General features: G+C 38.4%; 2 protein-coding genes across 4 annotated transcripts; one reads left to right on the top strand and one right to left on the bottom strand.

The window, feature by feature from the left end:
- The first annotated feature begins 14,624 nt into the window (after positions 1-14,624).
- On the top strand, positions 14,625-20,157 carry LOC115689879 (BEL1-like homeodomain protein 6). Of its 2 annotated transcripts, XM_030616066.2 has the most exons (5): positions 14,625-15,428; positions 16,337-17,247; positions 18,156-18,526; positions 18,642-18,702; positions 19,136-20,157. In XM_030616066.2, the coding sequence occupies exons 2-5, from the start codon at positions 16,399-16,401 to the stop codon at positions 19,823-19,825; spliced, it is 1,971 nt and encodes a 656-aa protein (XP_030471926.1). In that variant the 5' UTR covers positions 14,625-15,428; positions 16,337-16,398; the 3' UTR covers positions 19,826-20,157. The 2 variants fall into 2 exon arrangements, with proteins under 2 accessions (XP_030471926.1, XP_030471941.1); XM_030616081.1 differs by lacking the exon at positions 14,625-15,428 and having other exon boundaries at positions 16,318-17,247.
- A 2,200-nt stretch (positions 20,158-22,357) lies between these two features.
- LOC115689872 (protein CHROMATIN REMODELING 35) lies at positions 22,358-31,960 on the bottom strand. Of its 2 annotated transcripts, XM_030616057.2 has the most exons (7): positions 31,805-31,960; positions 31,595-31,655; positions 29,330-29,880; positions 27,228-27,407; positions 26,263-26,439; positions 22,653-24,421; positions 22,358-22,571 (listed from the first exon to the last, which is right to left on the bottom strand). In XM_030616057.2, the coding sequence occupies exons 1-7, from the start codon at positions 31,808-31,810 to the stop codon at positions 22,568-22,570; spliced, it is 2,748 nt and encodes a 915-aa protein (XP_030471917.1). In that variant the 5' UTR covers positions 31,811-31,960; the 3' UTR covers positions 22,358-22,567. The 2 variants fall into 2 exon arrangements, with proteins under 2 accessions (XP_030471917.1, XP_056164159.1); XM_056308184.1 differs by lacking the exons at positions 31,595-31,655; positions 31,805-31,960 and adding an exon at positions 30,809-30,901.
- Positions 31,961-60,948: the final 28,988 nt, after the last annotated feature.

Genomic DNA, 60,948 nt, shown 5'->3' with positions numbered 1-60,948 from the left:
ATTCTTGCATAGAAAGAGAGAGTTCCATGCCACTTTCCTTTCTCTTATATTTCCCACTCTTTTGAAGCAAAGGCAAAGGTCCCACGCTTGTATTTCTAAAGCTTCTGGTTTGATATTTCAAATATTTACAAAGTGAATCTTTGGGCTTCCACTTCATCTTATCAAATTAATTTTATTACTTAAAAAGTTTGGAGGTTGTTAATGTTTGTTTTTGTTCATTTTGCTTTGAAGGTGATTATGGTTTTGAGTTGTCCGAGTCTTTGTTCAAGATAAGTGAAAACTCTAGGGACTAAGTTAGATTGATCTACTTAGTACTTTTGACTTGGTTGCTTGATGTTTGTTAGTTTAGATTTGATCTTAAGTACAAGTAGGTCCCAAGATTGACAAGCAGAGTTATGATGATTTCTTGCCTATATTGAAATCTTTAAGACATGCCTAGAAGGTGTTTGAAAGAACACCCAAATGTTTTGTTGCACCTTTGATGGGAAAGAAGGAGAAAACGGTAAAACAAAACCAAATAGAGACTTTTTAGTAGATTTTGACATGTCTTTGGGCTATTATGTAACTTTGGAGAATAATAGCATGTCTCAATCGAGAAGTTTATTCTTCTCATGCTTAGTATGTGATTGATTATGATTTGGTGGTAATTTAGGTGTGAAAATGTGAAATGGCGAAACCAGAATTGATAATAATATTTTTGTAATTTGACTAAGTTATCAAAATACTAGTTAAGTGTTGTCGATTAATCACGTGATTGACTCTTTGAGTTGTCGATGTTCATACTGTCGATTCTTTGAGTTGTTGATGTTTAAGTGATCAATTTATGAGCATCCGTTCATTAGTTACCGATTACCTATCTATGGCTTCTGATTAAATGATGATGGCTTGGCATGGAAAGATGTGCATGTAATTAATTGTTTATCATTAATTGCATGAGAAATGACAAATTATTGATATGTACGTGGCGTTTATTATGTTGTTATAAAATGTATGTGAATGATGCCACGTGATTAAAACCTTTGCCATGGCTTGTTCGTTACTGAGCAAATTCCCTTGTATGAATATGTGGATGAGACTTTGGAGTTAGCCAGATGTTCTACCGTATAAGACAGTTCTCTCCAAGGTTGAGATGACATGAAATCCTATGATGACATGACTTATGTAGTCATGGTATGACATAGCTTGTATAGCCATAATATGATGTTAAGAAATGACCATCATCATGCAGATGTATAGTAGTGTATTTATCCTCGCTAATGTAGGGACACCTGTGATGAATGGGTTGAGGCGTGGCAAATGGTATAATTGATTCTGTCCCCCATGAGTTGGTAGTAACGATGTCTCGTGAATCGAGATGGTCTTGGCTAGTAATGAATATAAAATCACATGTGTATATCGGTGAGCTACAATGTGGTATATACACATCACAAAATAATATGCCATCTGCTTGCATTTGAATGACTAATCTTATGTAGTGTTATTAATGGTTTCCATCGGAATACATGATAGAAAAGGCAGTGGGTTTACTCCGTCACTGGTCGAACATAAATATCTTGTACTTATCTTGAACTCATGTTATTTTATTGATGTCCTTGCTACTACCAAAGTGGGAAAGTGATGAGAGATTGGAATACGTGGTTGAAGATGTAGATTTTGATGTATATTATGATGCATGCTTATTGAAGATGAAATGTTTGACATGTCGTACTTGGATTAAACGACAAGTGCTTGAATCATATATGATGCGTCTAGTCTTTCTCGAGTGTTTGAATTATTCCGTTACGAATACAAGATTAATTAAGAAATTAGTTGTATTTATATAAACAATGAAATGCATTTCTTGAATTACAGTGATTTATATGAGTTTTTCGTGAAGAAATATTGGTTATTATTATGTTGTGGTGCTCCCAAGTCGAGTGGTAGGATGATATCCTATCTTAGACCTAGGGAGTTCATTTACTGAGCTTAGGCTCACCCCAATATATTTTACAGATTTGTCAGGTTAGGAGTTCAGGGACATTAGATTAGCGCTTCCAAAGATCACTAGTAAGGATCAGATCAGAGTGCTCCGTGAAAGTGGAGATGGGTTTCTGTATATAAGGTTTTGATGTATATTAGCTAAGGTTAAATTATTTGTACAATTGGGGATAAGTTAGTTATTTATCGAAGAATTGAAGTGAAGTTAATTTATATACTCATTCAAGGTTCAAATTTTATCGAAATTCTAGTCGATGATCATCAATTCGAGGCTGACCTCGCAGTCTCTACTAATAGTTGCCAAGGATTGGGCGAGGCTTGACCCTCACCAGATTTGGTGAGGGTGAGCCTCGCCAGCCCAAACGCTGGCAAGGTCGACCTTGCCTAGTGATTGTGAGGCCAGCCAAGCCTTGGGGAGGCCGACCTTGCTGGCCATAATTAAAAATCAGAAAAAAAAAAGGGAAAAAAAGGGACAAATATAAAATAATAATAAATTCATAACATTTTTAAAAAATTAAAAAAATTGTCCACTTCAGCGTCAGCATCATCACGTTAACGATTTTAGGCCAAAATTGGCTGGATTGAATGAATTAACAAATTGTCAATTTAGCACTAAATTGGTCAATTTAAAAGGTTTATGACTGAATTGGTACAATCGTTATAAGTTTAGAACTTTTCTGGTAATTTTTTCCCTTTTATCTGACACCTAAATAAGATGTCCAATGTTTGAATCTCTTAATATACCTTCTTTACATCTCTATCTAATTGATTTAAACATTTTTGTCGCACGCTAAATATCGAATTCTGTATGTAAGAGCTAGTATTACAACATTCATATAAATATTATAAACTTTTAAATAGTCGCCAGTGATTTTTCAATAGGTATCCCACAAATGGACAAAAACCAAAAAGGTAACGGTGTGATGGTAACTCAAGAGAGGGTTTGGGATTCATCTTCACTTATCAAATTCGAATTATATATACATGTCAACTTATATCATTGAAATATTAATATTTTTGTTAGACATACTAAAAAATTGTATTCTAAAAGTGTACCATTTCCATGTCACTTTCCAATTTGTGAATATTCATTTTCATAAAGATGTGCAATCGAATAATCATTTTAATATCTATTAACAATTATACAAACTCGCATTCATTTTCAGGGTACGCCACGTTTGATTTTTCACATTTGTATATTTTTTCTGTTTTAACTTAAATTGATAAAGATCACGTGATAATTATTGATTCAAAAGTGCCTCTTACATGTAAAATCTCAAAACTTACTATGTTCTAAAATTTTCCTTCAGTGAATCCCCTCAACTTGCTAAATGTGGGTCAATCATCTTAGAGCCAATCTATCATGAGTATATTTGAACTTTGGACCGTTGTCATCGCTTGTGTCCTTTCATGTAGTTCTTTGACGCCAACAAGGATGAAACTTGTGGGGATTAAAAAAAAAACGTAACTTGATCCTTAATAATCATGTGAGAGTTTGGTGAATTGAGAGTTTGGAACATAAATGTCCTCCTTGGCATAGAAGGATCACATGAGACATAGAGGTGGTCATGGCTAGCGGTTCGGCCGCCAGGGGCCTACTGACACGAAAGTAAAATGGGAGGATCTGGGCAAATGATTCTCTTCTTGATCTTGGCCTGCCTAGGCCTAATCAATTTAATGCATAAAATGTGATAATTTTTTAATCATGGGTGGCTTGAGAAAGGATTTTGGATCCGGTATTAGGTCTAGCCTGCCCGTTGATCAGGTATTGATCTAGGACGGAAGTTACTCGACCATCTTACTCGTTAAGTTTCCTAGTTTATATCGCCTATTAGAAATTATCTATGATTTATGATATATATATATTTATCTTATTTATATTTACTTTGTTACTAGAAATCTATTTAGGTTGTCTGTAAGCATAGGCCTAAACAATTGCCTTCTAAGTTTTAATGATTTGATTATTGGATATTTACCTATCTGGCGTTTCTCTGTTATCTTCCTTTGACTTTTCTCTATTTTCTTCCCCATCTTTTGCTACCTTATTGTCTTTCTCCTGCTGTTCTCAACCTATCTTTGCTACCGCTTTCGTTTTCCAACATGGATGATCTGATGCATGTTAATGCATGGCGGCTGAAGCTTAGTCACAAATATTGGTTGTGAACCAAATTGACATGTCCTAAGCAAATTTACGGAAGTACTTAGACCATTCAGGGCTTGTTGGGTTACTTGGAAGAAGGTTTTGCTTACTTTCCTTCTCTTTGTTTTCATTAATGTTGTAATGTTTGCATGTTTGTAGTTTGTGGTTGTTATTCATTTGAGCCTAAAACATATAACAAAAATTAGAAGAGAAGGATTTAAATACTATTACTTTCTTCACAAAATACATTTCTACTTTAAGTATGCGGATTTTCTTATTTAGTGTCCTCTAAGTTAAAAGTCGAGACAATCTCTCCATATCTATTGAACAAATCTTATTGTCGTGTGATAATAGATATAACATTTGTCGAACAATAAACTAATACATTAGAGCTTAGCATCTCTCTTATCTAATTTTTGTAATCGATTTCAAATTAAGTGGACTTCAAATAAAATTACAGTTAGTTTTGATTTATGCTAAAAGGATTTGCTTTAAATAATATAAACTATCTTCAGACAAAGTGGACATCAAAGGAAGAAAATAGAATTAAACGAAAAGTAAATATGCATGTTTCGAATAAGTAAAAGTTTTCATTTTTATGATTTTTAATAGTACTGTCGTGATATTTGAATTTAGTGAATATTATTTACATTCAGTAACAAAATAAGATATAGTCATTGTTAGTATTAATTTTGATTATGGACAGATTATGCATTTATTCACGTATTGAAATGAATTATAATTTCATATATGAATATCATTCATGTAATTCGATGTATTTTTCGTTTCATTTAAATGAATAATTTAGGTACCTCAAGATATATAATATCTGTTCACTTTTTTCAATTTCAAAATCATTGAGAGATAGACGTCGAAAGTAATATTTCAAAATTGTAGTAATACTTTATTTCAACGTGTTTTTATCTTTATTGTTTACAAATTTAACTAGAAGAGATAAAGTCTCGGAAATAACAAATCAACAATGGTAAATTTATTGGCGGGATACATGCTTAAAATTCATTTTTCTTGCATGTATGCCATGGGGAAATCACATATGCGAAGTGAAGTGCCCCATGTGGAGTTAGGGATGGCGCGGAGTTTCCCGCCCTGCCTCGCACCACTTACTCCTAACTTCATGGCTCATATGGGGCAAATTTTCCCTTCCGTACCTACCCCGACATAACTATGCGAGTTACCGCCCCAACCCCACACCACTCACCCCTTAACCCCACACCTTGCACTATCCAGATTTTCCCTTCCCATATCCTGTCGACATAACTTGTTTAATGCAATTAATACTATAGTTGACGATTCAGGTCGCGGGTCGTGTTCATGTTGAGTCGACATAATAATATATGATAAATTAGGTCTACCTGAACACACATGATAAGTTAATCGCGTCAACCTACATGACATGAACCGTACCCGAAAATTGATATGATGACACGACATGATCCTTGTAAAAATCAATTGAATAACAGGTTTACGGGTCTAAACACTTGCTTGATCCGCCATGATACAGAATGAAGCCGCAAACACAAACATAACTCGAAATATCCTCAATCTTACATAAACTTTACTTATAGGTTGCAATAATTTGTTAACAAATTATCATTGAATCAAATAAACAACTTGTCCACAGTTGATAAAATGTCATCAATTTAAAATATTAACAGTGAATAACAATGAAATAGTAGTCTTTTAGCTAATTATGTCTAAATGGGTCACATATAGGTTGCATCGGCACTAACCTGTTATATTTAAGTTAAATGGGTCAATTTCATGAGTTGGACATGAAAACAACATAATTATTAATTGTGTCATGCTGCGGGTTGACACGAAATCTGACCCAAACAAGAATAGCTTCAACCCAAAATTGTTAATTTGTGTTGCGTTATTATGTCGTGTCATAAATTGCCATCCTTAATTATCACCCGTTTAATGCAATTTCACATTAATCTAATTAAGCATTTCATGCAATCCAACATAATAATTGCACGGTGCCTATGTGACAGCCTTTTCTATGGAGAACGCAGCAAAACAATATCTTGCAAGAGGAGAAGACATTTCTATCAATCAAGAGTCCTAATTGTCAAGTTTAGACTCAACTTTTAGGGAATAGCTTGTAATTCTATATATTATAGAATGAATGGGGTAGATATAGTGAAGGGTGACGTGGCCTCTTGGATGATCTTTCCATGATTCTTAACTTTTTTTTTTTTATTCATACTCCATACTTCATTCTATTGCTATTCATACTTTTTAACCTGATCGAATACCACTATTTTGAGAAAAAAAAATTTACCATAAAAAGAATGTGTGATATAAAATAAATTTTAATAACAAAGAGGTTCTATGTTTTCTTGAATATTTTGTAATGCTTATGTTCTAAGTTTCACTCTGCTTAATTTATTTTATTGTTACATTTTATCAGAATAAAATTCTTATTTGAAGATATATTGTAAAACACACACACACACACATATTATGCGGTCTTCTTAGTTTGTGGATTGTTTTTCCCCTGTTTTCTATTTGAAGCCTAGATAATATTATCATTTAGTTGATTGCGTTTAAGTGAGGAAGGAACTAGTTATGGTACGAAAGAAATATATGTTTTTTTGTTATGGGTACTTTAGCAATTTAAATAACGAACTTCCAAAAAAAAATTTCTCAACACATAATAGACACCTAATTAATTTTTTTTTTTTTTTGGTAAGGAATAGACACCTAATTAAAAGTTTGTGATAGTAATAACAATAGTAATAGATAAATGGACGGATGATGATCAACCAGGATAAATTTAAATAAAAAATTGAAAGTCATAATAGATTTTACTGATTTGTCATCTTTCTTTTTAACTTTTAAGATAATTTTACAATTTTTGTTTTATGTGTTCATATGACAATAAGATTGTTATGCTATTTTTATGTGCTTATTTTGGTTAAATATATATAAATTTGGACTGGAAAATTATCTAATCAGTTATAAGCTTATTGTATATACGGCAATTCAGTTCTAAATTTTTTAATTTTATTAATTTAGTTCTAAATCTTTGCTCAAAATACCAGTGCGGTCTCTTCGATTAATTTTCACCTTGAAATCGTTAACGTGGCAATCCAATCATCGCCGACTGTTTTACGTGGCACACTGTCAGGTCATCGATTTCCAGCGAAACAAAAGGACTGAATTGGAATTTCTTGCAAAGGTTTAGGATTGAATTGGCAAAATTGAAAAGTTTAGGACTAAATTGGCATCCATGCAATAGGTTTAGGAATGATTGGGTAATATTCCCAAATTTGGATGGCATTGGCAAGCAAAGAAATATGAACCAATTTTATCTCACAATAAACTCCATTGATTGCTTAGCTATAGCTAATAGCTATATATCCTATTTAATGAGAAATGTAAAATCGACATGAGTATATGAATTTTCTTCGGAAGTTGTTATTAAACTGACTTGAAACTCGTTAAATTCAATCGTGCTAAAAGCATGAATTAGTAAGAATTCAATGACCAGGAACTTGGTGTCTAGGGGGCGGCTACATTGTAGAGAAAATACAAAACATTTTCTTGTAATGAGGAAGAGATCATTCTAACAATTTACAATCTTGGGTTTTGAGCCTAAATGTAATACTCAGAGAAAACTATGTGACAATATATTTATTTGAGTAATGATATTTCCATAACTAATATATCATCTTCGACTACTTTTCCAAACTGTATAGTTTAGTTAGACTCATTTGCCTTTAAAGCTCATCCACAATCTCCATAAAGATTCTTGAAAAGTATAGCAAAACTAACATTTACGAAATTAGGCAATAATAAAAAAAGCCCAACTTTTTTTTTTCTTTTGTTTCTACTATTTCCTATTTGTCATGTTTTGATAATTAATTTTATTATGGTCTTCAAGGAAGATAATCTATAATGTCCTAGGTAATATCTTGTTTTTCAAAGGGAAAGCTGTATTTTATTAGTTAATAAATTATTCAATATAAAATATAAACTACCAACTAATATATACATCATAAATTTTATTACTAAATCTATTTTTTATTAAGATTAATCGGATGTATTTATATGTTGCAATTTGGTCCATTAACTATGCATGATTTTTCTGTAAGATATATAGTTTTGGTTATTTTTCATTTTTCATTGTCATTTGATAAGATATGTCATGTTGATAGTTTTAGTTCTTATCTTTACATAATTTTTCCATTAAGAGGTAATTATTTAGTTAAAATTATTCACTTAATCAAGTAAGTTATACTTCAAATTACAAATATTCTTTAATATGATATGCTTTTAAGTTGTCTGATTTTCCATTTTAATTTACTAAAGTACACATTCTGTATTTGTTCAATAATTAAGTTTACCATACTCTTGAAATGCAAGTGCAATTTATTTATATAAAGTGACCTTGTTCATGTTGTGATTCAAGGTATGCCTCTACGGCTAAAAGAAAAGAAGGAAGCTATAATTCAAAATACAAATAATATAACCTACTTGTAAATTAGATCTCTTTTTATATATCACTTTACATTTTAATTTAATAATGAATTAAATGGAATTCCTCAATTGTTCTATTTCAAACTAATTTCAAAGTAAGCAATATTGTCATTCTTTTCAAGATATTTTCATTTTATATGCTTTTTAAATTGTAGACTTAATAACAGGTAAATGACCGGAGATGCCAAATGAGGTAAGGGTTATCGTTTGAATGAGTGCCAAGTACCACAAAAACAAAGCGAAAGAAGATAAGACTCTATTAAGAAAACAAACACTAAGTATGAAAATGAAAGTAGAGCTAGGCTTTTTGCTATGGAAGAAAGAAAACAGCAAGTTTAGACTTATTTGATTATTTTCTAAATTTGTTAGAGGGTACCTTCTGTTTTTATAATTTTTTTTTAAAAAAAGCCACTTTAATTTTTGTTTTTATAAAAACCCCCCACTTTGATTGTGGATGATTTGTTAAGGCCAAATTAGTCCAATCAAAATGAAAAATATGAATAATTTGTGGAAGAAGAGTTTTTAGTTGTGTAGCTCCGTTTGTTTCGTGGAAAATGACCGATTTAAAGAATATTTTCCTAGAAATAATTAATTAATGAACAATGTTATCATTATCGACAATAAGTTATGTCTAAATACTTTCTGGATGATTTAAAAAGAAAATCCGTTCGTTCAATTACACAAGCGACACAAACGATTATTTTCAGGAAAATGCTTTTCAAATCAGTCATTTTTAGCGAAATAAACGGAACTGAAATACCATTTTTCCTTGTGTATATAGATCGAGAGATCCCAAAAAATCACAAGAAATGGATGGAAATAGGAATATTATTATAATTTCCTCTCTCTCTCTCTCTCTCCGTTTTGCCAGTAAGAAAAAGACGAGAAAAATGAAAAGTCGCCGCACGTGCGGAGAAAGAGCCCGATCTTTTTCTACCGGCTCGTGTGAGAAACGTAGGATCCTCCTCGGGGTCACGCCACTTCCGGGCCCCGCCAATCGCACGACGCCGTCTGCTTTAACGTCGGGTTTTGTCCTCTCTTGACGGCGAATCCCGTACGCCGCCGTCTATCCATCTTTAATTTAAATTTTAATTAAATTATATTTTTTTATTATTATCTGTCGTCCTCCTTCTGACGCGGTTCTTTAATTACCACGCCACGTCAAGTGCTCTCGCCGCCTCCCCCCCGCGCACTCCGACTTTTTTTTTCTCATCGACCCCCCCTCTTTTTCCTCTTTTCTTGCATTTTGGTCCTCGAGTTCGACGGTTTTTATCGATTCGCCCCCTCCTCCTCGATTTTGCAGGAAGTACTCGAGCGAAAGTTGACATTTAAAAGATTTAGTAAAATCGATTTATTACGAGATATTTACATTATCAATCCGATAAAGAGACATTATTGGCACAGTGTGAAGAAACGTGCACGTGCATGTGAAAGAAAAAAGATATTACAAAATTCAAAATTTTTATGAAGTTATTTATAAAATAAAAAGATTCAGATTTTAGGCTCCATTTGGTTTGCAAAAAAATGAATGATTTTAAAAATATTTTTAAAAAAAATGATCGCTTGTATTGCTAGCAATAATTAGTCAGTATAAAATATTTTTATTGCTGACAACAATTTATATCTAAACATTTTCGAGGACGATAAAAATACTTTTCGTCAATTCATTTGTGTAAGCAATACAAACAATCAAATTTAAGAAAATTTTTACAAAATCATTCATTTTTCACGAAATTAATGGAGTCCCGACGTAAAAAGTACAAATAATGTAGGAATAATTATTTAATACATTCCAAAAGAATATAACCAGTTTATTAGGATTTCTTGAAATAAAGGGATAATGATACGAATGTCAATGAATTTTGACGCAATGTGTAATATGGTCCATGAATTTTAAATTTGTTCAATGTAATCTCTAAAATTTTGGTACATGTTCAATTTAATTCCTAAACTATATGAAAATGTTGGATGATGTACTTCCATTAATAATAGATCATGGACTAAATTGAATACGTACCAAAAGTCTAAGAACCATATTGAACAATTTCAAAGTTCAGGGACCACATTGCACATTAGGCTATAATTTATGCACTATAAAATCCGCAGACCATATTATATATTACATCAAAATTTAAAAATTATTTGTGTCATTTTTGTCGAAATAAGCTGGATCTTATCTTACCCTTTGCGCTCCATATTTTCTCAACCTGCGAAATCGATGACGTTGTGTAAAGATATGTTTGGCTTCCCTCATTGTCTTTGTCACTCAAAGCTAACTCGTGCTTCCATCAAAATATATATTTTTTTAATATTTTTTCTCCTCTGGATTGCATACGATGATTTCATTGTCTCATGGCTTTCCCAAATAATCATTTGTGCACAAAGCTCAACACTTTTTAAATTTAGTCACGTGGTCTCTCTTACATGTTCTTGACATGTGAGAACTCAAACTCAAATCAATTTCAAAAGAGATAAAAAAGAAAAACTCAGGCGAGCCTTGCTCTCTTGCATTATCTTCCCAAAGCCTCCAACTGCTTAGCATGATTAACAAAGATGATTAAGGTTTCGACCAAAAAAAATAAAAGATTAAGTGTTTCAAAATCATAAGAGTACGTAACAAAGATGATCTGTTCCGGGAACCGGCCATTTTATCTTTTGGTCTAAATTATTTTGATAAAACATAAAAGTTGTACCATTTCACTATGAAAAAACTTTAGTTGGTCAAGTAATTATGTTGTTATTTGTTCATGTTGAAAACTGTGGTTCAATTCTTAATGGGTGCAAGTTTCTTTTTCTTTATCTTTTTTTTTAAATAAGAGGCTTTAAAACCAGTTTAAAACCGTTCAACCGGCCGATAATCAGATTGGGCGAACTAACTCCTAGATATAACCAGGAACTGGATCGGTCTTGGGCTAGTTGTAGGTTTGCAAAATCGGGAATCAACCAGTTCTCCCTAGAATCGGTCGATTTATGCCAAGTTGAACCAACCCCAATACTCACCTCCAGTTAATAGCATATTTTCAATTATGAACAACCAGATCTGGTAGTAATAATTATTATATTTAGTCGAACCAACCCCGATGCTCACATCTAGTAAGTAGCATAAGGTTAACTATTTCATTGAGGCCACCCTCTTTGCAAGACTTTTGGCATTGAAGTCAAGAAGATATCTTTCTTGCTAATTCTATACTTTATTTCTACAGTGGAGATTCCACGATTCCACACTATATATATTGTTTATTTTCTTGGTCGTTCGCAAAAAGGGCCATGCACCAATTGGAGTCCCAGTGCGTCCCACGTAGGATGATGCTTTTTCTCAAGGTGGAATTAAGGGCAATAATTGCTGAACAAAAAGTGGAAAGGGGAAATGGGCAGTTCTTGGAGAGACTAGACTACTATGTAACAAAATTGCTTCGCTTAAATTTGCTTTCTTTTGTTTTAATTTTTTTTTTCCGAAAAATTTGCAGAAATCATAATTTGTGCGGCCTTCATATGCGTGGGGACATCCTAAGCAATTGGGGTTGTGCAACTATCGACAAAATAGAAAAAAGAAGAAAATTGGGGCCGGGGTGGAATATTAAAGAACTGTAATAGAAAAATGGGAAAAGTGTACCGGAAGTCTTAAAATTTATCACGAAAGTGCAATAGAATCCTAAAACTTAAAAACAAAAGAAGAAAGCAAATCGGCGAGGGCCGGCATGTCGGGACGGTTCACTAGCCACTGGCCTGGGCCCAGCGACCCTCGTCGATCGCTGGCCAGCCATCCCCCACCATCGCCGTTTTGCCTTCTGATTTTTTTGTTTTTTAAAATTTAGCTATTTTAATTTAATTTATATAAAATTAGCATAAAAAATCAAATTTTGACCAAAACGACGTTGTCTTAGCCTTATGTTTTATATTTTAACCAAGTTATCATCACGTAGGAGAGAGAAAATATTTAAAAAAAAGCCATGTCCGGATTTTGCGTTACCTAGGTTAGACAGAGTTAACGGAAGGACTCGATTTCACCAATTTGACAAGTTGTATGACTTAATTGTATTTTTTGTAAGTTTTAGGATTCAATTGCACTTTCGTGATAAGTTTAAAACTTTTGGTGAATTTATCCCGATAATCAAGTACAGTTCGGATTTTAGTCTTTGGAGTAAGGTTTTAGAAGCGTTTTGATCTAGCTTTGGATGTGAATTGTAGGAGTCTTTGCACATCGGCAATGAGTTAGACAAAAAAAGGCAAGCATGCTTGCATAAATCATACATTAGAAAAATATCAAATGCCCCTCTAAATTTTTCATTTTGTTATTACCCCTATACCGCTTTGCTCCTTCATTCGTTTCCTGGCCATTTTGCACCTCTGTTTATGAAAACATAAGCATATATAGCTATGAAAATGATCACATTTACTTTGCAAAATGGTCTCACCAGATTCTAAATTTCGCAACCGTTCGAAAGGCCCGTTAATTAGAAAAATCCAACCCTAACCCTGTTTACTATTGTCTTGCATGTGTCGCCGCACCAATCATCGTTGCAACACCACTCGTTACCGGTTGCCTTCGCAAGTGATAATCCTAAGCCCCCATTTCGAGAGAGAGAGAGGGAGAGCCGACTTGGATATAGAGAGAGGGGGATGGCATTGAGAGCCTGCGTCGCCGGAGACAGCAACAGAGCAGCAAGGGGGCCGCCTCGGGCCGAGGTGGGTGGTGGTGGTGGTTGGAGGAGGTTTTCATGGTGCTAAAGGAATTTTAGAAGTTATTAGATTTGGATATGAGCGATGGGGTCTAGGGAGTCGGGGAATGCTTGGAGTTCTTCCGGGAAGGTGATTTAATTCTTTTTTGGATTTTAACCCTCGTTTCAAATTTTGTACTTGTTTTTTTGTCCAAAAAATAGAGGATGCAAAGTGGAATTGAAACTACGACAAAAGAAATTGGTATTGAAACAAATGATATATGTTTTTTACTAAATTTTCACTAGGCTTGAAATTGACTATATAGTCGGTTTACATTTCTAAACTGCATAGGTTTTCTAAACTACTTGTGAAGATAATCGGTGCAGAAAATGTAAACCAATGACACAGCTGAAATATAAGACTAAGCGGGGTTTATTTTTTTCGATAAATTTTGAGGACTATAGTTACATCTACATGTTAAATCGAATTGAATCGTGCACAACCTTATCGAACATAGTGTAGTATACCTCAAATTAAACATTCTGGTTGAGGGTGTGGAACTCGGACTTCTTTTTTGTAGCTGCGAATGAAAATGGAAAATAAAAAAGAAGGTTGAAAATATTGCATTTGCTCGATGCTCTTTCATATGTTTCGCAAGGCAATGGCCATGCTTAGGGCGCACATGATCTAAGCAAGTAACAGGAGGAAAAAAGCATGTCAATTTAGTGAGATTTTTCATAATTTAGCCATAAAAATTAATTCGGATTTATATCACTATAATTGATTAATTATACCACGTCAATTATGAACTGAGACATGAAATACTTTTCCTAAGGGAAGCAACTTTTCTCCATTAAGGGGCCAGTCTTTTTTATTTTATTTTTTCGCATGGTTTCTTTTTCCATCTCTCTCATACAAAAACATAAGGAGAATATTACAAGTCTTTTGGTACTTTACCAGATTTGAAAGCGTGTAGCGTGCTTGCAGGGCAAGAAGCTTGACATTTTGACTCCATCCATAAAAACTGAAAACCAATTAAGGTTTGATACTGACACATGAACAGCAAGGCAAAACAGCAAAAGAAAAGGAAGAGAGAAAATTCAAATTTCCTCGGGGGAGAGAAATGCAAATACATGAAAAGCCAGCACCTTCACTGCAAGAAAAAAAAGAAAGAAACTTTTAAACACCCGTTTGAAGGAAAAGACAAGTGCAGGGATATATGGGCACCTACTAATGGTGCGCCAATCACCTTTTTTTTATGAAAGGGCAAGCCAAATTCAAAGAAACAAACGAATAAAACTTAAAGAATTGTTTTGAGTTTGAACAAGCCAACAGATGGAATAGAATATTGGTTTCCAATGGTGGATATTGAAGGAGCCACGGACTTTCCACGCCCTTGGGGTGAGAGAGACAGCTAGAAGAAGAAGAAAGAAGAGGAGGAAAAGACAAGTCTTTTGGAGAGAGAAAGTATGCTGTTGATGAATGAGGAGGGGGGTTTATTAGAAGGGTTTTCTTGATACCCATTTTCTCTTTTTTTCTTCATTTTGGTTTTAGGTCCACCAACTGGTAGTTAGAGATTGAGCTCCTTAACCAAACAGAGACAATCCCAAAACAAGAGGAGGAAGGAGGAGTAGGAGGAGGAACTCTTTTGAGAGAAAGAGAGAGAGAGAGGGAGGGAGAGAGTCATGGTTTTTTGGGAGGAAGAACAGACTGCAAGCGTGTGGAATTCACACGTGGGGATTGGTGAGATGATGGGTAGGGGATGCAAATGAGTAGGACATAGGAGGAAAAGAAAAGGAAAAGAAAATTGTGTGGGGGGGTTTTGATCTGTAGTCCTTTGAAATTATCCCCCATCTCTTCTTCTTCCATCATTAGAAGTGAAGCTGCAAAAGTTTTCTTTTTCTTTCTTTCCTCTTTCTTGTTCTTGTTCTTGTTCTTCTTTTTATCTTTGTCTTTGTCTTTTTCTCCTGCGTTTGCTGACAAGTGTTTGTGATACTTTGGGCGAGAGGATCAACATCTTGGGATCGGCAAGTGTTTTTGGTCTCCAGAGAGGATTTTCTATCAAATTGATCTCTCTTTCTCTTTCTCTCTCTCTCAAAAGCTCTTTCTGTTCCCCACTAATCCTACATCTGTTGCTGGTCTCAAGGTGATTATTTTTTTTTTAAGTACCATATTTTCTTGACTTTTTTTGTCTATGTTATCCTTACCTGCTCATGCATTAAATTCTGCATTTTTTTTACCATTCTTTTGGTGTTTCCCCTTCCTCCCTTTGAACTTTCCTTGCTAGTACTCTACTCTTCCGTCTCTCCCTTAATTCTACTGGAACTGGAAGATTATCATAGGCTTAAATGAATCTTTTGTTTGGTTCTTTTTCTCAAACAGTATTTGTTAGCATGTTCTGGGCCTGTCCTGGTTGTCTTGCCATATGATTAACATGTTATGTTTCTGGTTGGGTGGTTGGAAGAATGAGATTTTGCCTACTAATAGCTGAGTTTCTTGTCCACATCATTTTTGTCGGGGAATTGTCTTTGTCCCTTTTGTTTTCGATTTTGGGGTTTCAGCTGATTTTCCATCTCAGTGTCGGCAGCTTGACCATCTGCTTCTGTTAGAAGCAAGTTGTGCCTTGTCTGTTGGGATGATTTTTGCCGATAGAGGGTTTGTCTTAACTCTTATCTAAAGTCAATATGTTATTCACCAAAAGGAATTGCTATGATCTTTTGGAGCAGCATGTTGAATTATTCAGGGCCAGTTAACTTTTTAAGTCCTTGGTATAGCTTCCATGGCCGTATAATTCACTGGAGTTTTCAATATGATAATTTTAGATGTCAGCTTGTTAACACCAGATAGTAATGCTTGATTTCAGATGTTGAACAGCTATTTCATTTATGTTCTATTTCTACTGCCAGAGTATTCTTGGTATAGCTTCCATGGCCCTATAATTGACTGGAGTTTTCGATATGATAATCTTAGATGTCAGCTTATTTACACCAGATAGTCATGCTTGATTTCAGATATTGAACAGCTATTTCATTTATGTTCTATTTCTACTGCCAGAGTGAGGATGCGATTATTGTCCCAGTAACCGAGAGTGCGGATCTTTAGATTGTGGAATTAGTATGGCGACTTACTATACCAATTCGAATCAAAGAGATGCTGCACCTGCCCTTTACTTAAGAGAATCTATGCATGGTTCGTTCCCCGAGACACCTGTTCTATCTGGCAACATGATGCTGTATATGAATCCCGGGCCTTACACGGATAATCCACTGGGTGGCAATGCTCAGCAGCAAAGCAACGGCATGGAGGTGCCCTCGGTGGGGGGTATTGATTCGGTGCAGCAGCAGCAGCAAGAAATCCTTTCCAATTTTGGTGGGTCACGAACCGGAGATCATGATTTCATGTTGTGGAGAGACGGGAGAAACGAGATGCTACTAATGCCACCATTACAGAGCTCACAAGGCCAGGGATTGTCCCTCAGCCTTGGCACGCAGATTCCATCGGGAATTCATATGCCTTCTGCGAATCTCAGTTCCATATCGTTCTTGGGTCCTATTCCGATGGTATCGGGGGAAGGTGGTGGGAGGACCGGTTCTGAGCGGTCAAGAAACACTGATTGTGCTCCGGCTGGTTTCGCTAGAGGTGATGAAGACGTGAATAAAGGAGGGGACATTCCCTATGGAATGTCAAGCATTGTGAGAGTCATTCCCAATTCTAGGTACTTGAAGGCGGCGCAGCAACTGCTCGATGAAATAGTGAATGTGCGAAAGGCTTTGAAGCGCCCTGATGACGCGAATGACCAATCTAGACACGAGAACCAAAGGAGCCCCAAAGATGCCGATGGGGGTTTCAAGAACGAAGCATCCTCAAATCCCCAAGAATCTGCCAGTAACTCTGGCGAGCTTTCCCCGGCTGAAAAACAAGATTTGCAGAACAAGCTCACGAAGCTCTTGTCCATGTTGGATGAGGTAAGCAAATATGTTCATCTTTCGCTTACCTCTGGACTGCTATGCATTATCTGGGCGCTTGTAGATGATGTTAATTGCGAATTTTAGCTCTCAATTTGGAGGTTTTTTTGTTCTGGAATGATAGGTGATATCTTTCTAATGATTGCAACTTCTAAAGCTTGTTATTGATCAGTGGATTTGGATTAATTATTTGTTAGATGTTGTTAAATACAATCTCAATATATGCTCAATCTTTTGGAAAAGCACTTGGCTACTGGAGATCATATGATAGAAAGGAACTTGTATACTAATGCAGATACCAGAGGCGACGTTTTCCCTAATACAGCAGATTGAGAAAATTTTAATCATGCGAGAGACATATGAAAATGTCTTTCATTAGAGAGAATTCTAAGAGAAAGAGCTCTAGAAAAGTAAAACAAAGGTTAAGTGGCTGACTGCTAGTTCTTGTTGTAAAGATTTGGCAGGCCAACTTACTCTACCTGGTAAAAAACCCAGAATTTGGTCATCCCGTTGATGTTAAACTGGTGTTCACTGGCATGCTTTACACCACGAAATGTCAACCATGTCTGCATACTGTCAGTACATAAGACAATAATATGTTGTGCCGATTGATTGGTACTTAGTATAGAGCCGTGGTTAGAATTGTCTCCAACATCAAAACAAAGAGATTATTTCTTTTTGTGTTTGCTGCTTCATTTTGCATAAAAAGCTTGCGGTTAGTCATATGGACCTGCATTGTACAAACATAATCTCCAGTCTCTAAATCAACTTAGCATGTAAGCTTTGACCCAAAAAAAAAAAACTTATCATGTAAGCAATCGCTTCTCTTTCATAAGTTTAGATTGTGGTGTCGCTTTCTGATGATCATTTGACAAAAGGGATCATGATTTTGCCTGCGATGCTCACAGGTTGATAGAAGGTACAAGCAGTACTATCACCAAATGCAGATTGTGGTACAGTCTTTTGATGCAATAGCAGGAAGCGGTGCGGCCAAGCCCTACACTGCACTTGCACTCCAGAGAATATCCCGCCACTTCCGGTGCCTGCACGATGCGATCACGGGTCAAATTCAAGCCATCCGTAAAAGTCTCGGAGAGCAAGACACCTCCAACAGCAATGGAATATCACGATTACGATATGTAGATCAGCATCTGAGGCAGCAGAGGGCGATGCAGCATCTCGGTATCATGCAACAGCACGCTTGGAGGCCACAAAGGGGTTTGCCTGAAAACTCTGTTTCAATTCTTCGTGCGTGGCTGTTCGAACATTTCCTTCACCCGTAAGGCCCCCCTCATTCCAAATCCCGCCTTTCTTTTTCATTCTCAACTTTCAACGTTTCTTCTTTCCCTGAACTTTTGTATGCTTTCTGTAATTGCTGATCTGATGGTGACTAGATACCCGAAGGATTCGGACAAGATCATGCTAGCAAGGCAGACGGGATTGACTAGAAGTCAGGTAATAATTCTGCTTTTAATTCTCGCAGTGGTCAAATTATGCAGAGTCTGCATACATATGCATCCCGAGATTTCGTGAAGTCTTATTTTGGCCAAACTACATTATGACAAGGGAAGTCCTATAAAAGGAACATAACATGTAAGTTATGACTCGGAAGTGCTACTAGGATCCTCCAATCTTCACAATAACCTGCTACCCATACATGCCATGTTTCATTCCATAGATCGAGTCTCACAGAGGAATTATGATACTTCACTGATTCGGTGTAAGCTGGATTGCAAGCAGTTCCATCAATATAGAAATTCCTGATGTAGAACTTTTAGATCGTCTTTTTATGTGGAGAACATCATCTCACAAATTCAATATGCCTTGGTGATTAATGGTTGAGTGGTACTTGTCAACCCATATCGTCATGCATTTGCCACTTATGTAGGTCTCGAACTGGTTCATCAATGCACGAGTGCGCCTATGGAAGCCTATGGTCGAAGAAATGTACAAAGAGGAGATCGGCGACCCCGAGATGGATTCTAACTCCTCCTCTGAAACTGCAGCCAAGGCGACGGGAGGCGATGGCCGGTCTTCGGAGGACAAGGGTGAAGATTTGCAGCAGAGTGCGAGCTCAACAGCCACTAAGAGATGCGGAACAGGGAACTTCATGGACTTAAAACCACCTGTACTTAACCACGAGATGGAGATCTCTGGACCGACTTTCAATGGCGGGACACATGGTGAAGTTGACGCCGAGTATGGTTTTAAGCTACGAGGAGGGCAACTTCCTAGTGGGAACGATGGAATTCTCTTCTCGGATGGCATTATCCAGTCGGACGGGGGAAACAACAGGTTCATGGCAGCAGCCACGGCTGCTTATAACGTGTCCAATTTCGGACAATTCCGGGGTGGGACCGGGGTTTCTCTGACTCTCGGCTTGCAGCATTGCGACGGTGGGACCTTACCCTTGTCCAACTCCATGAATCACGGTATCGCATCCATGAGAGGCGATGGCTTCTACACTGCAACGGCCTCTTCCGTGGGGGCGGAGACGATGGAATTCGAGGGCTCAAGTCCAGGGGACCAGCAGCACCGGCTTGCTTCAAACCAACTGTTCCACGATTTTGTCGCGTAAAACAGAGGGGTTAATGCAGATGACGCAGGTCCACATCGATTGGAATTTGCAATCCTCATTTAATAGATAAAAAGAGAACAGGTTGTGCTTGCCGAGTGGCCCTACTGCTCTCTAAGAACAGGCCTGAAGGTGAAAAATAGACAATGTAGGGGGAACTTGTAAAACACAGTTGTATATGAAGATATTGTTTGGAGGAGTTAGCTTATTTGTAAAGATGTATATCTGATACTTCGGTTACATATGTGGAAGAAGAAAAATATATACAGGTACAACTATCTATTTTTGTGTGGCAGAAAAATGGTTATAGTGGAATGAAATAGAGGTTGGTATAAGTGGTCATTCATCTCACTTCCCATAACTCTTTCTGTCTCACTTCCCAGTTCATTTCAGACATTTGAAAAACGTAAACCACTGAGATTGCCCTGTTTGCTCCAGATCGCAAGTGAATATTGTATGTGCAAAGCTGAGAACTCGGTCACAGGCAGTAACATTTGGTACAGGACTTTGACATCTTCATGGAGGATTGAACTCTTCCAAGGAACTATCACCACTCTTTTAATTCAACCGTCGTCACCTCAAGATCCCGGAAACTGTTATACTCAGTCGCGTTCGAACTGCAGTTTTGCAATTAAATCCCTTCCAAAACTCCTACCATGATCTTCCTCTTCTGGAGAATCAGCACCGACCAGTCTACAAGCATAAACCTTTCTCTTTTGGTCCAGTCGGGTGACTGATGGATTGAGGTGTGCATCCAAAATTACACAATCCGTGATGCTCCCACCAAAGAACTCCTTATCTGCAGGCCTTGATCGAGCCAAAAAAAACCTTTGGCATCGGGCGAGTTGCTGAATTGAAATTTATAATGAAGGATCCTGATTTCTGAAGAAATGGACATTGTATTAGACATAAAAAAATTAAGAAAATAGAGCAGGTTATCCACGGCGGCGTCAATCACATAATATAGACAAGGTAATCAACGAGTTCCACTCTATGGTAATTAAGATAGTACAAAGTATGACGTTTCAATGAAGTTGGATGTGAAGTAAGGGAGGAATGATTACTCAACTTGAGTATGCTAGTGCAAGAGTAAGAGCGATGCATGTTACATATTGCATTAGACTGGATACTGCACTTGCTCGGTGCTAACTTTTATGATTCAAAGGAATCGTAAGACTGATCATCAGAAAGGAGATGTTTGTGTATATCTCGAGATGATCATGAATAACACAGGCTGCAACTGCGTCTGCTCATCACGCGACTGATTTCGGATGACACGTGAGCGTGACTTGGGTTTCTCCGACTCTCAGCTCGTGGTATTGCGATGGTGGGACCTTACCCTTGCCCAAATCAATGAATCACACTATCGTATCCACCGGAGAAGATGGTATTCACAACGCTACAACCCTCCGTGGGGTCAAAGACCATGGAATTCGAGGGCCTAAGTCCAGGGCACCTGCCGCCCGGGCTTGCATCAAGCCATGCGTTGTGCGATTTTGTCATGTGGAAAAAAGGAATAATGACGGCAGTATTCTCTGTATTCTTCTTGCCAGCATTGGTCGTCGTGTGCTCTCAGATATGAGATTTGAGAGCCGCACGTGTGCATTGGGGAGGAGAGAGAAAGTGAGGGAGGCACTAACGAAAAAGCCCCAAGCGCGAGCAACCGACCGACGACATTGGTGTCATCATACCCGTTTCAAGATGCTTATATAAAGAAAAGAGAATAGCCCCACTGCTGTCTTAGAATGACCTTAGCCTTGTTGAAGGCATAGAATATGTAGTTGCGTAACGTGCAAAACGCGGTTGTTCGCGAGGGTATGTGTAAAATAACCGTTCACGAGGGTATCGATCTGAGGACGGTACGCATGTATGTTTGTGTCTGACACCCTTCGAAAGCCAAAGTTGATGCCAAAGAGCTGAAGTTAATAAGCAATTGATGACATCGACAATACATCAACAGTGTCCACTGACTCGGGCCAATGTTAATGAGCAAGTGCTAAGATCATTGAGATAAAGAGAAGACTCTTCAGTCGAGCTGTAGTGATACAGTATAGTCCCTGAAGGAAGTCAAGGCCCACAGTGAGTATTGACCAAGTCATACAACATGTTGGACACCGAAGGGCAATGCTATGCTGACCCGGCACACGTGATCTCGTATCAATTGTGGACACCGATAGTCGAGTCCATGTGAATCACATTGAAGAGTATTGTCCTCGACTCACAGAGTTCGACTGAAATAATCGGCTCGAAGGGAGCGATTTTGGACCGAAACAATGTGATATTTTGTCCCGTATGTGGAAGAAGGGAAAAAGAGTAAAAAACAAAACATACAGGCACAGCTATCTAACCTCGGTGTGGAAGAACAGAGGTATATCTGAATGAATTAGAAGATGGGGTTAATTGTCACCCACCCCACTGCCCAGTTCATTCAGTAACTTCCAAGAAGTACACCAAAGTTGCACTAGACATCAGGAATATAGCAGTACCATAAAATCCAGGACGAATCAAGCAAAAACAGAATGCAGAGATCGCATCGAAAATAAAAGAGCATCAGCTTTCTTTTCATGAACGAAGCATGAGTTCGGTAGTCTGCCATAATCACATTTCAAATTGCCTTTCATGAACGAAGCATGAGTTCGGTAGTCTGCCATATTCACATTTCAAATTTGCTCCGACCTGCGACAAAACATTTACACATGTTCATAATATACTTGTGCTACTTCGATCATCCTCTCTACCCCAGGATTACCTGGAAAAGACACACAAGACAGAAACTTAGTACACGATTCAAATGTTGTGCATGCAAGCCTAAGAACTGCCAGGCGCTAACCTTTTGTACAAGACCTTGACATCCTCATGGAGGAATGGGCTCTCCAGAAAAGGATCACTGCATTCCTCTGCGTCGACAGTCTCCACATCGAAGTCCTGAAAACCACAATACTCGTTCCACTCAAACCACATCTTCGAAATCAACTCCTTCTTGAAGCATGTAACGTGATCTTCCTCTTCGGGGGAATCGGCAGCGACCAGTCTATATGCGTAGACCTTTCTCTTCTGCCCAGGTCGAAATGCACGACCGATTGCTTGCCGAGTAACTGAAGGATTGAGGTGGACATCCAGAATTATAATCCGTGATGCACCCACCAGAGAAATTCCTTCACCACATGCCTTGATCGAGCCAAAGAAAACTTTGGCATCAGGTGAATTGTTGAATTGCTCCATGGATGATTCACGCTCCTCAGTACTTGAGTCACCTGATATGAAAAAGATTTCTCTCCCAAGAGACCAACTTCTCACTTTCATCACTAACCTCTCCATGAATTTCAGTGGTAATAGGAATTGACTAAAGACCAGTAACTTCTCCCCCGCAGACTCGCACAATCTCAGGATATTTAGAAAGAATTTTGCCTTAACTCCCTGCTTCACATCTAACTTCTCCAGCAACTCATCTATCTTAATTATAGTCTCAGGGTCCACTGACTTACCATTAGTTGCAGCGGAACTACGAGACAAATGTTTTAATTTTGGATGCAGATAAACAGCACTTCCAACAGAATTCATCTTGAACTTCTGTGCAAGCCTCTTCACATAGTCCACTTCTGGCCTCTGTTTGGGACTAAGATTCAACACTACAGTGAAGTCAACAAGTCCAGGGAGCTCGTCCAAGAAATCACCTTTATAATAATGGAGAACTTTTTTTGTCATCTCGCGTAAATCTTGGATGACAGTAGCTTTCCTCTTGAAGTCAGTTTCCTTCTGCAAAGTATGCTCCACCAAATTGTAGAAGAAGTCTTTTCCACCTTGCAACTGCTTCCTAATCCCGGACATGTTTGCCCTGCTCAAGATGCGCTTAATAACAACTCGTGAAGAGTCCAGTTTCAGGAACTTGGGACGGACAAGATTCAATATATTAAATACCTCTCTGACATGATTTTGATAGAGAGTTCCTGAAAGGACAACTTTCCTTGGTGTCTGCACTTTGGCAAGAGATTGAAGAACATCAGTGTCCTCATTCCGGGGTGTGTGCCCTTCATCCAAAATAAGAAGTGACGGGGCTTGCAGCAGTATTTCCTGACATTTAATAGAATGAGCACTGGTAACAGAGTCGCAAACAATTGCAGAGAACTGCTTGTACCCCAAGAAAAGTATGCTTTTTTGATTGACCCATTGCTTCAAAACCTCCAATTGCTGGGGCCGGCTGTCTGCTTTATTATAGAGGTCAAGCAATGGGATGTCCTCCACCTGCCATGTCTGAAATTCCTTTTTCCATGTAGGCAAAATTCCTTTAGGAAGCACCACAAGAGGTCTGGCATGAGGATACTTTGCAAGGAAGCTCTGCATGAAGCTGATCATCATAAATGTCTTCCCAGATCCTGGAGCATGGGCCAAAATACAGCCCCCGGGATTATCAGTAATTAAGTTGCTGACAAGAAAGTTAAAGCCTTCCACTTGATGAGGTTTCATCTGCTTCATATGCCTTGGATGAGCAGCAATCTCTGTCACTGCCAAATCATCCTGCGGCAGGTCAAAACCAGCCAACCCTGAAGCATCGCTACCTTTCCGGTTATCAGACACGTACGTCCTGCCACTCCTCTTTACCTGAGATATGTGGAGCATAACATAAGTGACACAGGGGAGTGATGTTATAATGCAAAGCCAGGCTGCATCAGATGAGAGAGTTCTCAATCAATTATCTAACAAGGAAAGGAATTTTCGATGTCCACTAATTTCTGTCGATTGTTCAAATGAGTCCTCCAATTTTCAAGTTTTGCAATTGAACTATTTGATTTGCACGGTTTATGCAATCAAACCTTTTAGTCATTTACACACACTTAATTATGCTCACATAACAACTAACATGGAAACAATTTAACAAATGAGCAAATAAATAATTGAACATTCAAAGAAGTTTCAGATTAACTGATTATAAATAAAAGTAAAAAAAGGATTCTGTGAATGGAGAGAGAGTTCAAGGGAGGGAAGGAGATGGTGGCAGCCACCACCAGCAAAAGATTGGCACCACCAACCATCCCCCCCTAGGGCCAGGCAAGGCTCCTCCTCGCCTTTGTGAGGCCAAATCTCGCTGGAGTGTGCAACCCAGGCAAGGTGCACCACTGCCTCACAGGGCGGCCCGACCCAGGCATGGCAACAAAATCACCTTCTTAGGACTTTGGTGGAGCAATCATTCTTCTGATCATCCTGAAGAACAAAATGGTTGAGGTTGTTGAGGTCCACAGCTGCAATTGAGACCACCTCAACTTCACAGCTCATTGAGCAATCACAAATTTAGTGAACCAGAATATGCAAGAGATAGGGCTTTCTGGCTTTGAAGGAGTGAGGGACTTAAATGACCAAGCAGAGAATTTGAGACCATGCCTCTCTCTCTCTCTCTCTCTCTCTCTCTCTCTCTCAATCAAAGTGCTTGCTTGCTGGGTCGCGCGATCCAAGCAAGAGATCTAGCCACACATTGGCAAGGAGGAACCTCGCCTGGTCAAAATTGTGCAATCCCAGCGAGGCCCCACTGGATTAGAGCGAGGCAGTGGTTGACAGTCAGCACCATGAGCCACCACCACCAGACCCCTTCCTGGTGGTGGCTACTACTTCCAACTCCTCTCCCTCAAATTCTCTCTCTCTCTGTGAATTTTTTACATTTTTTTTATTTCTCAATTAATCTGGAACTTTAATTTGATTTTTAAAAAAATTTATTCATTTTTTCGATTTTTTTTATTGAAAGTTGTCCTGTCTGACAATGTTACCGTTGACCAAGTGAGTTAATAACTAAGAGTTACCACACAAATCGTGCAAGCTGTGCAATCAAGCAAGTTAAAAGACTTGATTGCAAAATTAAAAAATACAGAACTACATAATTGACATAAATTAAAGAACCACAAATTGGGATTATCCCAATGAGAAAACTCCTGCAAGAAGCTGCGGCTGGGAAAACTTCAAAGTGCATGTTATCTTATTATGGCAATATTCTACGTAAAGTCTCCAATGCATATATTCCTAAAATCGCTTTCCTTAGAATGTTGTCCTCTATTAAACCAAAACATTATTAGGCTACCACCCAGCAGCTTATATACTGTGAAGATCCACAGGGCTTAGGGTTTAACATGAAATACTGGTCAAGAATCTTCATGTAGGCAATACTTGCACACTAGCCAAATGCAATCAACTTTAATAGTTGTGTCAAAATCTCACCAGACATACATGAACAAATTCCCCCAGGAGATAGAGAGGCTGAGCAACAGAGGTTAATAACTTATCAAAAGACAATTCCAATGAGACCTAGTGCAGATCGGATGCGGAAACTGATCAACGCCCCTGTGTCCCCATGCTCAGTTACAAATGTTCATCTAAATAAATTATTGACTATAAATGGGACTTTTGAACATTGTGGAGATGGCCTGCAAATTCAGAATGCAATAGATGAAGCTTACTTTATTATACTGGAACTCAAATATGGTCTCGATTTTCCTATCAACAACCCCGCACACTCGACAAACAAAACCAATATCATCCTTGAGAACAAACGAGTGGTCACAGTCCTCCATATCTTCACTTGAATTGTCATCGGATGAAGGATGCTCCCAGTTCTCCATATCTTCAGCAATATCCTAACAAAAGCAGAATTGAATTAAAACAGTTCAGATGGACGAATGCGTATGACAGAGCAAGGGAATGGGTAAGCACATTATGCTCTAGAAGAATAAACATTTCCAAAAGTTTCAAGCATGTAGACATCGATAAATCAAGTTACTTTCATAACAGCCTATAATGAATAAAAAGAACGTAGATTGTTTTAGATCTCAGACACTGCAAATAATCAGCACTGATAATAATCCCTTTTCTTCATTCAGCAGAATGTAGCAAACCCATATTACAGTCGCAAAGTCCAATTCATTGGGCATGTTCAAGCACTATTGTGACAAAGAGGAGAAACAGCAGAAGGATCATAGGTTAAAATACAAAGAGTTCTTGCTAACAAGTGTGAACTTCAAATAGCACACTTATGATCAAATAAGAGCATATGCCAATTCATGCTTTACAGTTTAAACTGAAGCTCATAATTTCATCTCCTCAAAGTGACAACTTTACACCAACCATGCCTCTTCAGCAAGATAAAATACTTAATAAACTTAGATCAAACTCAGCAGCAATGGTCCATATTACACATAACAAATGCACCATTTCCTTGACTTCCTTACACCGCCTATCCATGAATCTTCATAGATGAAATTAATAATACAGCACCGGACAGAAAGTGATTTAACTAAGTAAAACAAAAGCAGGCTGAATCAAATATTTGAATTGTCACTAGGAAGGGGAGGGAGGAAAAATTGCCACAAGAGGCTTCATGGATATTTTGATGGGAAAGAGTCTTGATGAAGAATTAGTCATCTACCTTTGAACATTCCAATGCCATTGTCATCTCATTCCAGATATCCCCAAGACCATCATCGACAACCTTTGTTAGGTGATCATCTTCATTGTCTACACCCACGTATACGCCTTTGTCTTTCTTAATTTCAGTTTCAGCATTCAGAAGCCCATCTCCTTGAGCAATGTTTCTGTAATTTTTTACCTGAATATAACATACAACTAAATCTTCTGAGCAGGATAAAAATTAGATAATATAACACTGGGCAACTTAAATTTCCAAATGCAAGAAAATTCTAGGTCTTGAACAGGTTATAGATACAACATGAAGGGGAACAGCCTACTCAATGCAAATTTTAACAAGGAAAATCAGGAACTTCCTTCTAGAGTAGGAAAACGCATGTGAGCAATTAGGGAGGATACAAAAGCTTGGCATACTATGTGGTTCAAAAGTCAATTTTTGCATTCTGTCCTCTGATACTCCACCAAACATCATCAACAACAAAAGGAACCACAGGGAGCACGACACAATACAAACGCCAGTAGCAAAAGTGCAAAAATCGTATAGCATTACAAACGTAGTACTCAATATGTCAAAAAAGAGATGCAATTCATTTATGTAGTTGACCATGAGATTAAAAACACACCACGTATATGTTCTTGTTCAGCAACCAAACAAGAGAATGTTACAACTTCCAATGCACTAACTTTTTCTACGGTATGTAAATCAATGCTTTGAAAATCGAATGGTAAGCTCAGCCAGTGCCCCTGGAACACTCCTTCACATGACCCATACATATACATTTAACAAAAACATGCCCATGAGTTAAACAAACAAGGTTCATACTAAAAAGTAAAAGCAAAGTTCAACAGCAAAGTGTTCTTAATCCTCATTTGAGAACGAGTAGCTTCTGTGGATCTTAGTCATTGCCTCAGCAAACTCCACCGAAACGGTGAAGATGCATTTTTGACAAAACTCCAGCCAGTTTGTGAGGCAGCAGAAAAATGAAATCAATAATCATCAAATAAACAAATGGATGTTCTGGTGAAAGCTACTTCTTTTCTTCTCATCAAAGCTTGAGCCGACATTTGCTACTAGTCAAAGATTAAGAACCAGCAGCTGCTGTAAGGAACTTAAAGTGTCTCCCATTTCATTCAGGAATATTTAGCTAATGGGTACACAATGCATAAGGTGAAGAGGTCCACTTATTAGCAGAAATGTGCATCTAGTTTTCGGGAGTAAAAACCTGCAGAACAAAACCAATTGATGTTACATAAAAACATGCAACGCATGAAATCGAGCAAAATTGAATAAACTGCAAAGAACAAATGTGGAGACTACTTCCTCCACTGGCTTTAGGAAGGAGGAATGAGGTGGAAGGAAAAAGGTGGAGGGAAATATGGGAGCTAGAGTGGACCATTCCAAGGTTCAGAAGAAGATACGGAAAGTTAGGACAGACATTTTGCTTGGGGCAAATATAGAAACCACTCCAAGTTGGATAGAAAAGTGATAAGAAAGTGATTAAATTTAATTTTTCACTTGAAACAAACATTTTCCCTGGACTTTCTTCTGACTGACCATTTTCTCCATGCATTTTCGTTTCCCCAATATCCCCTCCATCCAAGCAAGGCTGCAAGAAAAATAGCTCCACCTCCAATTTCAACCCCTCCTTGATCATTCCCTTATTTTGCTTCCATTCTTACTTTTCTCCGATACACAGGGTAAAGTTAATTGTATAAAAATTAATGAGAGATCTTGCCCTCTCTATTTAACACATTGCATCAACAGAAAACCATAAGTGACCATGACATGCCGCGGTACTTACAAATCAGAGAGCACTATACTATTTGTGTATGTTGTTGTTCAGAGATAAAAGAAATTTAAGCATACAACACTACTTCACTATTGAGATGTACACCACAGACTTCTCGCACGAAGCTTGACCAATTTGTGGTCTAAATATAAACAAGCTCGAGTTTTCGACCCAAAATCAAGGCATAGATTGGTCCCCGAATCATTTAAAACACAACATCTTACCAGCTCAAGAAAAATGACATGTTAAAAATTTCTATATGATGTTGTCCTTACATTAATTTAAAGCATGTATTACATTAATGAAATGTTACCGCTATATCTCCCGCAGGAAATTGCCCAGCAACTCCTGCTTGTGTCGCCAAGAAAATCTGCTGAAAAGGATATGTTGGTTTCCAATTTGAACGATCTTCCTCATCTGAATCGTCAAGAATAACCACTGGCTGTGCTGCTGCCGGAGCATTATTTCTCACACCATCATCGTCCAAATTAATGATATCCTGATGCCCAGAATCGGCAGCTAATTCTCCAGCAAGCTTTGAGGCCTCCTTTCTCGGATTTCCCTCATTAGTATTTAACAAAGCACGCGACAGATTGGGATTCTCTTTAATAAGCGGGGTAAAGAACTGCATCTTCTGGAAGACAATCGTTTCCACATCCCTTGTGACAGTGCCGTATCTACCACAGTCCACCTTGTCCAGCATACGATAAATTGCAAAGGGATTGGAGTAGTCAACAACATTGGACATAGTGCTACCATTTTCCTCTTGAGATTCTTTAAAAATAGATCTGAAGGAGGATGGTTTCTGCTGATTGTTTCCATCCTCAGAAAATTTCCTTTTCTTGTGCCCTTCGGAGTTCCTACCTGTTCAAGATAAAAGGCAGTATGGTGAGAAACATTAAATTGATATGACCACAATAGACAAAGCTTGGAAAACACTTTAATTTTGTTGAATCGAAATACACCTCTATTACAGATATTATCAAAACAAAAAAAGAGAAGTGATTTAGAGATGTACAGTCTAGTACACCTCTACTACAATTGAGAAAGAAAACAGCAACAGCAGCAGCAACAAAGGCAGGCTGCATTTATCCTCTTTATTCTCACTATAAATCAAGTACGCAGTCCTCATAACAGTAAAACCAGAAGCATCCGAAAACCTATGTTAGCAGTCCTACACATATGTTCTTAGTTTTCCCCTACGCATTCTGACACACTTCCCTATCATCAAATCACACCTTCTCAGGGAAGCATCCTGCTATCATGACTTCATATGCCCAGAGCACCACAACCATGTCCTCCCCCGCCCCCCTCTTTCCTTGTTGGAGCCACTCCAAACTTTTCACAGATAACACTCATTTCTAAAAAATTCTTCTCTTATATAGTAATACATCAATTGAAACTGACAAATTATAGTCTCAAACATCCTTGTACAATCTAAAAGTTGGCATGGCCAAATGTATCGCGGTAAATGAAAAGTTTCAACTTACACTTGAGCGACCTCATAGAGAACAAAGCTTTCTGCATACCTAACAATGAGTGATTTTATACACGCATGCCATTTAATTTACAATGGCAATATGGACATGAAATCAACTTTCCCTACATTACAATACTTGAACACCCATTAGATTTTTGATTCATATTACATTTATGTCATATTACTCTTGTGTGCTGTTGCAAATAGAATTCATCAATCGCATCTTATTTCAGCTAATGGTTACAAGAAGCCTAGCACCACCGCACCACGCTTTAAACAAGGGGCTCTCCACATTATTTTCGTTTCACTTACTGGTGCAATCCATGACACAGAATTCTCGAATAGCATGCTACAGTCAGCACCAGATGCTCTACCCTATGTTATCCGTCAGCATTATATGTTATGAGTCCCAAATCCATTGATTCCTCGATTTAACTCAGTATGCTACCTAATGACAATGCGATAAAAAAGCAATCAAAACTAAAAGTGCACAAACACGATCTACAACAAAATCAAATTTCCAAAACGAAGATAAAAATAAATGCATACTCTTTCCAAAGACATGATTACAGCGTAACCCGACTTTCCCATATATGTGGGCAACTTTCCTGGCCATCATTTTCTCCTCACTCAATAAATCGGTACGCACAAACAAAATTGCCGTTCCGACAAAAGAGCGCGTTGGACCGACAGGCGGGACTGTAAAGGCGAAAAACCATTTCACAACAACCGCAGCAAAAACGAAAAAGAAAAAAGAAACGCGTCGAAGCAACTGCAATGGCGAAGACTTTTCGCGAAATGACCATGAGCAGAGGAGGGGTTTTTGCAGGAACGCAAAAAGCTTGAGCAGAGTCACACTGGGCATTGAAGGCCCCCCCAAGAAGAAGCACACGTATGACTATCCACACCATACGAAATCAGAAACCCCAGCAGCATCGCGCCTCGCGTGAATCGCATGCATTCTTCCCGCCCGCGCGCGCGCGCGCGCACAGATGCACACGCCGCATTCGCGAGCAAGCAAAACCCAAAACACATCAACAGAGAGAGAGAGAGAGAGAGAGACAGGGAGAGAGCGAGGGCGAGAGCGAGAGAGAGTACCGTCTGCTGAGCCGGAGCCGGCGGAGAAGGCCTCGACCTCTGAACCGTACTGCATCGTCCACTGAACAAAAACCCAGAAAACCACGTAAGAGAACAGGTCACGCGACACCGACAGCAAAAGGGCAAAAGATTTCTCCGCTGCGACGGGATCGAAATGCAGTGCCAACACGACGGCGAGGATCGCAGAGAAACCGAGAAGCCGGTACGTACCGACATCGCCTCGACGCACCGTCCTTCGACCGCGACGGCGGGAGTCGGCGACGCCGGAGATTTCGGCCGGCGTTCCGTCGCCTCTTCTTGCACGGTAAGAAAAGTGGGAGTGCTTTGAGAATCGAGAGGGAGGGAGGGAGGAAGCGGACGAAGAGGGGGAGAGAGGGCGGTGCCACCGTGCGTCGCGGGATGGGAGGCTCCCGCAGCGGAATGGCCCGATTCGCTGGTGCGGAGGGTCCACGGTGGGGTGCGGAGCAGGTGATCAATTGTTCTTTTTTTTCCTTCTCTTTTCCTTCAACTTTTAAAAACCCTATTTTACCTTTTCATATGTGTGCATATATATTCATCTATGTATTCCGTTTGTCTAAGGTCTGCCTATCGTGAAATTTTTATGTACAAATCTTCGGCCGGCCGGGCTAGGGTTGGGTCGGGATCGGATAGAACTTTCTCGCTAAATGCCCTTATCCAAGTGCACCGAAAAATCTTCGGGGTCAAGCATGTCGATTGAGGCTTGTTATGAGGTTTGATTTTACATTTACAACTTAAAGGTTCGTTTGTTTGGGGCAAAACTCCATGACAAAGGAAAATGCTTTCCGGGAGGTTATTTTCCAGGAAAATTTGTTAGGTTTCTTTTGTTTGATAATAGATGATCGGAAACGTCTTTTAGTGTTTGGATCTCATTTGGAAAACGATTCTAATCCCATGAATAACACCTGAACCAACAATTCACACCATGTCTCTCGTTTTCCTAGTCCACGAATAGTTGAATTTCCTCTAATCATTGGAAAACTCACAAAATGACTCAAGCACACCAATTCACGTAGCGAAGGCAGATAAAAGCCAAGGAGAAGGTTGTAATTTGCATGTTGTGAACCTCGATTTCATTGTCACTCTGAGTGGCGGGAGAGGAGTTTGACGGATCCCACAAATCGGATGAATCATTCGCGTCGGAGGCGGGAGACGACGGCGGTGAGGAATCGAGCGCCGCTTCAGAGGATGATATGGAGGTGTTGTCCATGGATTCAATGCTTGCCATGCTCGAAGACGGTGTAATCGCCATGGCGTGAGCACAGAGAGAAGAGATAGAGAGATCTACAGCCATCGGATGGAGTCAAGAATGGTAGACCGAGGAAAGACAAGGAACATGATGAGCAAATAGGTGGCTGGTAACGGAACATATAAGTAGAGACAGAAAAAGGAGAGAGAGAGAGAGACAAGTCGGTTTTGAGTCGACTCGGAAGAGAGAGAAGAGCAATTCCGGAAAGTATTTTCACTTTTTTAGATTTAATGATTTCACTTTCCTAATTTTATACATGAATATTTTTGTTGACTGGAAAGTGTTTTCGCCTTTTTTTTTTGGTCGGTAGAAAGTGTTTTTGGTTAACTAATCATTTCGGTGAACCAAACAGGTGAAAAGCTTGAAAAACTAATTTTCGAAAAACACTTTCACTCAAACAAATGTTTCGCAGAAAAAATGAATAATTTGGAAAACATTTTATAAGAAAATGATCGCTTCTATCGCTCACAAAAATGAATGAATAAAGAAAATTTTCGCCGTACATAGAATATCAAGACATAAATCGTTGCCCATAATAAAAGCGTTTTTTATTTGCTAATTATTTCAAGTAACATAAGTCATCATTTTTGGAAAAATATTTTTCAAATTATTCGTTTTTTCACGATACAAACGGAGCTATAAAGTGGATTAAAAGACAAAATGTCATTTCTCCAATAGGAAAACTTAGGGTTTAAGGGGCATTCCGAAGGACAAGCCTCAATCCCAGATGTGCTTAGCATAATAACAAAAGTCAAAGCTCAACCAAATGCTTTGAACTAGGGTATGCAAAGTGATTAGCGATAGAATTGGCAAGTGCATTTGATACTTTTCCGTTTATTTTTCCCTAATCCTCAACACTTCATTAGTGCATAAGATTTCGAGCGGCTTAAGAATGCCTTTGACCCCGATCCAAGGCAAGTTGGATCGGTTCCTAGTTTTGGAAACTTCAGACCGATCGAAATTCGCGATATTGACTCTAGATCTATTGATTTTACTTAAGAACCGATTAATTAGGCGGATTCGACATTTGAGGGTCAAAATGGCCTTGGGATCGAACTCGATCAAAGAACACAATGAAACTAAATTTTACTTCATTATCAATGGCAAAACCATTCTCACCCTTGCTACTCGATTAAGATTTACTTCACATTGATTTTTACATGAAAGAAGTTAGAGTTTTTCCGAAAATAATTGTACAAAAAAGCCTTAAACCTATTGTACGGTAGTCAATTTAGTCCTAAACCTTTCAATTGTACTAATTAAGTCCACCTTTTAACGATTTGTTAATTTAGTCCTAAACCTTTCAATTGTACTAATTAAGTCCACCTTTTAACGATTTGTTAATTTAGTCCTAAACCTTTCTTTATGTCAATTTAATCCTTAATCTTTTGAAGATTTGCCAATTTAGTCTTACATATTGTTCGGATATTTGGCTAGAATGACTATATTGGCAAATTTTTAAAAAGTTTATGACTAGATTGGCAAGTCATCAATATGTTTAGAACTAAATAGGCACAATTGAAAGGTTTATGGCTAAATTGACTCTTCAAAAGTTTTAGGACTTGATTAGGCGATTTGGACTCGATTAGCTTTTAATTTATTTTGTTTTGTTTGACATGTATGAAGTGGAAACCACAATGAACTAATGACGTAATCCAGTCGCCCCTTCTCGTTTGCCCCTAAATACGGTTATTTTTCAAAAGTCACAAAAGAACTTGAACATTAAATGCCTTCATTTAATGAAAAGATTCTTTTTTCCAAATAAAGATTTAATATTTTTTTTCCAAATAAAGTCAAATTTAAAGGGGATTTTCTTTAAAATCTTGGTCTAAATACGGGAAAATTCTAAATAATTGCATGAAGCGAACATTTTCTCAAATAATGGTATGAAGTGCCGTCGTTTTTCCAAATAAGGACCTGAAATGGACATTATCTCAAATAAGAGTATGACTTTGCTGGCTGAAGGGCATTTTCCTCCTTTACTTTTATTTTTATTTTTTTCTTTCTTTTTTCCTTTTCCTTTTCTTTTTCTTTTCCCTCTTCCCTCTTCCCTCTTCCCTCCGCCAACGGAGGTTGCCAGAATCAGGCGAGCGCCGCCCTCGCTATCATTGGGCCAGGGCCACCCTCGCCCACCCAGCCCAGGCGAGGGTGGCCCCTTGCTTGACGTCGGTGAGGGCAACCTTCACCAGATCTTCCAAGGAAGGGCGACCCTCGCCTGATGCTGGCGAGGGCAACCCTTGCGCCTAGGCTGGTGAGGCCAGGTGATGCCAAGGGTTGCCCTTGCTAGCCCAAACGAGATCGGCACTCGCCCGCCCAGGCAAGGGCCTCGCCTGACGTCGGCGAGGGCGGCCCTTGCCCAAGGCTAGCAGAGGTCGCCAACGATGGCGGGAGGGAAGAAGGAAAAAAAAAGAAAAGAAAAATAAAGCAAAAAAATCACAAAAATTAAAAAATATACTTAATTTTTTTTACTAAAATACCCCTTTTCCAATGCCCGGAATAGTCACCGGCCGGCCAAAAGTACTTATTTGAGACAATTTGGCCACTTCAAATCATTATTTGAGATAAGGTCCACTTCAAGTATTTATTTGAGAAAATGAGGTCCATTCATGGCCATTGAAGAGCTCTACAATCATGAGCCAACATCAACTTGATGAATTTAGCAAAAAAAACATCAACTTGATGAAACTCACAACCATCAAATCAATCACTACACAAACTATTAGCAGAGATCCTAGTAAAAAAGAAAATCCAAATCGAGCAACGTCCTTGATGAATGATTTAGCAATAAGTCTTGAATAAGCAAATCAACAAGTGAAACAAACCTTGCAGATAGATGTGAGGATACATGCTAGTACCACTTGCTTGCATTAGGGAACGGTCCTCCAGGCTTCTTGGGAACTGCAACACCTTAATGTCATCCTTCATGGGCTGATCTATGCCATCAAAACGTCCCAACAAGTAGAGAATACTAATTGAGCAATTGATCCAGGGAGAGAGAGAGAGAGAGAGTTACCGAGAGATGTAAGTTTCTACATTAAGGAAGTCATTATGAGACTTGAGGCTTGACTCAGTGTGGAGATCTAAGAAGGTGATTGCCACGACTTTCGATCGATTGAAGATGCAAAGAGTCAATAGCAAGTGAGTGAAGTGAAGCAATGAGCTTGGACCTTCAGTCAAGGCGGCGAAGCAGGAGGGAGGGAGGGAGGGAGAGAGGAGGGTGTTAAATTGATTGGCTTTCATTTCTTTTCTAGTAGGATGTTAGAGAAGAATTAAAAGCCATTTGTTCGCATTTGGATTCAAATTTGGTTGTACATGGTGGAACGCACGTCTTTAGTGTCGCTCGTCTACGGCCGACCCCCGCCACACATTGAAGCATTTATGAAGAGAGAGAGGGAGAGAGCTTGTCAGCGTTTGTTAACGAAGGAGGAAGAAGAGAGAGAAAAAAGAACTGGGTTGCGGGACCCACAATTTGAGTTGTTTTCTATTTTAACTCTCTTGGGGGTGTATAGAGCCAAAGCTATGTGAGATAGAGGTCGAACAAAAACAAAAAAACCCTCAAGGACTAGACACTCAAATTGGTAAGAAAAGACATATGGAAGAAGATGACATGACCAACCTAACCTACCTTTCACGCCAAAATGAAGGAGGTCCTCCGATTACACCCACCAGGCCTGCTTGCCGCACCATACGAATCGACTGAGGATTGCATCATCAATGGGTACCATGTGCCCAGAAGCACAAGGTTGATCTTCAACTTATGGAAACTTCAAATCGATACAATAGCGTGGCTCGACTGGTCAAATTCTTCGTCCGAGAGGTTTTTTGGTGGCCAGAAAGTGTTGATGTGAAGGACCCTAGTTTTGAGTAATTGACCATTTGGCCTCCGATCAATGTAATCCAAGCTGGGCTAGATTGTTGCATGCATTCCAGATATCCACTCGAAGTTCAAGAAGAAGATGCCACTTGAAGTAGTGGTTGCACCGAGGTTGCCTAGCGAGTTCTACGAATTTGCATAGAGCGCTAGAAGAGAAGTCCAAAAAGAAGTCGATTGACGAGTGTGTAACTAAATAATTTTGTACGGGCTCTCTAAGGCATGATAACTTGCCAAATAGTGATAATTTCTATTTTTCTGTTTCCAGAAATAGGTTTGAAACAGAAATCCGTTTGGTAACGCAATTTCATTTTTCTATTTCTGAAACAAATTCTATTCCAGAAATAGGTTTGAAACAGAAATCAGAAGTTAAAAAAAATCTACTTTTCTATTTCTGAAACAGAAATTAGAAATTGGCAACTCTTCTCATCGCTCGCCCTCGCTACTAGCTGGCCGCCCCCGCCGCTGCTCGCTATTGCCGCCGGCCTCCTCCTGCCATCGCCCAAAAAAAATTCCGGAAAATCCATAAAAATTGAAAATTTTTAGAAAAATTCATAAAAATTTCCAGTAAATAAAAAAAAGTCAAATTTCGGGAAAATAGGAAATTTGTTGAATTTTTTCCAAAAAAATAAAAAATTTCAAAACTTCACAGAATGGCTTAGAATCACCCACTTTGAGTGAAATTTAAATTTTTTGATGTGAAAAAAAAAATCAAAAATTCAAAAATTCAAAACTTCATAGAATGACTTAGAATACCTGTGGCCACCCACTTTGAGTGAAATTTAAATTTTTTTGAGGGGCCTAAAAAAATTAAAAAATCAAAAATTTCAAAACTTTACAGAATGGCTTAGAATACATATGGCCACCCACTTTGAGTGAAATCCAAATATTTTGAGGTGCCCAAAAAAATTAAAAAATAAAAAATTTTAAAACTTCACAGAATGGCTTTGAATACATATGCCACCCACTTTGAGTGAAATCCAAATTTTTTGAGGTGCCCAAAAAAATTAAAAAAATTAAAAAATTTCAAAACTTCACAGAATGGCTTATAATACCTGTGGCCACCCACTTTGAGTGAAATTTAAATTTTTGGAGGCGCCCAAAAAAATTAAAAATCAAAATTTTAAAACTTCACAGAATGGCTTAGAATACATATCGCCACCCACTTTGAGTGAAATCCAATTTTTTTTTGGTCAAATCCAAATTTTTTGAGGTGCCCAAAAAAAATTAAAAAATTAAAAAATTTCAAAACTTCACAGAATGACTTAGAATACCTGTGGCCACCTCCTTTGAGTGAAATTTAATTTTTTTAATTTTTTAATTTTTTTGAGCACCTCAAAAAATTTAAATTTCACTCAAAGTGAGTAATCACAGGTATTTTAAGCCATTCTGTGAAGTTTTGAAATTTTTAATTTTTTTTGGAAAAAATTCAACAAATTTCCTATTTTCCCAAAATCTGACTTTTTTTTATTTTCTGGAAATTTTTATGAATTTTTGTGGAATTTTTCAATTTTTATGGATTTTCTGAATTTTTTTTAGATTTTTTGGAATTTTCCAGATTTTCTAATTTTTTTATTCCATTTCTAAAAGAATAGATTTTTGTTCCGAAAAATAGAAATTTGAATTGTTATCAAATGAATTTCTATTTCAGAAACAGAAATTTTGTGTCGTTATCAAACATACATTTTTGCTCAGAAACTCGTCCACGAAATAGAAATAGAAAAATCTATTTCTGGCCAGAAATTGATTTCTGGAATAGAAATGTTACCATGCGCGCCCTAACTAGCCAATATTTTGTCATTGTGACTCGCCATTAAGATGGTGACTTCGATCCAACATGTCTCTCTTGAATAAATTGGACTTATGCACAGCCAAAAAGAACGAAAGAAAGTTTGTGTGGATCAATTTTAACTTTTTATTTACACTTAATAATAATTTTACAATTCATGCACTTTAATTTTTTAAAAATTTGAAACACTTAAATTTTTTACAAATGCAAATACTAACATGTAAATTCAAATATTACTTTTTCATAATGTTTTGGAAGTTAAATAGTATTCTAAACTTTGCGGGATTTTTGCTTTTACTTTAACCGAAACAAGTAAGCCCAAAATGTGGAGCAAGCTAGGTAGTATCTGTAGTTTGCACTTGCTTCGAAATAACAAACTGTACATGTAAGTATTAATTTCTACGAAAATTATTTCAGCTCTATGTTAGTATAATATTTGTATTTTTACTTATAATACCCGTATATTTGTGATTTTCGGTAAAACTCATGTCTCTCGTATGTTTGCTGATTTACGAGAAAATATTCATTCTTTGCAAATAAAATGAATTATACACAAATAAAGCATGTAACTATACTGGGATAAGCATACTTCAACTTCAAACTTGTTTCGTATTTCACATTTGCTAATTAGTGATGTAACATGTTAATTGCTGCAGCCCCAAACACGTGTCCATGTATGATACCAAAATAAATATTGTCAATAGAAATTTTAAATATTAAACCACGCTTTCATTTAACAACTTAAGCTATTGAAATAGTTAGCAGTGGTTCCACAAAATCTCACGTGGTATCAAAGCTGGAAATCTTGAGTTCAAATCTTTCCAGGCCTCAATTGTCTCCCCCATTAAATATTTCAACTCTTAGTGTTAGGCAAAAATAAGTGTGAGGGAGAGTGTTAGAATAATTAAATATTAAATCATGGCTTCATCTAATAACTTAAGGTTTTAGAATAATTGGCAGTGGTCCAACAAAATATTAAAATTATACTCTTTTAATTTCCCCATTTGTCGCAGCAAAATTCAAGTATTAGGCACATGGAGCGCTAGAAGAGAAGTCCATAATAAAGTTATTTGACGAGTGTGACTTAATAATTTTGTATGGGCTCTCCAACTAGCTAATATCTTGTCATTGTGACTCAACATTAGGATGATGACTTCGATTCAATATGTCCCTCTTGAATAAATTGGAATTATGCACAGCAAAAAAAAAAGAAAAAATGCCGGGGCACTTAATCATAATGTTACAATTCATGCATTTTAACTTTTCAAAAATTTGAGTCACTTAAAATTTTCACAAATACATATACCAACATGTAAATTCAAATATTATTTTTTCATAATATTTTGAAATTTAAATAATATGGATTTTTTGCATTCACTTTACTAGAATCAAGCAGACCCAGAATGTGGAGCAAGTCAGGTAGCAAGATATATTTTGCATTTGTTGATTAGTGATGGAACGTGTTAATTGTCACACCTCCAAACGCATGTGTTAATATATATATATACACACACGATAAAATATTCGTTCTTTGCAAATAAAACGATTATACACGAATAAAGCGTGTAATTATACCGGGATGTAACATGTTAATTGCCACAACCCCAAACACACGTGTGTATGTATACGTTTATGTATATGTATATAAGATACAAGAATAAATATTATAATCTTTTAATGTCCCCATCCGATCGTATGGGTAGTAGCAAAATTCAAGTATTAGGTACTTATACGAGAATGCTAGACTTCTTTCACGTACTGTTTAATAAAGATGACGAGAGTTATGGTCCTCCATACGTATATATCGCTGTCTATAATTCATATTCCGTATATTTACTTACGGAGAGTTAGCTATGAACATAAACTCAAGCTGCTTCAAGTATTAATGACCGGATCTCGGGATAAGGACACTAGGAGTGCCTTAACTTTTGTATGGCGCTCACTTGAGGGCCATAACTTTTTTTTTTCTCACTTTAGTGCAAAAAATTTGAAAAAGTGATCACTTGAGTGCCATCGCTGATTTGGCTCGCCGGAAATGCGACGTGGCATTAAAATAACATTAAAACAGTTGACATGTCTCGCCGGCAAGTTGCAGTCAGCATTTGACATGCTAAACAACGTCGTTCACCTATCTAGTCAGCAATTGCATGCCAAACGACGTCGTTCACTCATCCAATTATAAGAACCCTTGCCTAACTTCAACAAATTGGGGCAAAATCCAATTTTCATCTTGAGGAACCCTAACCCAAACCTTGAACTCGCAAACTCTCTTCAAATTGGGGCAAATCATTTCATCAAATTCACAATGGGGAGCAGAAGCAGGAGAAGCAGCTGACGAGTTTATGAACAAAGCGAAGATGGAAGTCAATATTTTTGCTATTGTGGGCTGCGAAGTCCAACAAGAACAGCTTGGACGAGAAACAATCCCGGGAGAAGGTTCAATGGCTGCGCTAGGTATAGAGAATACTTCAATTGTGGATACTTCAAGTGGGTTGACACAAAATTTTCGAATCAAGCAACGAAGGTGATCTTGGAGCTATTTCAAGGACGAGATAAACCTTCGCCTATATTGAAACATGAGTTGGATGACGCAGACTCAATGCAAGCAGGAATCAAGGGTCTAGAAACTTTGGTGAATCATTTGAAGGAGGAAGTTTCAAAGTTGAAAATTCAAAGAAATATTTATCGAGTGTTATTTGTCTTGTTGTTAGCGGGTTTGGTCTGGTTTGTGGTCATATGTAACCTCGGTAATGAGAAGAAGCTACTGAGTCTACCATAGTAGAAGAACAATGAAATATGTTGTTGTATTTGGTGTAATGAATTTTAGTTATGAAAATGTTTTGATGCTGGAATGTTATTACTTTTGGCAAATTTGTGTATGTGGGTTAAATGTTGAATGGCCAAGTTTGTGCTTACTTGCAGGTTGATGGAAGGTGTTATATGGTGCATTATTGTTGGTTTATATAAAGGATAGATGATTTGCAAGCTGTAGAATCTGTAGCAAGAGCATATATGGTTTTGCATTCTGTAGTTGGTTTTGACTTTTCTGTATATGGTGTTGAACGACAGTTGAAGTTTCAAATAACTTTACGAAGGATCGTTGGAGTGCTACAAATTTTTTTTAGTGAACACTTTGGTTCATTAACTTTTTAAAAGTTACAACTTAGGTTCCTTAACTTTTTAAAAGTGACCACTTAGGTTCCTCAATTTTTTTAATAATTAAGTTATTAGTTTCACTTTTCTTAACCACATCTTGTACAGCTTAAGCAAGATTATCTCATTCTTGCTATCCTGTAACATCATACAAAAGAAGTATTATTCCATAGATGCCATCAGCCTTGGCATGGGTTAACACCAAATAGTATCGCATTTACACCAAACATAAAAACGTAATTATTGCACCCGGAAAATCATGTTTTTTTACATCAACATTGATGTTCTTACATTCAATACTGACACAACAACATTGCTGCCAAGCACATCTCCAGCCAAAATGCAGCAATAGATAATCAAACACCTAACAACATTGATGCTAAACACATTACCAACCAAAATGTAGCAATAATCTCAAACGCCGAACAACAAAATCCTAAACATACATCGACACTAAACATAAACAGATGGTCTCTTCCCATCAGTCAAGCTCAACAACTTGGTCACTTCCTTTTTTCTTCGATGGACTATTGAAATTATTTATGATTCTTACACTCTTTCAAACTAGAACTCTAGGCACATCCTTCACTCATGTTCTTTTTTCTACTGTCTTATCTTTTGGAGGATCCATTCTTTTCTTTGGAGCTTCATGTGTTTTGGTATTGTCTCCTATTGAACTTTTAGTGATGGGTCTTGGCATTGTGGCAGTAGGTTGAGATTGATGTATATTGGCATTTTTAGGATCATTCAATTGAGATAGAGCTGATGTTTGGATCTTTTTAGGTGCCTGTTTTGGAGCTGCCCTCTCTACCCTCTGTTTTGGAGCTGCCATTGGTTGTTGCTTCTTCGATTGTGCTCGAGTTACCATTGCTTGATTTATCAGTGCTTGCTCTTGGCTTTTTCTTGTAGATGCAGCCGATTCTTGACTTGGTCCTTCTTCAGATATCAACACCTTCGGAACTTCTCCCAGGCTACAACATATAAAAAACTTGATTAGTTAACATATCAATCAAACGACATACATCAAATGCGTAATGCATAAAAAACTAGCATTTAAAACCGTCATGCCGGTATTCATGTCAGTAAATAACTCATAGCCATATTCCCTTAGCCTTTTCCCAATTGCACCATGTGTGTGCTGTGGTGCAAAACTTTCAGAAGCCTCTTCAACTGCTCTTTTTCTAACTTACAAAATGACATAACAGAATGAAGTTAATACACCAAGAAGTACATATAATGGTAATGACCATAACAAACAGCTTACTCGAAATTTACTCCTCTGATGTACACTATTGGACTGAGTTGGCATAGCAGTTGGTCCTGCATCATTGCTTTCTAAGTGGCCCTGACATGCCCCTGCATCATTAGCCTGTGTTGTCTCCTGCTGTTGTTTCTATTGCTTCTTAGTTGGACAACCAGTCTTGTTGTGCCCTTCCCTATGACAGTGTGAGCATTGAATTATTCCACCAGCTCTGCTCATTCTGTTACTAGTAGTCTCAATTTCCTCCATTCTCCTTTTCTTTTTAAGCTTGTCAACTTGCTTCTTCAGTGGTGGAGGTTCTAGGGGTTGATGGTTTGTTTTGTCCTAAAACTTACAACTTCTCAGAGGCTACATCATGAATTGGTATGTAGCAAGATGCTTGCTTTTCTTGTAACAGTCCTCTACATAATCCTCTGGATTGAGTTGCTTCGGATTGCGCAAATGGCATGTGAACAAGGTATTCTAGCCAATTGCCATGCTCGACAGGAACACTTTTTTCTATCCAAATGGACAACATACTTGTCACCGTTATTCATGATCTCGTATCCATCGTCCCTATTCCAAATTGGATGACAGAACCTATTATCAGCAATGTTGTCATCCAATTTTTTTTTATAATCCTAGGCCCACATTGTCTAGGCCACTTTGAACATTCATCTCTCTGTCTTTGTAGCCTTGTCATAACCATAACTCTGATGTCTTCAAGCATATTGATAATTGATTTGCACTTGGCTCCTATAATCTTGCCGTTGAAAGCCTCGCAAAGGTTGTTATTAACGGTATCGCACTTGAATTCTTCACTGAAGAAGGCTCCACACGAATGCTTTGCTTCGGTTTGGAACAATGCTTCATAAGCTTAGTTGACAAGGCATTTAGAGCTTCTTTGTGAATTCTGAAATTTGCCATATTTGTGCTATTTGCAATCAGCCAAAATTGCCTCTGCAGTTGATCACTTATGTACTTCTTTGCCCAATCGGCATATATGTGACGAGCACACATTCTATGCTCAGCGAATTGCATCAACTCAGCTATCGCTGAAACAAGTCCCTGCAAAACCAGCAAACATTTGTAAGTTATATGTATGATATTAGAAAGCTAATAATTCAATGACATTACCTTTTGTTGATCGCTCATGAATGCCCAACCTCTTCCATCAGTTATTTGAAGATCAGCTATTAAATTTTTTAGGAACCAGGACCAATTGTCTTTGTTCTCAACCTTCACCACAACCCAAGCAATTGTAAACATTTGGTTGTTTTCATCTCTCCCAACCACAGCCAATTACTCTCGCTTGCATAATCCTTTCAGAAAACACCCATCTAACCCTATCACTTTTCTACAGCTAGCTAAGAATCCAATTCTACATGCATCAAAGCATATATACATCCTACGAAACTGTGTCCCATGATCAGGCGAAAGCTTCTCCACAACTTCTACATGAATTCTACTAGGTGGATTCTGAAGCCTACATTCTCTAGCATAGTTCCAAATCTCTGCATATTCTTCTTTGTAGGTACTTAGCAATGTACTCATCACCTTATGCTTAGGCCTTTTGCACTGTTTTTGGATACATTAACACCTATCTGCTCTTTCACTAGCTGTTTCCATTGAGGAGTCTTAATTTTTGGCATTGCCTTGATGGTGTTGAAGAAGTGTTTGGCCAACCACACATTAGTCACTCTTTTATTATCAAATACAATACCGCAGTTATACTCCTCCTGGAGCGATCGGATTTGGAATGAGTCACTCTTCTTATTCAATGCACCGTATATTTTCCATGGACAATTATCTTATGCACACTTCGCTCTAATAAAATTCTTGGTATTTCTGATGAATTCAACATTTTTCTGTTGAGTGATGGAGTACCCGATAATAGCATTTCTAAAATGCTTGGCATCATCAAAATTCATCGATATGCAAAAGGCAGGAGATGTATCTATTGAATCATAAGAGGGATATTGACTTCTCCTTCTATGTTGTACTGCACCATCTTCATCATCATCATGCTCCGAGATATTGCCATCATCATGCTCATTTTCCTCATTAACAGAATCATCACCATCAGCCGTATGAGCTTCTTCGTCCCTGTTGAATGAAATGCCCTCATTCACCACCCCAAATGGTACTTTTCTTCTTTGTTAAAATGCCTTCACTTCTTCCCTTGCTTGTGCAATGTCCTTATCATCAACATCACTTGTGCAAATGGTATGCACTAATATTTTATCTTCGTTACTCGACAGTGCAATTTCCCAATAGCCAGGCTTATTCTAGTCGATTCTTCGGGCAATGTATCTTCACCATTAGATAAGTCACCAGTATTCTCAAGTTGGTCAAACAAATCTAATACAACATATATACATGAAGCATCGGTCTCCTCTGCTCTCACATCTCCTTCTAAAACAACTCTATCACTGGCCTGGGTTTCAGCACCAACTTCTAACATTGCTTGCTCATCTTCATCACCATGAAATTCAGCATACACATAAACATCACACCATGAAGATAATGATAAACAAGATCTCTCACACCACTATCATCATACAGATATCTGAAGCCATCCTTAAGTCCCTTACCCTTGATAATGTAATTTCTCTATTTTGCATTGCAACTGTTCCTCTATATCCTTCTTAAAGTCTTTATATGACAGCTTATTAAGATTGATAAAGATAACAACAACCTTTTCACCAACGTATTCCCACTCTTTCCTAATCACAAACCTCCCACCGTACCAAACTTTAATGGGTGCATCAGTATCGCCCATGTTAACACTGCACCCCATAAAAAAAGTTATTTCTGTAATAGGGGATCACAACACAAACAGACAATTTCAATTTTAGACAACCATAATAAAAACACTGCACCCCATACAAAAAAAAAGTTATTTCTGTAATAGGGACCACAACATAAATAGACAACTTCAGCATTTAGTCTTCACAACCCCAAAAAAAACACTACACCCCATACAAAAAAAATTATTTTTGTGATAGGGAACCACAATACAAATAGGCAACTTCAACAATGGTCCCTACAATCACAATAAACAATCAGGGGTGTCGGTCAGTGAACACAAATCGACAAAGCATAACAGTGAATTAATTAAAGCACTCACCTTTACACTATGGCACCAAACCCAAATCGACAAAGATATCACCTTTTCCCAAGCTTTTACACTCGGTCAACAACACGAAATTGAATAAGCATTTGCTCACTTTGTCAGTCAGTCAACACAAAATAACAAATCACTAACCTTTACTCTCTGTCGACCAAGATTCGTCACGCAACAAACCCTAACTTTTTCCTCCAGTCCGTCGCCTTTTTAGTCTTTCTCCAGTGAGCAGCAAAAACAAAGATCAAAGGGGAGAAAGATCGAACCCCTAATTTGCTATTACATAGAGTGCTAGTGAGAGCTGCAATTTGGGACTTTAGGCGTACAGAGAGAGTGGCAGTGAAAGCTCGATTTGCTTTAGAAGAGACGAAGTGTTGATGAATCGAACAAAATCGAAGCCCTAATTTGTGATTATCTCAGAGAAATCGAGAGAAGGATGGAAGACAGCGTGCACGAACAGGAGGAAGATGACGTGCGAGTGAGAAGCCCTAATTTGGCACTTACACGAGACATCGTCGTTTTTAGGCTATTACACGCCTAGAAACGATGTCGTTTCTGTTAGAGGGAGAGATTTGTACACAATTTAGGAAACGACGTCGTTTCTCTCGGACAAAAATTTCCACGTAAGATTTTCATTTATTTTTTTTAAAATTCCACGTCAGATTGTAAAATTAAGTAAAAAATCCACGTAGGACGATTTTGTCGGAAGTGGCACTCAAATGATCTATTTTCGCCAGAAGTGGCACAAATGATTTATTTTACTCCGATGTGGCACTCAAGTGAGCTAAAAAAAGTTATGACACTCAAGTGAGCGCCGTACAAAAGTTAAGGCAATCCTAGTGTCCTTATCCCCCGGATCGCTCTCTATTGTTGAGAAAAAGGACTTGCTACACTACGCAATGTTCTCTTTCAAAGGGAAAAAAACATTCACCTATCACTATTACATCGACACAAGCGGTTGCCAATGAACAAGAGTTTTCGTTTTGTGGAAAGAGAATGATTTGAAAAGTATTTTCCTAAAAATGACTATTTATATCGCTTGAAATAATTAGTTAATAAAAAATATTTTTCTTTATCGACAACAATGTATGTCTAAATATTTTCTTGAACGATGAAAATAATTGTCGTTCATTCATTTTTGTAGGCGATACAAGCGATCAGATATAGGGAAATATTTTTGGAAAAAGTACCAAAAAAGTCATAAACCTATTGCATCGGTACTAATTTAGTACTAAACCTCTCAATTGAACCAATTTAGTCATAAACCCTTTCACATTGATACAAATTTAGTTCATCCGGCCAATTTAGGTCGAAAATTGCTGACGTGGACACCATCCATCTTACGTGGCACGGCCGGCACGACAAGCGTTGATGTTGACAATTTTCTTTAAATTTTAATTTTTTTTAAAAATTATTTGAATTTTTATTACTTTTTTTTTTTCCTTCCTTTCCTTTCTTTTCTTTTCTACAACTGTGGGCCAGCGAGGGCGCGAGAACCCTCGCCCAGACCAGGTGAGGGTCGCTGGCGATGGTTAGATAGCAACCTCACCGGCCCAAAGTGTTAAATAAAGAAAATAATAAAAAATTAAAAAAATAATAAAAAATTATAAATTTTGTTCACGTCAGCATCGGCCATGCCACGTTAGATGGTTGGTATCCACGTCAGTAATTTCCAGTCTGAATTGGCCTGATACCAATATGAAAATGTTTATGACTAAATTGGTCTAATTGTAAGGTTTTATGACTAAATTGGTACTAATGCAATAGGTTTATGACTTTTTTGGTACTTTTCCCAAATATTTTCTTGATCATTCATTTTCAGCGAAATGCATGCAACCTAAGTTTCAGGATATAATAAAAAAGGATCATACATGACTCCGTCAGTCAACATTTGATATCTTGAAGAAGTCATTCTGATTAAACAAAAGTTAAATCACGAACTCTGCAAAACCCATGAACCTATTGAGGGCTCTGTTTATATGCCAATTGCATCACTCATTTTTTATGCTCAATCGCGCTTCTCTATTTTTATTGTTACTAATCCTATCTCATCCTTTATTCCATCTTTGTAAACTATTTCATGCTATATGATGACTTTTCAAAGACTCGTTGACAACAATACTTTGTTTAGGAAAAAGTACCGAAAAAATCCTAAACATATTGCATTTGTACTAATTCAGTTCTAAACCTTTCAATTGGACCAATTTAGTCTAAAATCTCTTTACATTATTACCAATTCAGTCCATCTAGCCAATTTAGATAAGAAATTGTGGACATGGATGCTCGCCGTCTTATGTGGATGGCCGGCGTTGACGTGGGCATTTTAAATAATATTTAAATGATAATTTTTTGTATTTTTTCTTTCTTTTTTTTGTCCTTCATTTTTGCCGATGAGGGCTACTCACCTAGTGGCCGGCGATTCTTGCTAGCCAAAATGAAGGAAAAAAAGAAATAAAATATAAATTAAAAAATTATTAAAAATGTCTACGTCAGCACTGGTGATCGGATGGACTGAATTGATACAATGTCAAAAGGTTTATGACTAAATTAGTCTAATTGAAAGGTTTATGACTGAATTGGTATCAAAACAATAGGTTTATGACTTTTTTGGTATTTTTCCCCATTGTTTACCTACGCTAGACTTGTCATACGGTGGGTTCAAGTCGAACCAAATTGACTCATCGAATCAATTTCCATGCAATACAAATTTAGTGACCCATATCTGACCCGATCCATATTGCTTAAACACTTCCATATTTAACTAAATCTAGGAAAACTCATACTCAAACTGAGATGAGAGCACGAAGTGAAGAGCGAGAGAACGAGTGAGGGCGAGAGAGAGTCATAAAGGTGGGTTGGGTCTAAGTAAGTTGTGAATCCATTTAACATCTATATTATTTTGGGTTTTACCATTCTAAATCATTTATAACCCATTTACTGAATATAACTAACCTATTTAACAACTCAGCCAATCAAATATAGGTTAAAAAATAGGTTTATGATCCATTTTGACAGGTCTAGCTCGCGCCATTTATTTTTAGGATGTGTTTGATGGTTTGGATAACACGGTCAAGAAAGGGTAAAATTATCGTATCTACCATGCGTTGTCCTCGTGCTTTTCTCTCTCTCTCTCTCCCCGCCGTGTGTGGCAGGCACCCACAGTGGTCTTAACCGTATTGCCACGATGGTTACCATCGGCACACTACTGCCACACCATGACGGTGATGAATTGGCTGACCACTGTGGTGGGGGTGGACTTGCAGTAATTTCGGCCACCATATTATTTTAACTGTTTAACTCAATGTATTTATTATAAATAACGTTAGAGAGATAGTGCATCATAAATTGCAATTTTTTCTTAATTGGGTGTTTAACAAGTGTTTTGGGAGTACCCATTAATAAAAATCTTTGTATAAAAGAAATACTTCTTTTCCTTGTGACCTTAGCATCACAATATCTCACAAGCAAATGGCGGAAGAAAGGTATGATGGAATAGGATTGTCATACTTATGGGAAGAGCAGTGAAATCATGTAATGTTCAATTATCACCCACTTTACTGAGAAACAATAAATGTAATCTTTCCTCGTTATTTGATTTGTCTCTTCCCATCAAATAAAATAAAATGACATTTTCTCTGTAATGTATGATTATTATCTTATAGTTTTGATTTATTTAAAAACGATTATTCTCTGTAATATTATCTTATAAACATGATTATTCGATGTAACATTATCGTAACCTTTGGGAATTGAGTATGGGGGCTTACCTGGTAGTTTTGTTCATTTGGATGGTTCTGTTTGTGATGAAGGGATGTTAAAATCGGTTGTAAAGGCTTGTGGATGTGTAGAAAGGTATCCCTTTTGTTTGTACATGATGCATATTCTTTTAAATTAAGTACGATGGGGACAATTGTCCAAAAAGTGCTAAATCTATTATATTTTTGCCAATTGAGTCATAAACCTTTTCATTTCTTGTCAATTGAGTCATAAACCTTTTCATTTGTTATCAATTAAGTCCATTCGGCCAATTTGGTAGGAAAGTACTGATGTGGACGTCGGCTGGCCTACGTGGCGCTGACGTGGACAATTTTAATAATATTTTTTGTATTTTTCAAAATTTATATTTTTATGTTCTTTTCTTTTTCCTTTTTTTTTCTTCCCCTTCTTCCTTCTCTAGCTGATCGCTAGGTGTCCGCAATCGGCCAGAGGGGAGGGTCGCAAGGTTGACCTCGCCGGCTCAGGCAAGCCTCGCCAGATCCGGCGAGGTTGAGCCTCACCCACTTATGGTGAGGCTGCCCTCGCCTAGCAACGGCAAGGCTCGCCCTCGCCAGTGGCCGGCAGGGGTGAGGCTCACTTAAGGTCGGCGAGGTCCTCGCCGACCCTCCCCACTGGCCGGTTGTCGATGTCTGGCGACTAGCTGGAGGAGGAAGAATGGGGAGAAAAAAAAAGAAAAAAAAGGAAAAAGGATAGAAAAGAAAAATAATAAAATTCAAAAAATATTAAAATATTAGTAAAATATGTCACGTCAATGCCATGTAGGCCAGCCAGCGTCCATGTCAGCGATTTTCGGCCAAAATTCGCCGAATTGACTCAATTCGCAAGAAGTGAAAGGGTTTAGGACTGAATTGGCAAAATTGAAAAGTTTAGGACTAAATTGGCAAAATTACAATAGGTTTATGACTTTTTGGAAAATTTTCCCAAATACGACGCAAAGGAATAATTATAAAAAAAAGCGCATTACAATATCTTTTGGCGGTTGGGCAATTAAATGATAACTAATTTTGATTGTTTATTCCTTACTAATATATCTAAAAACATTTCCCAGGAGGACTATGTGCGTTACTAGTAGACCTGTCAAAATGAGTCTTAAACCCATAAATAAATGTGTCATATATGGGTCACTTCAATTTTAAAGATCCTATCTTAAATGGATTTTAAACTTTAAAGTTTAAATGGGTTGAGTTTATAACCCATTTCCAAACCACTAGGCCCACACACACTCGCCCTTTTTATAAAAATATATTTAAAAAATCGAAATTATAATTATAATTACTTTTTTCTCTTTTTCTTTTATTTTTTCCTTTCTTTTCTTTCTTTCTTTTTCTTTTTTCTTTATTTTCGTTCGGTGGCCAGCCATGGCGACGGCTGGCGGTCGGCCACAGGGGAGGGGGACCACGCCTAAGGCCAGCGAAGCTCGAGCTTGCTGATCTGGCAAGGCTCGAGCCTAGCCAATCTGGCGAGGCTTGAGCCTCGCCTGAGAACGGCCAAGCCTTAGCCTTGCTAGATCGGCGAGCTTGAGCTTTGCCGACCTCTGACAAGGTCATCTCTCGCCTGTGGCTGGCCACTGGCCAAAAATAAAGGAACAAGAAAAAAAATTAAAAATTTAATTTTTAAAAAATATTAAAAATATTAAAATGAGTGCACGGAGTAAAATCAAATCAGATTTTATATACCATACGTCGAAAAATATTTTCTAGTTCATTTTCAACTTTTAGCCAAACACCGAAAAATTGTCATTTTCTGGAAAATGACTTCGTGGAAAATACTTTTCTAAAAATGTCACATTTTTCTCGAAATAAATAGAGCAACAATTTTTTAAAAATAATTATAAAAATTGTATTGTATGGGAATGTTTTAGCAATATAATTTTTAAAAAAAATCATAAGAAACAAGTTTTCATAGATTTGGTTAAATATAGAAGTGTTTTAGCAATATGGGTCGGGTTGGGTATGGGTCAAGATATTTACATTATAACTAAATAAGTCATAAACGGTTTAATGGATCAATTTGGGCCGGACTATTTATGACCCGACCTAGATCCGGCCCGACCCACTCGTTTGATAGGTCTAGTCACTAGCCCGCTCCGTATTTGTCAAAATGTGTTATATTGTGTATAATCAAAATCGTGTCTCTTCGGAAAAAAAATCGCATCTCAAAAGGGAGATTTGATCTCCAGTGAAAGAAACTTCCCTGAAATGGAGAGATACTCGGATGCGCTCGGTGTAAACTCACATGTACTCTTAGATCAGGTGAGGCTCACATGAATCCCATGACATTCATGGGTATCGTCACGTGTTGAGTAAGAGCGAAACAAAGAGAGAGTGAGGTAGTCGAAATACTTATGTGTATGGTTACGTGTATCCCAGCTTGTGGTGATTACGTCATGTGACTAGACTGAGATGCCTCTTTTCTCACAGCCTAGTCTTATGAAGTGAGGGGACGCGCCAAAAAAGTTATAACGTGCTTTATTGGGTTCGCATGCTATATAGCACACGGCTTAGCGAAGTGCTTTCGTAATCTCTGGTCACGGTAAAAGCGTCCCTATTTTACTAGAATTTAGGATGTGTCTTTTTCATTGTTGTATTTAAGGAAAGCAGGGATGCATGGAACGAGCGTCCCTGAAGAAATGTTTTTGTTTATACTGTTTCGCATAGTGTATTAACCTTATTGTTTGTCATATAATGTGAGAACATGGGAGGATTATTGTGATTTGGTGAGATCGGTCGAAAGACTATTAATGTTAGTGTTTTCTTCATGAACTACTTTCGTACACGCATCATTAGTAAATGAGTTTTACTAAATGCATTTATGTAACTTATCGTAAACTTACTTTTTTTGGATTTATCCAAATTACAGTGTTATAGTGATTGTTCTTGCAAATCCTACACATTTCATCGTGAATTGTGTATTGGAGAAAATATCTCTCTACAATAATGTAATTCCAAAAATTGCTCTCAATCAGATGAAGATCACTCAAGCAATTTTTGTACTCTTGTACTCTTGTACTCAAGCAATTCTTGTACTCTTGATGCATCAAGAGTTTCCATGGTTGACAAACTCATTTTATCTTTTTTTTCTATAGGGGATTTTATCTTTCCACATATAAAGGCCGTAGCTCAGGAAAGTTATTCCATTGCATTTATTTTAGCTAACGTTTTTCTACAAATTATTAGCTACCTTGTACTTTAAATGCATGTAAGAAATAACAGTAAAGAGCATCTTATCTAATTTTTCATGGTATCAGAGTAGGATGTCCTGAGTTCAAATCTTTCCAGGCTCCTATTTGCTTCTCTAGTAAAATAAATCCACGTTTAGTATTGGAAAAATTATCAAAAAAGTCATAAACCTTTTGTAATTGTGCCAATTCAGTCCTAAACCTTTTTTTTTGGCCATTTCAGTCGTAAACCTTTTGTAATTGTGCCAATTCAGTCCATCTGGCCACTTTTGGCTTGCCGGCACTAACGTGGACGCCGACCGGTGCTGGCCGGGCATTGTTTTAATATTTTTTTCCTTTCTCTTTTTTTTTTCTTTCCTTCTTCCCCCTGGCCGGACTAGCCAGGGGGAGGCTCGTCGGCGAGGTGACCTCGCCGGCCATGGCGAGGCCTCGCCCAGATTTGGTGAGGCCTCGCCGTCGTTGGGCGAGCTCGAGCTCGCCCAGATCCGGCTCGACCTCGCCGTCGCTGGGCGAGGTCGACCTCGCCCATGGCCGGCGAGGTTGGCCTCGCCCCTCGCTGGCGAGCCTCCCCCTGGCCGGTTTGGCTAGGGGGAAGAAGGAAAGAAAAAAAAAAGAGAGAAAGGAAAAAATAAAATAAAATAATGCCACGTCAGCCGGCCGGCGTCCACGTCAGCGTCGGCCGGCCAAAAGTGGCCGGATGGACTAAATTGGCACAATTGCAAAAAGGTTTAGGACTGAAATGGCAAAAAAAAAGGTTTAAGACTTAATTGGCATAATTGTAAAAGGTTTAGGACTTTTTTGGTAATTTTCCCGTTTAGTACCAGGAAAAAAAGACCAGACTGAGCATGAGGGAGAGTGACAGAATATTTAAATAATAAACTACACATTCATCTAATAGTTGACAGTGATCCTACAAAATTTTCACATGACATACTATCGCGACCTACCCCCCGCCAAAGATCGGGGTTAGGCCAAGAGGTATTTGTCGAAGGATGTGAACGTTAATTGATTCGTTTAAAGGACGAACCAAATAGTTCATTAATCCAAAGACTGAGGCGCTCCCGAGCCTCATACCTCACGCGACGAGAATTTTCTAATTTACGCATTTGAATGGAGTCGCCACTAGCCATAATCGAGGGTCGGCTAGAAACCCAAATCAAGACGGGGGAGTGTCGTCTCGATACGCACGAAAACCAGAGATTTCAAAATTCGGGGACTTGATTACACTAGCGATCTAACTAGTGCCCTTTCGGTACCTAAATTTGAATGTTCACAAACTAACGTACCGGGCAGTCTATCGAAAAAACTAAGATTCCGCCTAACCGTTCTAAAAATAGAAAACAACAATCAATATATTAAAAGTGCGCAACTGGATAATCATATAAACAACCAGCGACCTAACATCGTCTCTAGAAAGGAAAAGGCAATCAAAAGCGCTAAAGTAAAGCCCTAATGGCTTATCCGAATTTTGGGAATTTTTTAGAGGTTTTATTATTATTATTATTATTTTTTGAGTTTTTTAACCTAAAATCTAGTGAAATTAAGCCCAAAACTGGTTTCTGAACATTTCCTAATTTTCTAAGTTTTTTGGAATTTTTCTGAATTTTTTTGAATTTTTTGAATTTTTTGAATTTTTTAATATATTTTAATATTTTTAATAATAATATGAAAACTCCGGACCGGGTCCCCTGACCCGATCCGCCCGAGATCCCCCTTTTTATTTCTTTTTTTTTTTTTTTTTAATTTCTGATTTTCCTTCTTTTCTTTTTTTCTTTTTCTTTTGTTTCTTTTTCTGTTCTCTTTCCCCACGAGCATTTCCTCCCTGGGATCTTCTGCCCAGAATGTTTTCACGGCGTCTTCTTCCTGAGAGCTCCCCACACATGCGAACTTACCGGTATGCCATAGCCTCTCATCGTCCCACCGTCGACGCGTGCCCACGCCGCCTACGGCGACCACTAGCCTCACCTCCTCACAGTCGGCCGCCGCATCACTCCCGACGGCGACCATTCCGGCCAACGTCGAACCCATTCCGGCGACTCCAAAGTAACCGAAAACGCCCATGTTTAACCCGCGCCCCTCCAAGCAAATCCAACAGACAAATAAACATTTAACGTTGAGAAAATATAAGACTGACCGTGAAAGCTTCAAACCGCAAGGCAGCACTGATAAATATTTGCCCACGGCCAACTCGGGAAAATCACACAATATGCCGTGAAATGAAGAGGAAGCACAAAATTAGACACCAATCATCAAGCTTAAGACAAATAGAGCATGGCTCGAAGAGCCCACGGGCTGTTTTAGGTGACAATGATTTCGGACTTCATTCAGACATTTCGACGAACAGGTGGTGTCCGAGTTGAAATATGCGTTCTAGAGCAAGATCTAAGACACGTCGTGGGTCAACCATGATGCATACAGGCTTGAATGACCATATTTCATTACAACTTTTTCTCATTTCACTAGGAATCGTTCAGAATCCCAAAAGACCCAACTCGGCATTTTAAATGCATATTTATCTTCTTTGGGACTTTTTGTCGAACAGGTTGTTGGCAACCGAGAAGGCGAGCTACGGATCTGATCTTAGGGTGGTTCTTGGCATAGACAGGATACGCAAAGACTGAAATCGACAATATATATTACACCTCGGCTTCTAGCGAGCAAACGGGTCACAACGTCACCGATTGAACTCGGTAAGACTACCCACCGAGATGTGAGGGGAAACAGGGGAGGTCCAAGAGTCTCACCTGGTCTGCGGCCGCGAAAATGACGATCGACGAAGACAAGCGGGAGTCGATAGCGGCGGTGACTACGAAATCGGAGGTGCCGAGAACACTATAGCAAGCGGCAGTGAGATGATTCTCTGAAACTTGAGTATGGTCGGTGGCTAGCAAGGTGGAGAAACTCTCCGACAATGGTGAATGAGCGACTGGAAAGGGGGAGGAGATTTGCCGGCGATCCTCCTGGGTAGAGGAACCGGAGCGCTCTCCTCTTCTCTCAAACCCCTTTCCGGTCTCTGCTCTCTCTCTTTTCTCCGGCTTTTCCTCCTCTTCAGCACCCCCCCCAAAAAAAACGCCCCCTATTTCTCCTCTTCTCCCTCCCTTTTAACGCTGGGAGAGAGGAGGATAAGCTCCTCCCTTTGGGGACCACGGCTGTACCTCGACCCTCTGTGCCTCGACGCGCGACGACGCCGCTTGCTGCAACGCTAATTCCTCTGCTGCCCGTCGAGAGCGTCCTGCTCTGTGCCTTTTGTTCCCTCTGGTACCCCCTGCCGATAATGATAGAAGGGAGAAGAAGATTGTGCTGGGTCGGGCCAAAAAGGAAAGAAAATTGGGCTGGCCTGCGCAAGAAGGGAAAAAGGGCAAAAATGACTGGGCCGGGCTGATCTGGCCCACTCGAACCGGATCGGATCGGCCCGAAATTTTTCGATTTTTTGATTTTTTTTAAAGAAAAATGTGTCTAATAGACCCCATTATTGCAAGTGCACCTAATATCTATATGCCATGTAATTTAATGAAAATTATTTTTGTTTAGAGGTTAAAAATTAACTCCTAATTTTGATATGCAATTAAACCCTAAGTGGATAGTCAAAATTTAGGTGTCAACATATACCCATTTCCTTCAATGAACTCTATGATAAACTTGTTGACCTCGAGCAATATCTAAAAAGGGAAGAGAGGTAGGGTGAATTGGCTCGTGTCATTGCAAATCTTGCAAAGAGAGTTTCTCACGGAAACACCAATTAGGGTGCGAATGGTAACCATTCTGCTCCAGAAATCAAATTCTTGCCAGAAATTGATTTCTGGAATTCTTGCCAGAAATTGATTTCTGGAGAAGAAATCTGTTTGGTAAAACATGACTAATTCTGCTCCAGAAATTGATTTCTGGAACAGAAATCTATTTTGATTTGTTGATTTTTTTTGCACCTAAAAAAATTTAAATTTTACTCAAAGTGGGTGGCTACATGTATTATAAGCCATTATGTAAAGTTTTGAAATTTTTGATTTATTTTAATTTTTTTTGGCACCTAAAAAATTTTAAATTTCACTCAAAGTGGGTGGCCACATGTATTCTAAGCCATTTTGTGAAGTTTTGAATTTTTTTATTTTTTTGGGCACCTCAAAAAATTTAAATTTTCCTCAAAGTGGGTGGCTACAGATATTCTAAGCCATTCTGTGAAGTTTTGAAATTTTTTATTTTTTTTTATTTTTTTGGGCACCTCAAAAAATTTAAATTTCACTCAAAGTGGGTGGCCACAGGTATTTTAAGCCATTTTGTGAAGTTTTGAAAATTTTTATTTTTTTATTATTTTTCTTTTTTTTGGGCATCTCAAAAAATTTAAATTTCACTCAAAGTAGGTGGCCACAGGTATTTTAAGCCATTTTGTGAAATTTTAAAATTTTTGATTTTTTTTGGGCACCTCAAAAAATTTAAATTTCACTCAAAGTGGATGGCCACAGGTATTCTAAGCTATTATGTGAAGTTTTGAAATTTTTGATTTTTTTATTTTTTTGGGCACCTCAAAAAATTTAAATTTCACTCAAAGTGGATGGCCACAGGTATTCTAAGCCATTTTGTGAAATTTTGAAATTTTTGATTTTTTCATTTTTTGAAATTTTTTATTTCTTGTAAACAAGGAAATTTGGGCTAGAATGCATTCTGGAAGAGAGACGCTACAAAAAGTAGCTTCTCTTTTTTGGGCCAAAACTCATTCTGGAAGCAAAAATTCATTCTAGAGCAAAAAAAAGAATGAAGTTTTACCAAACGCGTTTTTATTCCAGAATGCAAAAATTGCTCCAGAATGCATTCCAAAATTATTTTAACAAACGCATTTCTGTTCTGGAATGCATTCTGGAGCAGAATTTCTGCTCCAGAATGGATTCCATGCGCGCCCTTAGCGTCCCATTTCTAATTGATGCTCTAATTACTTCCGGTCAACTCGACAATCTCATTGGTGAAGGAGCAACAATTATGATCGTAACTAGCCCATTTAAAAAGCATGAGTCTGGTGCCAATTATGTGAACGGGTAGGCCACTCAGCCAAGCAATGCTATCAGGCCAAACAATATTTCTCCTCTTTTCCTACTCTATCTCGCCAAGCCCATAAGGTGGCTCATGTCACTTCCAATATGAAAAATCTCTCTCTACATTCTAATTATGAAGGCGTTGACGAAATCGTTATTGGTGATGGCTTAGGTTTGCAAATAACAAACATAGGTTCAACTAAACTTTCCTCCTCCACCATTGGATGTTTTGTGTGTTCTTGATATAAGTAAAAACTTGATATCCTTTTCAGAGTTTTGTGAGACTAACAAAACGTCCGTGGAATTTATTTTTGACCATTTTTTGGTGAATGATCCGTGTACGGGTGACTCTTACATAAGGCCTATATAACAATGATGTTTATGAACTTCCATCTTCACTCCATGTGACTCATACACCACCCTCCACTATGATTGGTGTCCATGCATCCTCCAGTGATTGGCATCGATGTCTTGGTCATCCCTCTCATTAGATCTTAAAGTTTCTTTTATAATCAAAGTCAATTCCTATTCTTTCCAAGTCATATTATAGATTTTTGTGCGAGTCATGTCAATGTCATAAAAGTCATAGACTTCATATTGGTGCTTCCACATTGTCTAGCCAATGACCTTGTGAACTCATTTATAGTGATGTTTGGGGTCCCGCTCTAGTGAAATCAATAGATGGCTTTTCGTATCATATTATTTTTGTAGATCAATATACTCGATACAGTTACCCAATCAAGCAAAAATCCGACATTTTCTCTCTATTTCCAAAATTCAAGAAATCGGTGGAAAATTACTTTCGAAATCGTATAGAATCAGTTTACTCTGATAATGGTGGAGAATATAAAAAACTAAAGGGATTTTTCTTGTCTCATGGGATTACTCATTTACAAACACCTCCACACACACCCCAACATAATGGGCAAAAGGACACCAGAAGTGCCATAAGTTGTGTATGGAGGACACTTTGGTGCCATAACTTTTTTTTTCGGATCACTTTGGTGCTAATTTTTTTGAAAAACGATCACTTTAGTGCCAATGCTGACATGGCTTGCTGGAAATCCTACGTGGCGCTGACATGGCTCGCCGGAGAGGTCCAGTAAGCATTAAAAACCAAAAACGGCGCCGTTTAGTCCGCTGACGTGTACTTTTTTAGAAAAATAAAATTTAAATTATATTAAAATAATTAAAAAAAATAAAAAAAGGAAAATACCACAAAAAATCCCAAATTATGACACTTGTGATAATTTACCCTGAACTTTTTTTTGTGATACTAAAAACCCCAAATTATACTCATTGTGATACATTTACCTCACAACACTTTAACCCAAGGGTATTTTCGTATTTTTCCTTTTTCCGTTTTTTTTTAAATTTTTTTTTCTTTCTTCTTTGGCGAGGCAAACCCTCGCCGGCGTCGGGCGAGGGTCGCCCTCGCCTGAGTCGGGCGTGGGCGACCCTTGCCCGCCCAGGCGAGGGCTTCCCTCGCCCGAAGCCGGCGAGGGTCGCCCTCGCTAGATCCGGCGAGCTTCGCCAGATCTGGCGAGCTCGCCGGTGGCCGGCGGGGGGAGCTTCGCCAGATCTGGCGAGCTCGCCGGTGGCCGGCGGGGCGAGCTTTGCCAGATATGGCGAGGCCGACCTAGCCGTCGCCTGGGTCGTGACGGCGAGGTCTCGCCTCGCCCGGCAAAGGAGGCGACGGCGAGGTCGGCCTCGCCTTTGCTGGGCGAGGCGACCTCGCCCAGCCAGGGGCCGGCGTGTAACATCCTGAATTTCGACCCATTTCCTAGATCAATGATATTGATATTATTCCTCAATTAATTTTAGTGAGTCTTGCCCGGAACGGATCCTTCACGGGATACTGACTAATAGGGAATGGCTAACTAGGAAAATGGTACGTGGACCAGGAACCCGATCGCGAGTCGAGCACCGATTCCGAGAAACGACGAGGAACTATTTTGGGCCAATGTGGGCCGATCCTAGAAAGGTGACGGATTTAGTTTGGCCAATGACGTACGATCGGATCGCGGGTGATTCCGCACGATCGAGAGTACGCGTGGCGAACAAATCCATAACTAAATCCGAACGATCGCGACCTCCGGAACTAGCGATAATTCCTCGCGTTTTCCCGGTAATTGAGACCATCACGACTCGAGTAACCCTAGGTCGATACGCGTAACCCCTAAACAGCCACTCGTTAGTGAGAGACCCAAAAATTGAAATTGAGCGATTTTGATCACGAAAGTTGATCTGGACTTGGATGTCGATTTTCGGGGTCGTGTGCAACTATTTTGCGTGGACGACGTCATTTTAGTATGACCACATGTATTTGGGGATTAATTGTGGATAAATATCAGCCCAATAATGCAAGGATGAAAAGACAAAAATGCCCTTGGATATTTTGGCTTAGGTTAATGTGGACCAAGTGATTGAAGGGCAATTTGGGAATAAGGAAAAGTTGGTCAAATCTCCCTTTTTAGACCAATAATACATTCTCTCTCCTCTCATTTTCCTCCCCATCATCTCCGGCCATCTCTCTCTCCCTCGCCGATCTTCTCCTTCTCCCTCTCTCGGCCGCGCGTGAACCGCCGCCGCCGGAGCGTAGTCTGGCCGCGCTGCCACCGATCGCCTAGGCCGCCGTTCGTTCGCCGTGCACCACCATCATCCCACCCATCCTCTCTCCCTCTCCGTCTCATCTCTCTCTCTCTCTCTCTCTCTCTCTCTCTCTCGTTCGGCTAAGGACCGCCGGACTAGCCCTTCGGCCGCGGGTGAAGAGCATCGCCGGTCCGCCGCTCGAGCCGCCGCCGTCGTGAGCCGCAGGTTGGACCGCCGTTTCCCCCACCGGTTCAGCCACCTTTTGTAGCTTAGGAGATTGTGAGTAAACTATCCCTAAACCCTAATTAAGCTTCCAAGCATTTCTAGATGGGTTAGGGT

This window comes from Syzygium oleosum, unplaced genomic scaffold, assembly GCF_021117445.2.
Source record: "Syzygium oleosum isolate NSW1041296 unplaced genomic scaffold, Sole_v2.1 Sole_v2.02, whole genome shotgun sequence".
NCBI classification, from domain to species: Eukaryota; Viridiplantae; Streptophyta; class Magnoliopsida; order Myrtales; family Myrtaceae; genus Syzygium; species Syzygium oleosum.
Note: the sequence above shows the minus strand (reverse complement) of the source record. Positions and strands in the feature narration are given on the sequence as shown.

What these genes read in the sequence shown, in the direction of transcription:
- LOC115689879 (XM_030616066.2), top strand. Translation starts at nt 16,399, where the DNA reads ATGGCGACTTACTATACCAATTCGAATCAAAGAGATGCTGCACCTGCC. An exon ending in TCTTGTCCATGTTGGATGAG is followed by an intron (nt 17,248 to 18,155) that starts GTAAGCAAATAT and finishes CGATGCTCACAG; the next exon opens with GTTGATAGAAGGTACAAGCA. An exon ending in CGGGATTGACTAGAAGTCAG is followed by an intron (nt 18,703 to 19,135) that starts GTAATAATTCTG and finishes CCACTTATGTAG; the next exon opens with GTCTCGAACTGGTTCATCAA.
- LOC115689872 (XM_030616057.2), bottom strand. An exon ending in CGGCTCCGGCTCAGCAGACG is followed by an intron (nt 29,881 to 31,594) that starts GTACTCTCTCTC and finishes TATCTTGAACAG; the next exon opens with GTAGGAACTCCGAAGGGCAC. An exon ending in TGGCATTGGAATGTTCAAAG is followed by an intron (nt 26,440 to 27,227) that starts GTAGATGACTAA and finishes TGCTTTTGTTAG; the next exon opens with GATATTGCTGAAGATATGGA.